Source organism: Pseudorasbora parva, chromosome 4, assembly GCF_024679245.1.
Source record: "Pseudorasbora parva isolate DD20220531a chromosome 4, ASM2467924v1, whole genome shotgun sequence".
NCBI lineage: Eukaryota > Metazoa > Chordata > Actinopteri > Cypriniformes > Gobionidae > Pseudorasbora > Pseudorasbora parva.
This window is the reverse complement of record NC_090175.1, coordinates 26,477,038-26,549,126: the sequence shown is the minus strand read 5'-3', so window position 1 is coordinate 26,549,126 and position 72,089 is coordinate 26,477,038. Positions and strand designations below refer to the sequence as shown.

Below are 72,089 nucleotides of genomic sequence, written 5' to 3'. Positions count from 1 at the left end.
TATGGATTATCATTTGTATATATTTTTACCCAAAATAGGGTGGTTTGAGCATTATTGAGCAGTTCATAATGAAATGTTTCCTTCATAATGAAAGCCATGGGACCTCGCACATAGTCCAAATATGCCTCACAGAAGTCATGTAACTTATGACGTTCCAGGAAAACCCTTTCTGGTGGTATATAATGATTGTATAACATAACTGTTTACTAAACGTATTGGCTTGAAATGAATGGAGCTACCAAATGTGCAAATCAATTATTTGGACATAGGTAGGAGGGGCAATATTATTTTAACTATAAAACTGGAAATTGGCAGGGTTTTTAACTGGGCAGAGGGCAAGATCCAAACCACTTTATGAACCAGTCAGCACCAGTTTGGTGCGCAGCACCAAAAAATTTGAACACATTGTTTTCAATGTGTGTACGCACACTGGTGGCGGCATTCGGTGCCTGTCCGCGGCGACTCAGGAAGTTGTTCTAAATCCTGTTGTGCCACAGAGCGCCATTTAAAGGTTTTATATTACATGTATTATATTTCCCTCAAATCGTAAATGTACATACTGATTTCACCCTTTGCTACAAGATACACCCATTATGCAGCTCTTCTGTCAGAAGTTGATTCAAAATTGAGCTTGCGCCTATATAGCGCACTGAGCTTCACGTCCGGTGTGCGACCCGTCCCTTAAGTGTATGCACACTATGCTGTCCATGTCCTGAAGAGGAATAAATACATAATCAAAGTAGTCCATATGTGACATCAGTTAGTCAATTAAAATCTCTTGAAGCATCGAAAATACATTTTGGTCCAAAAATAACAAAAACTACGACTTTATTCAGCATTGTCTTCTCTTCCGCGTTTGTTTTCAAACCTTAAATAAAGATTCAAACGGTAATGAATCAGCGTATTGATTCATGATTCGGATCGTTTGAAGTTATTATAATGTTAAAAATGGTGCCTTTTACCCCAAATACCATACTTTTACATAATGTTACAATCCACGCCTGTCCCGGACTCCATTTCCCAGAGTCCTCCATTCCCTGGACCTGGTCCTCGCCACACTATTCGTTTCATTGAACCTGCTGGTTCCTTTTCCTATTTGAGTCGATGAAACTGGTTTATTAAATTTGTCTCTAAGAAATCTGTCTTTAAATCGTTCTGAGTTTGAAATCGAAGATGTTCATAGAATTACGTGTCTTCCTTCTCCAGTACCCTCAGAAAAACCTGTGGCATGGACAGTTAACCCTCAGCCAGTTTTCTCCACATATCCCTCCAGTGGACCTTCCTGCTTACCCTTAAAGGGTTACTTCAGCGAATAGCATATGGCTTTCTATCAGTAGAAACCCTGGAGTATATTCGAATGATCGTGCTCCCCCCTCTCATATCCCCCTTAGACGAGAGATTTATGCATTTTATTTCTGGAAAAATTACTCCGGTGACGCAAATATCGTCAATTTGCGTCATCGGTAAAATGCTTGGCCAGACACTAAAGACTACAGCCAGCAGAGGGAGCTATTTCCACATGTTTTCAACTCGCACATGGGGGATGGGGTCGCACTCACAGCTCAGCTCTGCTCAGGCATTTATGGAAACGGTGCGGCCCGCGGAGCAAAGTGAGTATTTTATCTTCTCAAGTTAATTCCTATGAAAGTTAATCTTCCAAAGGCATGAACTGAAAACGCAGCAGACTGAACACGCGCTGAGAACTACTGCTGTGAGCGTGGACGCGTTTACCTCAGCTCTCATCACGAGAGCTCATTCAGCTCATCACGATGCTGCTGCGTTTGTGCAGACACTTCCTCAGCAGCTAAATCATATATTGAACAGACATGTTCAGTTTTTAATTGTAGTGTCTGTTCTCTAACTAAACTGATTTTATGAAGATGAATGCGGTGGTGGGAAAGTGAAAGTGATTCAGTAGCGGTGGCTTTGGGAGTGGCCTCACAGGGCAGTGAAGCATTCTGGGAATTGTCAGTATGATAGTTTATAATTATTATTATAATCATGAATACTGCTATACTTATACTTGTCATTACTACCTCTATCACAACAACTATAACAACTACTACTACAACTATTATTATTATTACTAATACTATTATCGTTATTATAATTCACAGATGATACAGCTACTATTACGATTGTTAACATGAATACTATTGCTATTACTACCACCTCTGCTAGTATTATTTGTGTTGTTATATTTATTATTATGATGACTACTACTACTAAAACTCTATTACTATTTTCTTCCCCCCCCCCCCCTTTTTTCTCCTCTCTCTCTTTCTCCTCTTCTGTAAGTGTATGTATATCATTCATCCCCTACCTTGTAAAAGTTATTATTTTGTAAATTTGCAATTTTGCTCAATAAAAAAAAGAAAAAAAAGAAAGTATGATAGTTTATAGAATTAAATAAGACCTAATTAATTATTTTAATTGAATCTGCTCCGGTTCTCCATGAGCCTGCTCCAATTCTCCACGAATCTGCTCCGGTTCTCAACGAGCCTGCTCCAAGTCTCCACAAGCCCGCTCCAAGTCTCCATCATTGTTGATCATAAACACAATGATGGAGTAGAATGGACTGGATGCAGGGTACAATTTTTAAAACACAACCAACATATAAAACAACAGCATACATTACAAAAATAAAACAGTAAACTGTAAAAAAAAAAAAAAGGGGGGGGGGCTCCAATTGAAAATTTTCTAGTGACTGATTACATCTAAATTTTTCAGTTTGCTGAATTGAAATTCTGTGATTTGATGCAATTTATTTCACAGAATTTCAATTCGGCCAACTGAAAAATATACATGTGATCAGTCACTTGGAAATTTTCAATTGGAGACCTGATTTATTTTATTTTTTACAGTGTAGGCTACCAGTGTTTCCACAATTTAAACTGATAACATACGATAGTGCTAAAGGGGCACTAAGTGAAATCTTGTCTAGTGCAGCAAATTGGTCAGGGCCGGCCTTGATAACATGACACAAAAAATGCATAAAAAAAAAGCATAGTGACATTGTTGCATGATGATGTCAGGTACCTATGAATCTCCTTTTTGAACCGGTTCTTTGAGCCGAACTGTCCAAAAAGACAAAAGAAAAGAAAAAAACACGGTTTGCAGAAATGATTCAGACTTTGCATCACTAGTTTGTTGGTGCTTTTAAGCATAATGATGTAAGTATACGACCCTTACCGACAGGGGTGTAAGTGCCTTGTATGCTTACCAGCCAAGCCTTGCATTTTTCAGACTGAAAATCATATTTTCCGCTTTTGATTTTCTCTGTGCAATTTATCTAATTCTTCATTTATTCTTTCTCTCTTTAGAAACCATCTTACTGCAGTAACCAAAACACAAGCTAGGGGGCAATAGAAACCACTGAACAGATGGTTGGGACAAGAGACATGTCAACACAGGGATATGTAGACACACTTTCACCCTTCTTGTAGAAGCTCCTAAATGAGAAATTAAGCACTCAGTGATTTGAGTGATGAGTTACTCAAACAGATGGCTGATGAAGCTAGGATGTACATGGAGGCTGATGAGTTAGCATGTGAATTTTCCACAGTGAAATTTATGGGACTGGTGCCAGAAATAAACCCTTTAGCAGTTGTTGCATGTTGCTGTACAGTATAGTGCACATTTTCGGATTTAGTTGACTTTGATTCTAACAACTGTAATATCATTTAACATGAATAAATAAATTAATAAATGAATGAATCTATGCAGACACCTTTTAAACATGTATGACTCCTGATGTGCTGCCTGCCACTTCCATCATTGATTTATTAAGGACATTTAAACACAGTCTGAGTGGTTACTCCATAAAAACAGGAAAAGTCTGTGTATCACCTGTTCCTACAGATGGGATCCAGCTGTTGTGGAGTTTGAGAATGAAGTCTGCCTGAGGATCTCTCCATTGGGATGACAGCTGTGGGATTTTCCATTCTGGATGTTGCTATGTGTATACATCCAAAGCAAACATTTCTGTCAGAAAACTGAAATATCGGATAATGGTTGAGAGTATACTGTAAAATGGTGCATTTAGAAATAAGGGTAAACTAATGTAATGACAAAAAAAGTCCTATTTTTAAATTGTGTATAATCTTCGTCTTCCCACTGGAGAAGGAGCAGCTGGACATCTTCAACAAATGTTTCCCTGCTATAAATGGCAACCCAGACAGCTGAATTATGGGCCTAACCCACTTCTTTTTCTGCAATATAGTATTTTTATAAGAATGGCGATCATAGCCTTTCAGAGACTATGCTCACAAATAGGAAGAGCCGACTGGGTATTTTGCTTTGCTTGTCCATTACACTGATAAATGTTTTGTCTCTTTATGAACTAACTGTGTATTTTGCAGTACACTGTAAAACGAAGTGATTTATTCAAATGGCTTTGCATACACTCATTTGTCTTCATATCCTAACCGAATTGTGCATTTAATTTTGTGCGATATGTGATTACATAAAAATGAAGTGAATGTGGTACTGTTCATGTTCTTGTGAGTTATGTTCATTTGAATGTACTGGGTTCAGCCTTCTTTCACATTCAGATTATTGGTGCAGAAGAGAATGTGTCACATGATAAAGATGTAAAATGGACATTTTTCCACACTTCTTCAAGGGTGAGTGGTGTAAGCAGATGTGAAACTTCATACAATAAGCTCTCAACTTTTTTGACTTCAAGATATATAGGTAATATATATATTTCTTTTTTAGTTTATCTTCTTGCTCTTTCGACTAATACTGTTCCCTTCCACTCGACCCATATCTTCTCCCTCTTCTCTTCTTACATCCTCAGCTCGTCTTGATTCTCTTACATCCTCAATTATTCTTGCTCCATCTTCTCTCCCTAAACCATCTATTTCTTCCCCTCATCTCTTTCTACCACTTCCACTGTTCCTCTCCCTCTCCACCCTCCTCAATCCTCTCCAAAACCTCTCACTCGTACACCTTTTCCCATGTTTCCCACTTTTCCATTGTTGTTCTCTTCCCCCTATTAAAGTTTTTGATAGTTAGTTCTGTAAACAATCAGGAAATGTGCATATCTTGTTTGTGTTGTGTGTTGTGTGTATTACTAACTCAGCATATATGTATCTGGGGTTAATTGATAGCATTCCAAGTGCGAATGAGAATTTAACAAATAGCTGTTTTGTTTGGAATTTGTTTTTTTGTTTTTGTTTTTTTGTAAAACCAATAAAAAGAGCTGCAATAGTTGAGACTTGGCAAAGGCAAAAAGTTGGAACAAGGCCATGTTTACCAATGTGTGGCATCCCCTCTTCTTTTTATAAAAGTCTGCAAATGTCTGTTGACTGATGAGACTGAGGAGATCTGGACTGCAGGCTGGACATTTCAGTACCCAGTTCTACGCAGCCTTGATGTTGTAATTGATGCAGTATGTGGTCTGGCATTGTCATGTTGGAAAATGCAAGGTCTTCCCTGAAAGAGACGACGTCTGGATGGGAGCATATGTTGTTCTAGAACTTGGATATACCTTTCAGCATTGATGGTGCCTTTCCAGATGTGTAAGCTGCCCATGCCACATGCAACTGAGCACTGATAACAACTTGTGTTTTCCTTGTCCTCTTTTGTCCGGATGACATGGGGTCCCAGTTTTCCAAAAATAACTTCAAGTTTTGATTTCGTCTGACCACAGAACAGTTTTCCTAGCCTAGAAATCTAGACGCACCCTAGTGGCAGCAAATTTAATCTGTCCGCGAGTGTCGTCTAGCAACTCTCAACACCCTTCTGAGCTCTATTCCCCTCACTCTTGCCGGGCCAATCACATCGTGTATAGAGTCGGCGGGCGGGGCCATAATGACGATGGCCAAGTTGCGTTTGCATGCTTCTAGTAAACACAGAAACTGGCGAACGGCGGCGGTCTTTCGAATCAGCTTTGACCGCGACTCTGGAAGACTTGGAGTTAAGCTTTTCTCTGAGAAAAGAACAAAGAACGGCACTGAAGTCATTCTTAAGAAGGGAAGATGTGTTCCTCTTTTGTAATAACTGTTTCAGATCAAATAACTCAACAGGGTATTAAATTACAGTGAAAAGAACCGTATTACATATGAAATTATTCAAAATTAATATTTAACACTTTATCAACTATTCATCCTCCGATATGTTGAAATTAGAGTGTTTTATTAATCTTCAATCGGATATTAAAGGGGGGGGGGGGACAATCATTTTCAGTCAATCTCATGTCAATCTTGAGTACCTGTAGAGTAGTATTGCATCCTTCATATCTCCGAAAAGTCTTTAGTTTTATTATATTTATAAAAGAAATATAGGCTGTACCGAGTCTTTCCGGAAAAAAACGAGCGCCTGGAGGCGTATCGAGTGGGCAGAGCTAAAGAATGACGAGCGCGCACAAAGCGGTGACGTCCTCAAGCGTGGAGGAACCCCATAGCTGTCGAGCTCAGCTAATAGATATATGATCCAGGCTGAAATAAATTGAACTGGAGAAACAGCAGCAGCAGGACGTCCGTCTCTGTGGTATGTACTGTATTTAGTGGACTGTCAACATTTGTGTGTGTTTACTCGCAGTTTATGATGACATGATTCGGTTTATGGACTATTGTATGCGACTAAACCTTAGCAGTAGCAAGCAAAACGGTTTTGCACGTCAGACTAGTGTATACAAACAATGAAGTCCGTTAGCGCATTTGAATGACGAAGCACGCGATCGTGTCGTTTACTGATGTTTACTCACGCAACAACAGCATAGACATTTGAAGCAGTTTTACTCACCGGCTGCTTTCAAAGCAGGACCGAACCTTTATCGCTGGGACCGCTCCGTAAAAAACACACTTCTTTGGTATGATTTGGTGAAGTCCTGACAGCAGTGACTTGCTGTGCTGAAGCGTTGAAGTCGCTTGATGTCACAGATAGGAATAAAGTGGAGCGCGGTTGGAGTGTATGGGCGTGCATTTCCTCTCTCGCTCTAGTCACGCGCGCGCGCACCCTACCGGGAGAAGAGCCCGTACGGCCCAAACAAGGACCTTCCGATCTATTAACGTCAAGCCGAGCCATACTCTAAAAAAAACTCTCCGAAACTTGTGAGAAACCGGAAGGAGTATTTTTGACACAGAAATACTCCATCAAACGTCCAACATTAGTTTTTGAAACTTTGTCTATGTTTAGGATGGGAATCCAAGTCTTTAACAGTGTAAAAAGCTCAGTATGCATGAAACAGCATTTCACCCCCCCTTTAACCGTTACAACGGCAATAATATCATTAACTTTATGTTCACTGTTTGTGAGCTTAGGTAACACAATCTATCAGTTTGAGGCAGTAATTTATAAACACAAATCCCAATACACTTGTACAGATGAAAAAGGTAAACAAAGGTTTATTGATTCAAAAGTTTCTTTGATTCTCTGTGCGCGGCTGCACAGACCCCAGGAGGACTTCTTCATGGAGATTCAAATGGAGTTTTTCGGAGTTTCGTGGAGAGCTTTTGGTGGCTTGGAGGGCAGTGAAACGTGCAGGCAGGGAGGTGGAAATGCCAGGCATAAAACAAAGCAGAAGTCACAGCAAAACCATGGCATTCAGCATAAGCATGAAGCAAAGGCAAAAAGCCAAGACATATTGTTTGTCCTGTGTTTTTAAGTGGAACTCAAAGTCCCTCCTTGGGGGTGTCTCCGGCAAATCAGATGTTGTTGTGGGCGTTTTTTCCTGCCAACGTCTCCTGTTCATGCATATGAGTTTCATTTACATTTATGTATTTGGCAGATGACTTTATTCAAATCGACTTACATTGCATTCAAGGTTCACATTTTACGTTGTTATCAGTTCTTGCTTTCTCTGGGAATCGATCCCATGACTTTGAGCTACAGGAAACCTTATCATTAGTGTAATTAGTGTATTGTGATCACAGTATATTTTACACAAATTTACCTCGCATTAAAATTATGGAAATCATTTATCCATCACATAGACACCAAACAGATTCCTATTCACATAATGGGAGTAAAAGATAGTAAAGATTCATAAGTGATAAGTGTCGAGAAACTTCACAGGTTACATGAAAATACACATAACACTTTAGTATTAGGTTAAAGGCGCTGTTGGGTGGATTCATTCATTCACATTATTGGTATGAATTCAGAAGGTTATTTTTTAGAGTCCTGTTAGGTTTGGTGGTGTGATATTCAAAGAGTCTCTGGACGGTGTTGACCAACAGTGAAGGGGCAAAGAGACCCTGCTTAGATGTTCAGGCGCACCTTTGTTTCCAGATAACATTTGGTTAAATGTGTGAGAGTTCCTTACAGGTGTTCTTGGTTTGAGATGAGGCAGACGCGACGTCTTTTTTAGCCATTTGTTTCCATTGATTAGTTTTTATGATTTGTTTAGGGTTCGGAGAGGAGGTCATTAGCAGACACACCCCTTGCTGCTGATTGGCTACAAATTTGTTTTTGGTACTCGCCCCGAGACAGTTTTATAAAGCAGTTTTAAAATAACACTTACATGTGAGGATGCTGCAGGTGGTGGATCATTTATAGTCTTTTCTCACAGAAGCTATCATTCTGATGACAGATTGTAATCCAGAAAATTCCAAACGACAATCATCACTGACAACTGGAAATTTACCGGTAGTCAAAAGCAAAAGACTATACGGAAATTAATATCTACAGGTTATGCTAATACACACTAAATACATAGTCACATAATGCTGATATTGTTAACAGTTTCTGTCAGTACGAACATGTCAGATTACCAGCCACGTATGTTGCAGTAGTGTTACAGAATTCTACATCTTCTAAATATTAGAGCTGACATTGTGTGTGCATGCACTGTAGCTGACTAACACTCAGAAATGCAGTGTTCCAAGGGCAATGGTGGCGGCAGCGGCTGTTACCCTGTCAGTAAATATGATATGTACTCAGACTGACAGCCTCTGAAAGGCTTAATGGAGTTCTGCAAGCTAACCATGCAAACCAACAGTCTATTTCCTCCCCCAAAGACGGTTGAATGATATGACATTGCATTACTTGCTACACAGAAAAGACTCAATCATCGTTAGGTTACAAAATACATACATCAGAAAGACTGAAAAAATAAGGTTAGCAGCTTATGAGCCTCAGCTGAAGACGTGCTCTACTTTGATCTGGAGAGGAATGGTATAGTAACAGGTCTCATAAAACCCATCTATAACAAAAATACACTGAGCTGGTTTGAGCTTCTGTGCATGAGAGAATAAAAGGCACTTTCCATTGGGTAGAGAATGGGCCGTAAAGCTATTTAGATGGAGTTTATTTTACAATAAATGGTCACAGAAATGAGGAGCTTCAGAAAATATTAACATAATGAGGTCAAAAAAACTTTCATATTAGCTGTTTTATTTTTTTGTAATTCATATTTTCAAATATGAATATTAAATATTTTGAAGCACTTTTCTCATAGGTGAACATATCACAACATTTTTTTATAAAAATGGAGAAATATGAAATATTTGTTTTTACTTCCACAATGTTGTAGAAAAGATAATTAAATTACATTTAAATACAAATATGGAGCTAATGTCATATTGTGTCATATAATACAACATCACATCATTCAAAATAAGACAGATAATAAGATTTCGGTAATTAATTGAAACTAGATAATAGTTTAGCTAACACATTTAATTACATTAGATTTGTGCCTCCAATGCAAAAGGCGAGAGGGAAAAAAATAGTGAGAGATGCTTGCTTCGTGTAACAGGATAAAACAGGTTAAAATGCTTTGGATTTTAGGACATTTTTGAAAGTCTAAAGAGAAAGTTTATAGTGCATGTAAGCTTATATCATCTCCCTTAGGCGGGTCAGAGAGCACAGTGCATAAATAGACACTTAAGGTTTACATATGGGTCAGTGAGTCCATAACAGGAAGTGTGTGAGTGAGTGGGTCGTAGTTTTGTCTGGGGTTATGAGCAGCTGTGCTAAATTAGTTTTTCATTAAGAGCACACTTTAAATTTTTTTTTTTTTTTTTAATTCCCTCCTTAAAACCACCATTTTAAATATAAAGACGTGCACAAGCTCATCTCTCTCTCTCTCTCTCTCTCTCTCTCTCTCTCTCTCTCTCTCTCTCTCTCTCTCTCTCTCTCTCTCTCTCTCTCTCTCTCTCTCTCTCTCTCTCTCTCTCTCTCTCTCTCTCTCTCTCTCTCTATATATATATATATATATAAAGATGTGCACAAGCTCATATATATATATATATATATATATATATATATATATATATATATATATATATATATATATATATATATATATATATATACATGCATTCCAAATACATACCCCATGCAGTATCTGCATTGCCCTGAATAAGCTCCACATAATAAATCGTTACATATAAGCCCACAATTTAAAGGTAGGGTAGGTAGGGCTGATCTAAAACACTTTTGTCCAAATTTGTTTAAACTTTCTTTATATTGCAATACATAATTAAAATGTAAGTACTCTGAAAAAGAGAGTATAAAAATCAAGTGACTCTAGACTTTTTAATCTGCAATAAACACCACTCATTATTTTTGTTCGGGACGAAACTAATGATTGGCTTGGGCAACTGTCGCTCTCTCTCGCTACCATGGCTACCACCGCTTTCCCTACAGGTTTTTTCCACACATATGCGCACCCCTAGGAAGAGCAAAAGCATTCAAAATGCACGGTGCCAGGTTTTGCACTCAGCGAAGGCAAACAATGTAAAAAAAAAAAAAAAAGGAAGACAGTAGGCCTACATGTAAAGGCAATGCACAAAAAGTCTTTGGATAAACAAAGAAATCAAACGTGAGTAAATATCAGCATGGCTTTCCAACGATGTCGAGAACTGAGGGACCTCAAGGGGCTGAAAAATGACTCATTGCTGCCTGTATTTAACTTTGAGAGAACTTTCAGAGAACATTAGCCAACGTTCTGAGAACGTTCCCTGTTAGCTAATTTTAGTGATTTAAAAGCCCAGATACCGTTATTACCGATGTGGTCACATCACACTTTGATTAACCGGTGGGAAAATGTCCACACCATCACATCCCTACTGTACATTCAGGAGATGGATGCGCATTGCTTAGAGTTTATCACAGATAAGGACAAGAACGCTAATAGTCAAATGTAAATGCAGTCAAATGCAACCTATGAAATACAATTCTATCGATGTCGCAACAATAAGAAAAGAACAAATGCGCATATTGTCATAACTTAGAGTTTACACACAGTTCTGTTGTGTCTATGAACAGAAGCTATTCCCAGATATTGCCAGATAATCACTTTGTCTCTACAATACTTATAACAGAATTGGATCGTTTGTGATTCTGTCTGTCATGATTTCTTGCATTGTCTTGAGCCAATTCTCTATTGTCAGCCTGGATGGCCCACAGTCATTATGCTTCATCATATCGCCTTCTACTGGATGTAAAATGCTCTCTGGTAGCCTACATTTTAGAATGTTAAGAGCTACTTGATGTGGGTCTGGCTTGTCAGGCTAGGGTTTACTATGATTGACAAAAAAAAAAATTTGTGAAACATTTTTACACACACAAAAAAAAGAAGTAAATTTTAAAGCAGTGAAATCTATTAGGCTACATATACAGTATGAAGTATGAGTAAATGTAACTTAAAAAAATAAAATAAACTGCATGAGTAACTGCATTTGGTACATTTACAAATAAAATTGAGTAGAAAAAATTGGGCGAAAACATTTAAAAACAATATTTATGAGTAATATTAACTTTTATTGTATAACAACCTTTGTAAAATACTCCACAACTACACTAACACTGGCCTTTTTTTATGAGTAACATTACAGCAATACAGCATATATTACTGTTTGAGACATACAATACTGCCAACATTTAAACACATGTAACAAAAAATTAAAGTAAAAATTAAACATTTAAAAGTAGTTCAAGTGTAATCAACCAGTCTGTTATCCATTTCCTTATCCCTTTCGACCGTATCAGCGTGGTATCTTTAACCTGATGGACTGCGGGAACTTCAGAACACTGTCCTGCATTTCACTATAGGAGCTGAAAGATGCTGCTCCATAACTCCCAACCAGTGCACAATTTTAAGAAAATTTTATCATCGAAATTAATTATGTTTATTAACAAAGTTGTGTGTTTTGAGCAAGGCACCGGGCATTTCAAAGATTCAAACAGAGATGGCGACAAAGAGAAAAAACTACGGACTAGAGCTTTAACAATATAACTCAATCAAGTGTCTGTTTTTTGTGAAATGTTCATGAGTCCCTATGTTTTGAGGAAATTCCTCCAGGTCCTACATTTTTTGGATTTCATCACTGAAGAGCAAAGAAGAAACTGTTTTGAACAATGTGAACAATTTAAACTGACAAAAAAAAGCAACCCCCCCCCCCCCCCAAAAAAAAAAAAAAACCCAAAACAAAACAAAAAAACATTATTGTATTGTGTTTGTAGAATACAGTAAATTATAGATAGATAGATAGATAGATAGATAGATAGATAGATAGATAGATAGATAGATAGATAGATAGATAGATAGATAGATAGATAGATAGATAGATAGATAGATAGATAGATAGATAGATAGATAGATAGATAGATAGATAGATATGAGCCATAGGCTACAGTGGACGGCTATGTAGCCTACACTCTAAGGTTATTGCAAGTAGCTTTTAATAATTTATGAATTCGCCATTATTGCTTTACAAACAACCTATGTCAGCTCAGCTCTCTTATCTATCACTGTCAGTATAATTTTGTTCAGTATTATGTTTTTATTATGTTTATAAACATAGTCCACTTAGATGATGGCTGTGCTATATAGAACACATACAATTTATTTTGATGAAATGGTGCATAAAAAAGTTATATCAAAATTAAATGTATAAATAGCCTAGCAAATATGTTATCTAAAAGGTGATTTCCCCCACCCCAAATAGCATCCAGTACCCAAGGCGTGGTGATGTCTAGGTTGTGTCTACATGTGCTACGAACCACAGGGAAAATACGTGCACTCAAGCTGTCAGTCACATAGTGCTCCGCCTTTTCTTACGTTCGATTGGACATTGCTGAAAACGCGCTGCATATGATTGGTCACCGCTGCTGCCTGTCAGTTTTCAAGCTTTTCTCTGCTTCCTTGCCGCTGTGCGATGTTTTGAAGGGGAAATGGGTTCCGATTTCTTGATGGGTACGGAAGGGGGAAGTAAATAATTTAAATGTCTGTGATATGTGGCAATATACATTAGGGGACCATCAACCAACGTTTATACCGTATACTTGCTCCTCAACATTTTCGACTGGATATCCTCCTGGATTCGTAAGATTTGAAGTTTGAATCCTGTCCACTCCTGTCTTTGTTAACATGCAGTAGTCGCACAGGGGACGTCCGTAATAAAGTAGAAAATAAATGGCAGTCCCATTGACATGAATCGCTTAATATCTTAATGACTTGGTGGTCTTCATTGTTTTGATAAATTTCCGGTTGACAAGGATGGAAAGAAGAGGGTCACAGTCCGGTTTGTGCGAACAAAGGATATGTTAACTTGACCAAAACAGATCAATGTGTATGTTATCGATAGCGCGTTTTCCAAAAGCGGAAATTCTAGACTTGATATCTAGAAGTGGCCATTAATGTGGCTATAGTTAGAAAATCATACGGAAGAAGATGGCATCAACTAAAGGCAAAGCTGGAATAAATAATGAAAGCAGTTCTGGTCGGGATAGTGGCAGGACAGACGCAGGCAGTCCCACGATACCCGCAGGGGCCGCATCCCTGACCACCAACAGGACCTACACACTAGATGACCTGGACACCATTGCCACTGTTGGTAAGTTGGTCCTTCTGGATCACAAAACAGTTTTTAGTCAACGTTGTTTCTTCCCAAAATGTTGTTATATTCTGTAGAATGTGTGCACTCGTGTTTGTCCCACCAAAATAATTCTTTGTAAGGCATTTAAAGGTTTAGTTTTTGATCCCAAGATTACCATTTAGACCAACTAACTATACAAAGAGACAAGCCAGAGCTTTATAGCATCATATTAAGTTACCCTGGGAATTCCCTTGGGAATGACTGCAGTAATGGGCACCTGCATCCTTTCTAGCAAGACCTAGTTTTATATACTTTTGATATTTTGCAGTTGGTTATCAGTAGATGTTTAAGCTAATTTTATATTTAATTGAGGCCATTCTCTAAAACTAACATTTGGCTGGTTTTAACTGACATTTTGAAAGTGTGGCTCAAGTGGGAAATCCCGGAAGTAAAGATAAACATTATGAGGGTGAAAAAACTGCAAAAGTAAAACTATGCAATTTATCAGGAGTGCAGCGCTCCACTGATCTTTCTCAAGGGTGGATCATATATAGTTTTTTTTTCACATATTAACAACACCAGGAAGTTTTTGGGGAAAAAGTTGCGTCAGCTGAAAGCTCAACACCCAGTTGCACAACAGTACAAACGCTTTGAATGTACAAATGCTTTGAATGTCTATCTCATAGCCTTGTTTGATAGTATTCATTTCATAGTATTGACTATGATTCATGATAGGGGGTTGTTACAAATGTCTGGGTTATACAATTATTGCATGACACAAGCTGAAATTCCACCCACTGAATAGCCAAAATCCTCTGCAAAATGTTCTTTTAGACTGCCTTTGTGGACCAGTCTGCGGAATTTCACTTACATTGGTGCAATGCTAATTATCAAATTGGTTTGTAATTTACTACTAATAATTTGAAGTTTATATATAGTAGTGCTTTTCTTACTTTTAAAACTTAACCCAATAAGAATAGGCCTACTCAATACCGTATTTTCCTGTTCTTCCTCTTCTTTTTGCCCCTGAAGACCTCACTATCTTAGTTTACTCACACCTCTAACACATTTTAATTAGTTTCATTACACACCTTCTCTTCTACTCCCACATTTGGCAGTGAAAAGTAATTTAAGTACGTGCTGTGCACACGAGGGGAACAAGGCCTGTCTGACAAGGAGTAAATCTCATGTGACCAATTTGTGTCTGTTAATAGAATGTTTCTAAACAAGCCCCTCTATTTATATTGAAATGCATGGCAAGAACATGCTACCTCCTTTCCGAGCACCGTGTACTTCCTCGTTCTCATTAGCACCATGTGATTTCAGGCAGAAACTGACAGGATTATTACTCAAGCCACAGAACAAACATAATAAGAGAACAACCCACATCAGTCTAGTCTGACTCCACCAGTAATGTTTAGCCATAGGTGAGAGCAACAGTGCTTGAATACGTAATTGAATAAGAATTAATTCATTATCGAATCATGGTGATCTGCCATCTTTTCTAAGGTCTCATCTTTTAGTTATTAGTAGTTGCGGTCATGCCATACCTCTTTTAGTTGGACTATATGAAACTGAAAGGGCAACTCATTGTTTAAGGGCCTCAGGGTGAGGAGGAGAACTGTTCATATTAAGAAAATATCCAGGTCAGGTCAAAATGCGTACACAAGTTTTTTGGACATGTGTCAGCTTGTTTTGTTTTTCTGGTGTTGGCTAATGTCATACATACATTTTGATAAATTATTAAATATTATATTGTAGATTAAAGACTAGAGTATAGTTTGTGGAACGTCCTCATTTTTTTTTCCACTAATGATGCACTGAAAATATTTTTTGGTTGAGATGTACCGGTCACTGATATTTATTCATTGATTAGTTGTGCATTTTTAAACTGTTGGCTAGCCTGACGTCATCATACTCAAATTCTATTCAGAATATGAGTCTGATACTGCTCCATTGGGCTGTGATTATGGGGCATGTTTCAACCGAACCAGGATAGAAAATGTCTCTGCACTCAATTGGATAGACCTACAACCAATCAGAGCAACGGAGTAAGTGACGTACGGTGACCACAATGCATAGTTTTCAACAGAACTCAACTGCACGCACACTAGAAGAAGTAGAAGGAGAAGATGTGTGTAAGCGATCTTTGCCGGTGTTGTAAGAATAATTTAAGGATACAAGGAGTACTTACCAACAAGATCATCTTTTTTGAGAGAAATAGTAAAGGTGAATGCATATATGAACAAGTTCTCCATTTAGGAATTAGAATTCGACAATACAGCAAACAAATTCAACCCAAGCGCTCTTTGGTGATGTGGATGAATGTGTTACTGGTGATCATCTGTCCACTAAGGGTATGAACCTTCACTGGTCTCACAGTTTGGTTCGATTATGATTATCATGTCATCGAGTCGGTTCAATTCGATATCACGATGCATTGAAGATGCACTGCATCCTCATGTTCAGAGTTTTGTCAAAGAATTGAATCTTTAATTTGACCAGCTTAAAGAAAACAAGCTTCTTAAATGTATCAAACATCAATAAAATATAAATAAAAATGAAATATAAATTTCATTTTGTGTTTGCTAGGTTTTATTTATTTATTTATTTTTTATTATTATTTTATTATATTTTATCTTTTCTGTTGTTGTTATTATTATCTTGTTTGCAATATGCTGCTTGGTTGTATTGTTAATGTCTATCATTGAATAATGTTAATGCCAATTTGTTATTTAAAATGATTCAATAAAAAAAAAAAAAAAAAATCTTCATAGACTGAAGGCCTAAACGTACATCGAAACTCCATTTCAGTCCCTCAACCTTTAGATAGCTAGATAGATCTGACTACATTCCTAAAACATACTGTACTCTAAAATATATTAGCTAAAACATACTATTCCTAATTATAATGCAGTGCTAATTAACATAAACCTTAAAGGCCCACTGAAGTGCTTTTGAACACACCACATTATTCAATGTGTTGATGTGATTTCCCCTGAAACGGCTCCAGCTGTTAGCAGCTCCTCCCCTTTTTTGAAACAGCCAATAGCATTTCATTAATATACAGTTTGACTGGAGCCTTTCTGTTTGGTAAAGCCAGTTTCCTCTAACTGTTTATTATTATAATCTCCTTCCATCGCTTTGAAATGCAGCATTCTGTGCAGAATTAAAATGGGTCTGATATTTTTTGTTGTTTGGGCCGGCTCGCGTATATGATCCATGCTGCACTCTTGTGTCTGTAGTCTAAAGCCCCGTTCACACCGCCAGCAATTTTGTCTGCGAGGTTCATGTCGCTAGTGGACGTCCCACTACGGGTTGCATATAAACGTCATTAAATAGTACCGCTTTTATTACTAGTGTTTTGCAGAACACAGCAAGTTATTAGAATACATAGACACACTGTACTGTAATAGGTAGACTATAGGTATACCATATTGCATGCAGTTTGGTCAAAACTTACTTTATATCCCCACAATCCCAGACTGGTTTTTCCATGCATATTTTTAAATGTGTCTCTGTATGCACACAGAGACATATCGTAAAGAACAGGGGAATTGCTAACAGCTAAAATCAACTTCTCCTCCATGACACGACACCGCAGTAGCAGTACAGCAGATGGATCACGTGCACTCCACTGACTTTACTCCTATTGGTTGTCACGAAAATTGCTTCTCATTTGAACTTTTGTCGCGTCTCGCATCGCTCGACACGCCCACATTCTGTCGCCAATAATCACTGTTGCCGTAAGTCGCCAGCGCTCCATTGAAATGATGTCGCTTTGTCGCTGCGTGTCGCTGGGGGTGTGAACGGGGCTTAAATTTAGACCAGAGTTGTTGGTGTGTGCGTGCTGCTGCAGTGCTTGAAACTAACGTGAAACCAGACTTCATTCGCCTCAACTGAAAGCATAATTTACTCTAATCGTTTCCTATCGCATGGTGCCCTATGTGCCTTTCACCATGTAGAAATGATGTGTGAACAACTGACTGACCGATTTCAGCCGCAGCTTCAGTAGTGTAGGGGGCGGGCTTTAGATTCTAGAGAGCATTTTGATTGGACAGAAGATTTGATGAGAAGGTGAAGTCTGCGATGATGTCATCAAAATCTGTAATTTGTTTTAATGGAAGTGAGAGACTGTAAGTTTTGAATGCTTATATCTCCTAAATGCAAATGTTGTCAATGATTTGGAACAAACCTGGCCTGGTCTTACCAGACTCTCGTACATTTCATTTGTACAGAGAGTCTGGCTACTCTCCGTTGACAAGTGTTTACTTCCACAAAGGCAGGTTGAAGTTTAAAACTATTGGATCTGCCATAACCAATCGCTAATGTTCGGTCGTGATGTATGTCATCATGTGCCCTTTGCTTGTTTCTCACAAATCCGTCTAAATAAATGTGCAGGCCACCTCAATGATAAAACCATAGGATAAAACCTAAAACTTGTGCATTCTGATTTTGATTGTGTTATTCATGGTGGACGGGAGAGTTTTCTGTTCGGGAATGCGCTGCTCACGTAGCCTAGAAATCTAGACGCACCCTAGCGGCAGCAAATTTAATCTGCCCGTGAGTGTCGTCTAGCAACACTCAATACCCTTCTGAGCTGTATTCCCCTAACTCTGGACAGGCCAATCACATCGTGTATAGAGTCGGTGGGCGGGGCCATAATGACGTTTATAATGAGAGTTGCGTTTGCGTACTTGTAGTAAACACAGAAAATGGCGAACGGCGGTCTTTCGAATCAGCTTTGACCGCGACTCTGGAAGACTTGGAGTTAAGCTTTTCTCTGAGAAAAGAACAAAGAACAGAACTGAAGTCATTCTTAAAAAGGGAAGATGTGTTCTGAGTTTTGCTGACCGGATACGGCGAATGTTTAATCTATCAACAAGCTCTGTTTCACCTTCGTTGCTCTGGTTGGTTGTAGCTCTATCCTATCGCGTGCAGAGGGAGTTTGAAAGACAACCGTTTATCCCGCCCCTCGGATTGAGCCCTGTCTATGGTGAGTTTCCAGACCAAACATCTTGATGTGGGTCTGGCTTGTCAGGCTACTGCTCACGTGGTCCGTAACATGATTGTATGCTGTAAATAAAATAGCATATGCTTAGTATGATGAGAATAAATTCTGCTGTAAATAACGGCTCAATTCAAATGGTTACGTACTTTTATTTTAATTTGTTTAAACGGTGATGAAATCTATTGCTCTTGTAAATATTTGCCAGCATTTTAAAGAAATACAAGTCTAGAAATACAACGTACTGTGCTCTGCAGTGGTCAAAAAGAATATAAAGAGTGAATTTTGAAGTGATATATTCTTGAAAACTTAGAGATGTGGATTCAGACAGCTATTACATCATCACACAACCTTGGTGTTTGTCAAAAGCAGTAGGTAACTTGGCTGGGGATTTTTACGCGAGTGGTGAGAAACAGATAAAAAAAAAAACAGGCAATAAAATCACTGACTAGCCCCTGTAAATCATGCCAATACCTTCCATCCCCACTAGAAACAATTACTGTCCGAACAAGGGCTTCAGCCAACTCACTACTAACGGAGCGAGCTGGAATATCAAACTTTTCCTGAATTCACCCTGTTGGGGAGGAGGGCCACAACATCATGGCAACCAACAAACCCCCTGCAAAGATTGTTCTTGCAGTGCCACAATGGACTGAATGGTTTCGTTCGCATCTTTCTCAGCCGCCATTACTGAACTACAACTCAAACTAGCGCACAACATCAACGTCATCGTTCTCAGCCACTCCCTCTGTTCGCTGATTGGACCGGTAAAAATTTGTTCAGAGAAAACCTAAGAATACACCACAGTCCCAGACGTAGTACTGAAGGAAAATGAAAATTGAGCGGAATTACGTCGGAGGGCAGAGCCAGGCTAGAACACACCAACTTATTCATAACTTTAAAGTTAACTTATTCATACTAAATGCTAAAAAACTTCAATTTGGATTTCAGTGGGCCTTTAACATTGAATAGAATACAATAAAATAATACATTTTCTGCCTCATTCTGTGATAAGAAGCCATTTCAACTCACAAAAAGGACATTTTAAACCATTGACTGACGATATGAAGTGAGTTGAAGTAAAACGTTATCTTTTGTTTTATGGTTTAACAACAGGTTTATGAATGCTTCGCATTACTGGTTTGTGAAGATGTTTGACATGATGCTTTTTAAAATGCATGTTATAAGCAACTCAAACTCGCAGTGCTTTCAGACAGAGCAGTGGTTACTACTGATCACAGAACCGCTCTTCTCTAACATGCTTGGCATATTTATCTAAATAAAATCACAGCCTTTGCACTTTCATAATCACACAAACCAAATCGCGATTGCGGTTTGATTAATCGTGCAGCTATAATATAATATAATATAATATAATATAATATAATATAATATAATATAATATATCTTTTTGTTGAAAAAAGTCTCAAATTTTGGTGGAATCACCATGCAACTGAATGTGCTCTGGCAAAATGCCTCTAAGGCATGTAGTTGGTGCAAGAGAGGTTGAGAGGTTTCAGTTTCACAGGAATAAGCTTGTCGTGCTGGATTCCTGTTAGAAGCCTATATCAAGAGAATGCAGGCTAGCAACAGTGAGGGTTAGCGAGGCTATATGTCTAGCAGCATTGAAGCCTTTCCTGCTGTTAGACCGTGTATCTGTATGTTAAGTTTTTTGTCCCAAGGCTATCATATCCAATAGTTTTCAATATGAGCAGCACTGCATATGTATAAACAGCAGCAGCATGACAGTTAAGGTGCTAAGCACTCACAATTCTTAACCAGTTGCCGAGAGTTGAATAATGTTTAACTTTGGGTAAAACAAATCACTCACCAGTCACTTTTTATCCAGCTGTCCAATCACAGTAAAGAAGGGGAGGGACAAATACAACACCGCCATATTCTGCTTGTGCAACGATGACAACAACAAGCATGATAACAGAACAAAATCATTTAAAGCAAGAACCAGAGCAAAATATTGTATAAACATTTTTATATAAAAAACAATACAGAAACGAACAATCTGTGAAATGCTTCCACGGATATTCCGTATCATAGTAAGCAAAGCATCTCAACTGAAGAAACGGAGCCATGCTGAAGCGCTATCAAATGCCCAGCCCACCGCCTCAGTTAACCTCACGTGCATGAAGCGCCATCTATAGGTATTTCCCTAAACAGCCACAGGTCAGATTTTCAGCCACAGGATGAAAGCAATTATTTATTTTTGCTTATTATTTTATTTCAGTTAGTTTTTCAGTAACTGTTGTTAGTTTAGTTTTTCATTTTTACACAGGATGTTTGCTGCGGTCCGATCATCTTAGTTAATCACAAATGTGCATGAATGCGGGTCAAAAAATAACTTGCCAAGAGTTTTTTTGTTTGATGTTAAAATGACTGTCAGATCTGTGACATTACATTTAATGTAGTGCTAAAACACTGCTATCCACTCTGTTATAGTGATGCTTTCTTTTCCCAGAAAAAAAAAGTGAAACATATTGGTTTTAAACAACAGTTCTTTCTAGTTCTCGAATCTGATTGACTGGGACCCTTTTCCTGCCGTGCATGCAATATTCACCCAGTATACTCAAACCGTTTTACCGTTTGTATCGCTCCACTTCGGCGACTGTCATGGCGTTCGACAGTCCACCATAAGCTTTAAAAATACTACTGTTGTTGTGTCACTAAATGTAGTTTTAACAGTTTTTTTAGGCAAAGTTATTTGGACCTCAAATTTGTTTAGACGCTTTTGTAGATGCCAGCTCATGGACATTAGCGGTTGTTTCGACAGAGAACAGCTTCATCTTGCCCAGTCGTTCAGGAATTTGCCGCCGACTCTGTAGATAATGGTTAAACAGATATAATTAATTTGGGGTGTATCAAAGGGGCAATCTTTGGTCTTATTAACCGAACAGTGTAAATTCAGATGCAGGTAATCCACTCGAAAGAGTTGTTCTCTTTCTCATAATACTCAACTCAACATAATACAGTAAGCCTAAATTAAGTGACTCAATGTTCCTTCATTAGTTCTAAAGTGACATTTTTGAATTAGTTTTCCTCAGCATATAATTAACACTTTATGGTTAAATGCTTGTAAATGTTTGAATGTACCGCAAGTATTTCCATTTAGCATATTCTGACTACAAAATATCTTGTAAAACTTCAGTAAATAGAAGCACCTAATTTGTATGCGCAAACTGGGGGCTTGGTGTGATGAGACGTCATGCTCGGCTAGATTCGCCGAGAACTTGTTCATCTTCGGATGCGGAGCTGTGCGCGGAATTACAAAAAATGCGTATTATTGTTGTATGGTGATATTTTTGCAAATGTTTCTTTAAAAAAATCTATGATATTTGTCCACTGGAACGATCACTTTAAATTGAAAACGGTTTACATAAAGCAATTATATTTCAAACAGATGGAATTAGAAATGCAGGCCTGCCCCTAATAAAAGCCTGCTTCAAATAAAAGCCGGTTCCCATCGGCAGTTCAGGTAAATAAAGGCCCCGATCTTTATTTGAGGAATTACGGTAACTTACAGTGGAACATTTTCCTCGACATCTCATGATTTCGGGGCATTTGAGTTCCAGGACATTAATGCATGATGGGATACGCTTAGCTGCTTTGGAGCGTTATGCGAGGCTAAGCCTATCACATCATTCATTATATGCAGATAATATGGGTTTAGTGTGCATTAAGGGCACTGCACTTTGGCATTTTAAAGAAATGGGACAGTCTTGCACACTTACTTCCTGCCGTGTACACAAGCTCTCAGGTGGCCAAGACTCTTAGTGTGGGTATTTGGAATTTATTTAACAGAAATCACTTTCCAAGAACTAAAATGAATGACTCGTTTGGACAACAACTTTTTTCCTGGCTTTGTGAAGTCATAATGTTTCTCATTTAAATAATCCCTGCTCACGGAATACACACAAAAGGCGGTGAGGCCAGGATGAGCTGCATTAGAGATGACAGGTGTTGTCGCTGCAGGAAGCCGCGTTTCCACCGCAGGAACTTTTCCCAGGAACTAGGAACTTTGGGTAGGTACTCGGGACTAGGGTCTAAATGAAGTTTCAGGTGAATATGTCCCCCTCCAAACGGCCCTGCTCGCGAGTACTTTTTAGTTGGGTGTGACTGGGACGCTGAACATGCTGATTGCTCACGCAGCATTTTATTTCAACCGGAACCTGTTGTTACAGTTCGGCTTGTACACTGTAAAAAATTATTTAGAAAAAAAGTTACCTGGTTGCCTTAAAATTTTGAGTTCATTGAAATTAAAATTTTGAGTAAATACAATGAACATTTTTTTGAGATTAGACAACCTTTATTAAAATATTATTAAAATATTTTTTAAGCATTTTGGGTAATTATGTGTGTGTTATTTCTGATGACGCAGTGAAACATGCCAAATTGTGCTATTTTCATGATTTATCAAATTTTTTATGTGGTTCAGATACAAAAATATTTTGAGTTTCTATTTATTAAACTAATTTCCTTCAACTTGTATCAACTCAATTTTTTAATTTCAATAAACTCAAAATTTTAAGGCAACCAGGTTACTTACTTTTTTAAGTTAAACCAACAAAAACCACCACAATTTTTTTAGTGTAACTGCAACAAAAAAGGGTGATCACAAAATAGATGCAGTTGCAAAACACGTATTTAGGTTCTAGAGAAGGGTTCCTCAAATTAGGTCCTGGAGGGCCACTGTTCCTGAAGAGTTTAGCTCTAACCCTAATCAAACACCCCTGAGCAAGCTAATCAAGGTATTCAGGATCACTAGAAAATCACAGGAAGTTGTTTGATCAGGGTTAAAGCTCAACTCTGCGGGACAGTGACCCTCCAGGACCGAGTCTGAGGATCCCTGTTCTAGAGGAAAACATTATGCATTGAAAAATAAAGAAAACATTCAAACGCTGATCAATCCAACCATGGCCAGGAGGTAGAGCGGACAAACGAGGTCCTTGTGATTTTGCACTTAATAAATAGCATAGCCGATATGTTTGCGTTCACTATATTTGTTTTCATAACCTTCAATATGAACATTGCAGGACAACATTGGGCATGGTGTGGAATTTCCCCCCCAAAATAAATACAGAAAACAAAACAAAAAGAAAAGCCGTTCGGCAAAAAAAAAAAAACCTAAAATATAGCCTGATTATTTGTCCATATTGCTCAGTCCTAACACAGAATAAAAGTCCTTAATTTGCATATAATGATCAAATCAGCCTCACTGATTTTATTAGAGAGGATACATACATGCTATTTCCAAGAAACAGTCATATCAGTTATTTACTGTACAAGGAAATTGCTTTGTGGTTTAGGGGAATATTTTCCTCATGGAATTTTGAGAAGCGATCTCCTGTATAAAAATGGCTAGCAGGGATCCAAAGTGTATTCTGTAGCATTAGGCCCAGCATAAATAATCCAATTTGCAGAGCTTTTTGCAGGATGGTGGAGATTTACAGCCTGTGAAGAATGGTTTAAGCTCCTATCTGAATGTTCTTGTTGTTAAGTTGTCATTAAAATAATGGGGAAATCTCCGTTAGACCTCGTTTTTTCGTCTGATTTGAGACATGGCAGAAAAGAGACTGAATCTGGATAATACAGCTTGGAACATTTTCTAGTGATTTTAAGGCATTTGATATCACAGGCTAAATGCAGCTCAGTGAAGGGTATCTCTGCCCACCAGTATAAAGTCAGATGTGATGCTGGACTACTAAAACACGAGTTGTGTTTTACTGAGTCTTACTTTTTAATTTTAAAAATAACCTTTACAAAGACCAGTTTCATTGTGTAAACCCCAAAGAAGAAAATGGTTTATCGAGAAGATCTAATACCAACTAATCCATTAATAACCCCTTTAATTAGATTTGGGTCATTTAATGAGAAGGTCTGTGTCTCATAATCATGGTAATAGCCAGATAATTATTAAGGTTGGTAATGGAAAATTAATATATGTTCCCAAATCCAAATAAAGGGGCATTCGCCACCCAGAACAAGAGTGATCTACCCATTTAGAAAACTGCAAATATATTTACAAATTTATTTTAAACTGGTGGTTTGAACCTGTTTTTTTAATAATAATAATTAGGAACCAAAATCAGCCTACAATAAAATGCTGCAAATTAAAAAATGTTAGCATTTTTGCACTTGCAGTTCCCTCTTAATTTGTGTTTTGAATAGTTTTTTGGTTAAATGCCTTAATTAAGGTTGGTGGTTAACACAAGCAGGACATGTTTTCACTTTTAATTACATAAATCAGTAACACCCCACTTGTGATGTATTATTATTAAAAAAAAAAAACTGTCAGCATGAAATGGAAGCTGAAATAGTCTTTTCCTTTTAAGAGAACTCGCACGGCATCGTGAATTGACACTGTGGAAATGTCTTTGTCTTAAATCACATCATGCAAAATATGTCCAATGGCGTTATGGACCGTCAGCAGGGGATGTCATGACCAGGAAGCAAAACAATAGCTCCATGGACACTTAATTAATTAATTAATTCCGATTGATGAATTTGTAATAATTGTTTAGCGTTTACTAGGGTTAATCCTGAATAGTCGAAGATTCAAAACATCGATTTGCGGAGCCGGATTTGACCACCGATCTCACGGTCGAATCTTCGCCGGTGTTATAAAAAACGAGGATCATAACATTTTGGCAATATGGCGGTGCTCCTTATTTATAAGATGCAACACACCGCTGAGCTTCGCGTCAGGTGTGCGACCCCTTTTTTGCGCCTTTAAAATTCGAACACATTTAATGAATGTGCACACACCGGCGGTGGCATTCAGCGCCTGTCCGCGGCGACTCAGGAAGTTGTTTAAAATCCTGCTGCGCCACAGAGCACCATTTCAAGATTTTATATAAAATGTATATTATATTTCTCTCAAATTGTCATCGTGCAGCTGTTCTGTCAGAAGTCGATTCACAATTGAGCTCATGTATATCATGTGAGTGTCTAGTGTGAGATACCTAAGACGCTGAGCTTCGCGTCCGGTGTGCAGGCGCCTTTAGGCACAATCGGCTTAAGAACGTGCATGTAAGCGCACTCAAAGTGTTCTTTTCCTCTAGGCAGGTATATTTTTTTTAGCTATATTTATCAAAATGTTCTTTGATATATTTGTGTGATGTTCTGTATTTCGTCTCGGCTTTAAAATGTTATAAGAAAACGTTTTACGAATGTTTATCCACCACATTACATTTTATTTAAAACTAAATAAAAAAGCCATTATCTGTTCGTCTGTCAGTTGGCAGGCAGTTTTGATCACTTTATTAAAACTTGTTTTTGTGTGCAGTGGCAATAAAAGGAAAACAGCTTTACCCTCCTGCTGACTCGTGTCGTGCCCCTCCCAACCCATTCACACACACATAGATAATTCCACTATCAGTCGACCATAGAAAGATTAGACAATTCTGATTCGAATAGTAAATCCTTAGTCGGGGACACCCCTAGCGTTTACATGAGCACTACATAAAGTGACTGTGTTCATGTGCGTCTTTATGTCACATGTAAGTTTCTGATTGGATTTATTCTTTTGACATATGCACACAGCATGAATATACAAGTTACCTGCTGTTGTTGAATACTAATTGTGCGTTCCAGGAAGTTTTTGAACCTGTAAGTTACAACTTCAAACCACGACTCGCGACTTTGCAGCATTCCAGGCAAAGTCATGCCAAACTGCCTGAGCGCTGGAATTGCGGTAGCTAGATGTAAATAAAGCATGGGGGACCATATGGAGCTTATGCTCATTTACAATCATTTCTATAACCAAAGGTGCTTACTCCTTGCTTATTTGAGGGAAACGGAGGAGAAAAAATGGAGCATAAGGCAAGAGAAGCTTTTATATCTTTTATTTTACATTATTTGTATATTTGGAAATGTATTTGGTATTCATTTATTCTTGCACTCAATGGACTGAAAACTAGCTAACACTAGAAAAGCTGCTCATAATGCTTAACATTTGTGGATAAAAAACGGTAGAGCAATACCTTATTTTAATAATAAACTATTTGTTTTTTTAATGTACGACTTTCATAAACACCGCATCTGTAGGGCTGCCATTGTTGTTTCGCGGGCTATGTGACATCAGAGCACGTAACTGGTATCTAGTTCGATCTAGTATGAGTTCACGAGGGGGAAGTCACAGGTCTGACTGCCGTTCCAGTGCACTTTCACAGGTGGAAGGTTGGAAAAACGGTGGGTTGTCTGGAACATGGCATAACCATCATCCTTTTCTTTTTTTTTAAAAGTAGACTTAGGGCCCTATCTTGCACCCAGCACAATTGACTTTGTACATCTTGTGACTTGTGTCATTCCTATTTTGCACCCGTGCAAAGCGCGCTTTTCCCTCCACAGAAGCACGGAGCGGTTCAGCACAAAAAAGGAGGCTTGTTCTGGCGCAAACAATCCCTGGTGCTATTTTGCTGTTCCATTAAACAATTGCGCCACTGACCAGAAAAAACCTAGTCTAAAGTCAGTGGCGCGTTGCGCGTTGTTCATTATGCTATTTTAAGGGTGCATGCTTGACCATAATGTATAGCGTGCACAACGCGCATACACTTTGCTCATGTAATCTACACAGATGCAACAGTTATTTTTGCACATCATAAATTGTTACAATAAAAAAAATTTAACACATGAGATGACGGAAATCATTGTGGTGTGCCACGAAGATGTGAAAAAATAGGCATAAATCTAGTTTAAAAATTATTCAGGCTAATTGTAGTAATTAAGGATCAGACCTGTTTGCCCAATAGTGGCAAGACATATGTATATAAGGACATCTGACAAATTGGTTTGTCCGTCAAGGAAAAAAAATCGACTGAAAAACTGAAAAAAATGTTCAACCGATGCTATTTTGGGTGGGTTTCTCCCATCCCCATGCAACACAACTTCTCTGTCTTTCACTGCTCTTACAAGAACATCAGTCTCCTCGGCTGTGAGCCGCTCCTGGCGTGCGCCTGGTAAATACGCCATAATAGCAATCCATAATGGAACTTGCGCACCTGCTTTTAAAGGGAATGTTGGATGACGCTCTGATTGGTTTATTCACGTTACGCCCAAACCACACCTATGAATAATGAAGCTACTTCAGACCAACCCATTCTAGATTTGCGCTGGGCGCAAGAGCCATTTATCCCGCCGGGAAAACAGCAACAGTGCCGAGACCCGCCCACAAAGTTACTTGCGCTTCGTGCTTTGACACTTGCGTTTCAGATCGTTAAAATAGGGCCCTTAATATTTATCCATTTCGGTTACTAATTAGGGGACAACCAGCACATGAAGCATTTATTTATTTATTATAATTTATCAAGCAGTAAAAACGCTCCTTCCCGTGCCCAAAACCAGTCATTTGTGCAAGGATTGGTGGGACGTTGTGCTGCTCCACTTCACAGATAATGAGTGGAAAGAGAATTTCAGGATGACGGGACTCTTATTTATGATACTTCAACAGGAAGAACAGCTCATTCCAAGCGGCATACGCCATTACCATTCATTTGATACGATGATCATTCTGATTGATGTGGTTACATGTGACTTTTTTTTAAATTGCGATTGTGCTACTAGTCCAATTACAGTCAGATTATTAGGGCCCATGTAATCAAAGCTAATGTTAGCCTCTGTGCCTTCAGAAAGTGCTCTGTGTGAAATTGTCTCTGTCTATTTATTGTTTGTCTCAGGCATACAGATGGTGATCAACCAGAATGCATTTTTTGCCACCACAGGTACTGCCGTGGTTGTGGCGGGAAATGCATTTCTGCTCTTGACTGCTAAGTTGCGCTACAACCATAGATTTTTATAATGTTATTGAGTAGACATATCACAGCTCGTATTCACGAGAAACTTTCAACCATGCTATGTGGAGATTACAAAATACTAATACTAATAAATACTACAAATATGATTTTTAAAAATCACATTCACATAACCAAATGTAGTAATGAAAAGACAATGTACGCATTTGCTGTTTAGAATGAATTTAAACAGAACAATAAAAGTTGTTTACTTTTTCATGTGCTTTATAATGCAGTACTAATACCCCATATTTAAAAATGAAATTGTGTATTATGTTATTTTCTACTTGTAATTAAATAAATAAAAAAAACTATAGAAATTAGGGTTGGGGCGATAGACGATGCCATTGTCCATCGCGATCGGAATCACGATGTTGAGGCCTTATTGTGATTTCCCCGAAACGAGTATGTTGTTCCCAATCACAATACAAATTACATTCAAAACAGTTCAGCCAAACGCTCTTCATTCAAGCCCTTTCAGCTTAGTGCGCGTTCTCTCTTCCGTCCATCACGATCTTTCACTGTAGACATCATCTGATGCCAATTTGATAGACATTGCCCAACCCTAATAGAAATATGAATTATATGTTAAACATTGACATGGAAGTTAAGAGTGCTAGTGTAACTGTCCAATAGGCTACATGAATAAGGCTTTGCATGGGAGTGTTAAAAGAGATAAGATGAGACCATAGCTTTGAAGGCAGTGCTATGAGATGTGCCGCCGCTATGCTTCAAACGATCCAAGTTCAAGTCCTGGCTCAAGGTTCAGGCTATCGAACCAACATGATAGTTTGGTCACAACTTTAGCCTCTAGTTTAATATTCGTCACAAATAAAAACATTTGAAATGTATATTTATTGATTCAGAACCTTTTCGAAGCTTTATTCATTGTCTGTCATTTTTAGTGGTAACAGACTAAATAAACAAAGAGAAAAAATAGCTTATACTGTGTTCATGCCATGGTGTAATCGTTATTACGAGATGGCAACCTGTGATGTTCTACACAGAGCTGTTCACATCTTCAGACATGTCAACACTGTCAATGCTGAAATGAATCTGCAGCAGTCCGGTGGTAGAAGTAAAAGTTGTTTTCGTTCATTATTATTTAATACGTTTTGAGACATTTTTAGGGCAATTTAAGGTTGTGCCTCGTCTCATGACACTTTGCAAACTCTGCTGTGTGTGTTCATGCGTTTTAAAGGTGTGTCTTGTGTCTTGTTTGGATCTCATGCTTTCAAAGCTAGCTTGCTATTGCTAGCCACTCCGAAATCATGCTGAACAAGGAAACATATACTTACTAGTCTTTTACAGCATTGTTGTATTTATATTTTGCACTCTTAAACTAATTTAACTCAAACTTTACAACTTGTGAAAGAGTCATCGAAAGCTTAGTGGTGGTGATGTTTTAGCAACCATAGTGTAGTTCATAGTGTTTAGCTTTTTGCTTTTGGCGAATGTATTTAGTCTTCAAAATTCATAAAGGTTATGTTAATTTGTGAAGATTATCTTGATGAACAAAACAAAATGATGAACAAAATGGGAATTGATTAGATCTAGAAACATGTGCGTTCCATTAGCTCATTGTCAAAGCTGTGACTGACAATTCAATCCAATGCCATCAAAATGACATCATTAGAGAAGGAAAGCCATTCCTATGAATAATAATAATATGAAGCTAACTTTTTTTTTTGCATTTTGTAACAAAACTGACTTTGTAACGTTGTCTTTAGTGCCTTTTATGGGTCTTGTGAGTGGGTCAGTGGGAATGTACTGAATGCTAATGGAGGCCTTTTTGAAGCCTTTCTCTTCATTTAAAAAATATCTTCATTTGTGTTCCGAAGATGAACAAAGGTGTTACGTGTGTCCAATGACATGGGTGAGTAATTAATGAAATAATTTTCATTTTTGGGTGAACTAACCCTTTAAGGGCAGGGTTAGGTTTAAGGGAAGTGCCAACTGTGTAATTATAAATGTAACTACAGAAATTAATTACAGACATAATTACATGCAGGCATTTTTTTAAAATGTAAGTATTCTTAGCTTTTGTCAAGGGAACCAGGTTGATGCTAGTCTTAGCATCAGACATGACACCCACGGGCCGCTGGATAAACGTCCGATGCGTATGGCACACTTAACTGGAAAACTTTAGGGTTTCCGATGTCGTCATCTGTTTGGTTTGAATTCTATACAGGATGGAGATGTGTGCATCATGTTCTTTAATGCTCTGCTTGGAAACAAAGAATGCTGTGATGGCAAAGAAGAAAACTGAAAATGAGTGCCTGTCAGGATTAGCTAAACACTGGATTTAAAAAAAATATGTGAAATATGTTCACGGCATAGACTTTTTAAAAATAGGTCCAAGAGTTTTGCACCCCAGTCTGTTTTTTTAGGGACAGCAATGATACATTTTCACAGCCATAAACGACACGGAACAAAACAAACTGTGATTGGTTGCTTTTCATGTCAGTTAGATGGTCTCTGGGAAGTCCTTAGCCATTGAAAGCTGTAGTGTCCAGAAAGTGTTCAGTCTGAAGGTCTGGTTACGCAAGACTAGGGTGATGCTATCTTTGGGTTTGCCTACAAAAGGGGTTTGCCTCATTCCTGGAGCACTTATACAAAGTATAATCTGATAAATACTTCCACAAAGTCCTCAAAAGCCATGTGTGGTTTATTTTAAAAGAATGGGAGTAGAGCTCATATTTCATATTTCAAATATCAAATTTCTTGCTTTATTATTGTTTCAGTGCTTCATTGTCAATGTATCAATCCTTCAAAGAAACAGAGTTGAGGCTGTAAAAAAACACAAAGAAACTTAAACAATGAATCATCTTTTAACTGTGTCCTGACACATTCTGATATCTGAGCTGTTGAAATATAATTACTTTGTTTCTTAAAACATGATTCATATTTCACATTTTTCCCTTGGTTGACACACGCATGGTTGCTGTTGGTTTACGTAAACTGTGACTCACTCACAGTCTCAAGTTATTTGATCATGACACAAGTATATTTCTGAGTACATCCATAACAACATTTTGTAGAACCTGATTTTGCATTACAAGGCAGACGTACAAACAAAAGACATCATGAAGTTCACGTCTTGAAGCTCACACCTAAAGTATAGTAAAGTATTTATGAGTGAGTCACTGAATCATGTATTCAAATCGATTTGTTTATGCCGAGTTTACGGCTCACAATTTTAGCCCCGATTTTTACTCGCCGCCAGGTTTCGCGAAATCGCAGATGAATGCCTGAAATCATAGGCAAAACGGTATATAAATATAAAAAAAAGTGTAATATAAATTTTATATATACATTTGTTTTTGTTTTTAATATAATGTATACATGAATGTGTGTATGTAAATTCATATATACATAATAATCATACACAGTACACAGATATATTATGTAAACACACATTTATTTTGGATTCAATTAACCCACGATGAATCTTTTGACAGGACAACAAATCGGTGCTCGTTCACGAGAGTGCCAATCACGCTGTGTGGATTATCAAAGACGCGATCTGAGAGAATCACAGATAAGTTGCAGACGCCTGTTAGATATTTGGTTTGGTATTCTAAATATCTGGACTTGTCGGTAATTAAAAATCCTGCTGTGTGAGATGAGTTCTGACTGAAAATTACATCGGGATGACCTTCAGCCAATGAGAGCAAGATACAGAGCAGCAGGAAGTTCGGGGAGGAGTTATAGACCAGAATATCAGTATTTTAATAGATGTATTTACAATTATATAAAACAGAAAGAAAACATCTGCTTGACCAGCCGCAACAGCAGCACCCCCAACTGTCTTGGCAGAACACCCAATGCAGTTCTCCCAGACATTTTCCTACTCCAAAATCTTATCTTTTTTCTTTTGTATCTTCATATAGTATTGTAAAGTAATGCAGTGTGCAACCACTGCCGATCCATCGTGCAACCTGCACACAGCAGCTGTAATGCTACCCCGTATAGTCGAGCTGTGTGAGCCATGATGCAATGCATTATTTGCCTGTTCAAAATTGTGGGAGAATTATCACAATCTCTATTTGAAACCAAAAAAAATGTGGTTCTCAATTTATCCAGAATCATGCAGCTCTAGTTTACTCATTTTCATCAGTCTTCAGTCACCCAAAAATTTAAATTCTGTCAACATGTACTCACCCTCAAGTTGTTTCAGAGTTTCTTTCTTCTACATTTTTGGTTGAACTATCCCTTTAAATAATACAATATGATTTCAGATTCTGAACGTTTTTATGAACCCCAAACTTTGCAATCACATTGACATTACTTGTGCATTTTGTCACGTATACTCTTCATCTGCCCATCTTCTACAGTCGAGTCATCTAGTCAGTAGGTGTTTCTCAATGTCAAGGATGCTTCCTTGGAAGGACGGATCCTTCAAAGTCACTTCCTTCAGAGACTAGGCGAGGCTCCTCTTAAGCATTCGGAGAACACGTAAATGGAACAGGCTAGCAAGTGCACGTCATTACGTCAGTGAAAAGGTCCGTTGGCCATCAATAACGTTATGTGTAACGTTATTTTTATTTTTTTAATATCAATACAGTAGTAATTTGTACCGGTATTTAAACGTTAAACTTTACTTATATTTACTATGGTTATAACAAATGTTTGGTAACGTAAATAAAAGCATTGTGGCAAGCAGCGAGGTGAGGGTCCGTGGAGTGATAATGAGCGGCAGCTGATCGCCGCCACACCGGTCTCGGCTCGCGGCAGTGACGGGAGTATAATTGGAGGAGCATGGAAGACGAGAGAGGACTAGGCCTGGACTTTATGTTTTGGTTTGTTTATGTTTTATTATGTGTGTGCTGGCAGTCGCCCGTGAGGGGGCTATTATAAAGTTGTTGAACGTTTGCCGGTTCCCGCCTCCTTCCTTCCCATCTACAAACCCCGATACAAGCATATTTGCCCCGTTCACGCTCTGAGTCCGTCTCCGGGAACGTCTGATAGCAAAGCTGCGCGCATAGGATTGTGGGTGATTTGAGAACGCGAAATGCGCGAAGGCTACTCATATGCATCCTTTCCTGTATATGACATATTTTTCGAACGAAGGACTCAGTCCTTGGTTGAATTCCGAGGATCCTCGACATTGGAACAGTCCTTCGTCGGATGTCGATGACGTGGCATCCTTAGAATTCTGGCTTCCGAGGATCCTTCCTTGACATTGAGAAACGCCTAAAGACTACATTTCCCAGAATCCCTCCCTCCAGTCCAGTCTGCACCAGGAACATAGCACAAATGTCAGTTACTCACTATCTGGCCTCATTATCTGGTCTGAGTATCGTTTTTACCTTAATGACTTATCTAAAAGGAAGGCTGACAAATGTCAGAAGAGCTTTTTAACAAATACCAATTCACAAGATGTAAGTGAACATGTGCACGTTTGTAAGAAATAAAACGTATGTATTTATAGCATATTTATAACAGCACTGCGCATTTGCTCATGGTATTTTTGAGTCAGATTGAGAATATAGTCCTTTTTTTCTATATTTTTCATATTATTTCAGGTCCCACCTCTGTCAATCTGATTAAAATGTAACAAGCTCAATGGAATAAATTGTAATTTTTACATGAAAGCTTTTCAGTCCAAATGAGCCATAATCTGGTTTTTGGGTGCATGTAAAAGTGACATGCTGTATTCTATAGTGAATTCACTTCACAATATCAGAATGATATAAAACCAACGTATTTGTAGTTTTGAATATGTAGCTCTGAATAAGATTGTCCTGTAACTGGCAGGAAACAGGAAACATGATCTAATGTATCATCATCACAAGTGCCTTACTTCACATGTTACCAATCCCGTCTCCTCCCCACTGAAAGCTAAGGCATTTGTTTTCTTCCATGCTTGTGTAACCATGTCGACAAAGTGTTCTCTGAACAAAGATTTCTGTGTGAGGTAAACGTGTTAAATGCCAACATTCCATGTCTGTGTTGTAGCTCGTAGCTCATCACACGATAAACAAGGAAATGTAGGTCGCCTGAAACTAACCGTTATGAATACTTAGAGCATGGCTTAGGTCTGTGCTCAGTATAACATAAAACATGTTGCTTCTTATTCTATTTTAAAATATAACTTTCTTTTGACATTTGCACATTCATTGTTACTGTAGTGTACATGGAAGAAGTCATGAGTCACAGTACTGTGTTGTTATTCTTTTAATATTACTAGGCAACAGATTTATGAAACAGTTTTCAGAAATGTCGTATCAATAAATGTTTTAGAAATTTGTGAAAATGTGAAATATCAAACTGAAAGATCTTACACAGTATTGTTTTGTTGAAATTAGCTTGACTATAAGCCATTTAAACTTAAACAATATTATTTTAAACTGACTGAACACAGGAGTAATGCCTGTTGTAAAGTCAGTGTCACATGACATGATCCTTCAGAAATTATTCTAATATACTGATTTTGTGGTTAAAAAAAAAAAACGTATTATCATCATCAGTGTTAAAACTTGAGCTTTATTTATTTATATTATGATGAATAGAAATTTCAAGAGAACACCACTTATTTGAAGTAGAAATCTTTGTAACATTGTAAATGTAATTGTTAAAAAATGTTTTGCCTAACCATTTGAATAGTAGGTTCAATTAAAAAGCCATACACACACACACACACACACACACACACACACACATACACTCACACACACACACGCACATGTCGGGTTTCCATGTTTTATGGGGACTTTCCATAGGCGTAATGGATTTCATACTGTACAAACTGCACATTCTATCCCCTTACACTGCCCCTGCCCCTAAACCTACCCATCACAGGAAACATTCTGCATTTTTACTTTCTCAAAAAAACTCCTTCTGTGTGATTTATAAGACGTTTTCCTCATGGGGACCTAAAAATGTCCCCACAAGGACAAGGCTTTCGGATATTGCCATTTTTGTCCCCATAACGTAGGGATTACTAGGCCACACACACACACACACACACACACACACACACACACACACACACACACACACACACACACACACACACATAATGTATGTATACATGTTTGTATATATATATATATATATATATATATATATATATATATATATATATATATATATATATATATATATATTATATTATATTAATAATAGTAATTAACAATTCAATTAATAATTTTCCTCAACCACCACCAATGTGCAGCATCAACCTGGATGATGTGACGGCAGCCATATTGCGCCAAAACGCCCACAACACACCAGCTGATTGGTGGAGAGGAGAATGAGTGATTAAGCCAATTAGGAGAGGAGTGATTAGAAGGCCATGATGGGCAGCGGCCAATGGGCAAATTTGGCCAGGATGCATATATATAGTAAGATATCGCTCAAAATCTCAGGGATGTTTGATCTGTCCCAGGTGTATAGGCATTCTACTTAAGAAGTCTTTCTCAAGCCGGAGCTTGGTTAAACAAATAATACCCAAGCCTCTCTGTGGTATCTCACGTCTCCTTGATCCACCTCATGCCCCTTAAACCCAAACTACTGTCACTCCATGACTGTGGTTTTCCGCCTCTTTACCCGATTGCTAAAAGTACTCTCAGAGAATGCCAACTCCTCACGTACACACAACAGTGCTTTTTTTTCTCTCACCGTGCTTTAAGAATATGTTTGGTTTTATCATCAAGGATTAGTTAAGCATTTAGTGTGAGGCTTGGGTCTAAGAACATAAAATAGGATGTATTAGTCCAAATAGCCTGTCAAATAGAGTTGTCTTCTATTGGTATTGACCTGTCAAGTTTGTAACAGCGCTCCAGTGAGACTGAGTAGCCTGTAATTTGGTGGGAGGTTCAAGGTGCCCTGCTCTCTCAGCTTGAGAGCTCTCTCTGTTGCCATTGATCATATGTGTGTAGCGTAAGATCTTTTACCCACTGAAACCCGTGTCCCCATACAGTAGGAATCAAAGACTTCTTTGAGATTGGTCGTCTTTGAGAGTTTTACGCTCCCTGCTCTGAGTCCCATTCATCTGTGGAGAACAGAGCTCTGTGAAGAACAAACAAAAACACGCTTCTGTAGTCTCTCAGTATTTAAAAAGTGGAATAGAATGGTCGTAAGTAGCTTAAGTGTCCCTACATTTCCGGTCCACTGTAAATAAAATTAAGTTTCTCTTTTTATTAAATTTTGTGATGCTATAATGATGTGTGCATTATAGCCATTCTCACTATGTCAGTTCTCCACATTGTTTTAGGTACAGGAACATTCGGAAGGGTTTTTCTGGTGAAGGATAAAAAGACAAGAGGTTTCTTTGCTCTGAAGGCGATGAAGATCCCAGATGTTATTCGCCTAAAGCAGGAGCAACACGTACATAATGAGAAAGAGGTTTTGACGGAGGTGAACCATCCTTTCCTTGTCAGACTGTGAGTGAACACTGCACAACATTAGCATGTAGGCTAACAGAATTGAGAACAGTTTATGCGCTGTTATCTCATAAACACACTGGGTCATGATCTGTATAAACATTTCAGAGTACGCTATAAAAGTTTCAACGTGCTGAAGTACCAAACACATCGATGTCAAATGTTGTTTGACCTGCTACAATCACTTCAGAACCTCAATTCAGAACATCGAATTTGTAATCTTTAAATGTATTATTAAATATTTTTAAATATAAATGCTGCTCTATAGTAGTGGTGCTCAACCAGGGTGCCTCAGGAAAAAATCTAGATAGTTCTTAGTTTAATTCAACCACTTAACAACGTAAGTATTTCGAGACCTGGAAAAGTTAATAAATCAATTAAAAGAATTGCATTAATATAATTGTTTAATGCTTTCGTAAAGTCCAGGCCTTGTGTAATGTGTATGCCTCAAGCTCCTGGCAAGTATATGACTACTGTATGACCAAATCACATGTAAATATGACATGGACCTTTTTCAGGTTCTGGACGCATCATGATGATCGCTTGCTGTACATGTTGATGGAATACGTGAATGGCGGTGAACTCTTCAGCTATTTACGCAGCCGAGGACGTTTCAGCAATAGCACCGGAATGTTTTATTCAGCTGAAATCGTGTGCGCCATTGAATATCTTCACTCCAAAGAAATCGTCTACAGAGATCTAAAACCGGAGAATATACTGCTGGACAGCGAGGGGCACATCCGACTGACAGATTTCGGGTTTGCTAAAAAGCTCTCAGAAAGGTATGTTGTCGTTGTTTATCTGTAAAAACAATATCTGTGTAATTTTCGTAAAGTTTTGGTTAGATTTGTTTTATGTTTTTGAAAGAAGTTTCTTACGGTCACTGTTTACAAGGCTGTAAAAATATTACAATTTTGTAAAATGATATTATTATGATATATTAATACTATATATTAATTTAAAATAATGTGTTTTCAACTGTAATATTATGCTGTGTGTGTGTGTATATATATGTATTCCTTTGATGACGACAGCTACATTTTCAGCATCCCATTATTCCCGCTTTAGTGTCACATGATCCTTCAGAAAATTATCTTTCATTTTAATATGCTTTGGTGCTTAAGAAACAAGAAATTTCTTATTTTTATCATTGTAGAAAATAGTTTATAACCACTTAATAGTTTTGTGGATACTGTGATGGAATCAATATAAGGTTGAATTCTGTGCTTATGTGCTCATTAAAGGGTTCTGAGTCTAAAAGCAAATAACGCTGCAGACAGTTGTGTAGATTCTCATATTTAGTATCTAAAAATGGCATTGGTGCATTCCTACCTCAAACAGTCAACATGTGATGGAACTTGTTTGCAGATATCAGTTTTTTTTTCTATTTGTTGAATAAAGTACATTGAAATATTAGACTGGGTAAACCCAGCCTGATCTGCCGGCGGTTTGATTTTGCCCTGAAACTCAGTCTGGTAACATGTACATTCATTTCTACTGCTTCTGTTACAGTTTTGCAGGAACCAATCACAGACTGGCTTATCCACCTGGCGCTCTATTTGCGGGTTTAACACGATGACGGATAGAGAAGCGATGGGTTGTTTCCTGTTGATCACGCCTCTTGTGGTCTGATTGGTTGAAAGACTAGCCAATATCCAATTGCATACAGAGTTATTGGAATTATGATTGTTTATCTACCTTACTGACTTTTAAAAAGTAATAGGAGTTTATTGAGGGAAAATACTTTTAAATAGTGAGTATTGGACCCTAATTTAAAGTGTGATCAGTTATTTTTTGTTTTGTTTTGTTAAGTAACTTAAAAATTATTTTTAAGTACATAAAACAGTGAAAGAGTTGAGCAGCAGTCATCTGAAGTGTGTGTCCTTCTTGATTAAAATAGATTTTTAAGATTGTATCAGGCATGCTCAAGAATTTTTACATTCACATCATGGCATTTTGACATTCCTAGTGTTGTCATTGTCATGTTAAATGTAAACCATCAGTCCTTTGTCCTTGACATTGCTGAAATTCGGTAGGCTATCAAATTCATTTCAGTATTTCTTTCAGGATCTAGGCTATAATGTAAGGGAATGAAAATGCAGAATGGGCTCAGAAAAGAAGTGCCACGTCACTGTTCGTCCTTGAAAATATCCGACTGAATCCCTTCATTTATTCTTCACTTATACAGTGTGATTTCCCCTACAAAAGTAATATAGAAGTGCTTCTCCGTGGTTATTAAAGCTATCCTAATATGAGCCTCTTTAACAAAAAAGCCGGTTTTGTTTGGCCCCAGAGCATCCATCAACCTACTGTTATTAATTCTGAATGAGAGCGGCACAGACCAATTTAAGAGTAACCTTGCTGAAATTGAAAATCCCTCTGGTTGTGCCCTCTTATAGTATCATTCAAATAACAAATAAAAAAGAATAAGAGGTGTGTGTGTGTGTGTGTGTGTGTGTGTGTGTGTGTGTGTGTGTGTGTGTGTGTGTGTGTGTGTGTGTGTGTGTGTGTGTGTGTGTGTGTGTGTGTGTGTGTGTGCGTGCGCGCGCGCATCTGCAGTGCAGAGTACTGCAGTGCTTTTACAGAGCAACCAATGACCCTTCTGAAGTGTATGCATAATGGGTCGCGTTTCTGTTTCTCCGCACATGAGGAAGGGGCCCAGAACAACGAGGGCCTGACTGTGATGCGCAAGTGACCCACATATAGTAACTGAAACCAGTGCCTTTAGTCCAGTGGAGAAGACAGCAGTCCCTGCAAGCAACAGCTTTAGTTTTTACAGTTTGAGGAGATAACCTCTACACAGATTGTCATGTGGCAACAATGCCATCTGGTGGCTATAATTGCATTTGCCATTACGGACCAGGATATTTGCTGCTTGCCTTGATCACTAGCCGTTTAAAGTGCCTGTATTTTTAAGAAAGGACAGGATGAGGACTTGTGGTTTACATCAATGTTTTTGGTTTGTTTTTTTTACTTTTCTCTTAGACAGCATTAGGGCATTTTTCATCTGTTTTCCTTTTATTATCTTGTCAGAGTGTCTGCTCTAGATAATGGCTTATTATCGTGTTTGAGGGCGAAGGAGGGAACTTGTCAAACGGTAGCTGCACAGCTTCAAGTGGCCAATCAAAAAAAAAAAAAAAAAGGAATTACAATAAAAGTCACCATGACAACAGCATTGACATCCTAAATGTCCTTTTTGTAAATTTGGCTGTGACTTTTTATTTATTTAGATGTTACAGCAATGACAGACTTGTCAGCCTTCATGGCAAAGAGTAACGGTTTAAGGTAGGGAAGGGATTTTTTTCTTAAACACTTTTTTTATTCTGGTTGAAACTCTTTACATCCTGATCATCAATAATAGAAGTGGTCTAAATATTTAAATAAATACTATGTCAAAATATATCTTCTGTCAAAGTCTTAAGAACAAAAAAATGTTCATCCAATCATTGCATTCAGTCAGAACATAGGATAGGGCTGGGTGATTTAAAAAAGGTTGATACCGATGCCTTGACTTTGATACCGGTTCCTGAACAATACTTTTTCGATACCAGTTTTATTAAAGCCGTTTAAAAAATTACATTACTTTAAAAAAACATTGGTTTCATTTTTTTTTTTGCAGACCAATGCAAATTTCTTATAGCCTAATCATTTAACAGCATGTAAACTTCTGTACTTCAATGAGTGTACAGAACTCATTGCCTTTTTTCATTGTAAATTGTAATGTAGACACATGCATTTTCTGTAAATCTGCTTTGAAACGATAAGGATTGTAAAAGCTCTATACAAATAAATTTGAACTGAATATAGGCTAATGAGGGGTCGGATATATGCCTTGCGCTCAGCATGGATAAAGCTTGAATTAAAACACAGGCAAAAGTAACCTAACGATTATGAATGTTTGTTAAATCATCGTTTTCTGAGTCAGCTGCAAAGGGGAAGTTGACTACACTGATTCGTAATCGCTGCAGTATTGTAAACGCACGCCTATAGAGAGAAATGGACCTTTCATTTGGATTACATAATCAGAGAGTATTTGTTTTAGATTCTATTCGGTTTGTTTAAAGTAGACATTTCAAGCTTCTATAGCATATTTCTCATGTCTAAAGCTAGTATCCTATACGCTGAGTTTCGGTTCATTTGTGATGCGCTCCAGTTCTTCTTAATCGATGTATCGTGATATAAAAATATGAAGAAAAAAAAACGTTAAAAAAAATGGTATTAAAACATAACATATTACATATATGTAAAAATAACTATTTGAGTCATATTTTAGGCCAAATATATTTTGGTCTAAAATATATCGCGATACATATCGTTTCGTGAGTTCAGTATTGCCGTTTGTATCGAATTGTGGCACAAGTGTAACATTACACCTCTAGTTGCAGGTAAAACAAGTACACTGTTAAAAAAAAAATTCAGGCCCCAATTGAAAATTTTCTTATGACTGATCACATCTAAATTTTTCAGTTGGCCAAATTGAATTTCTGTGAATTAAATTGCATCACATTGATGCACACAAATTTTCAATTGGTGCCTGATTTTTTATTTATTTTTTACAATGTAAAAGCTTGATAAGTTATTTACGTTCAATATTATTGTAATGTTATATACTTTGAGACGTCTCTCATGACACTTTGCAGACGATACTACGTGCACTTTGGAGGAGGCGAGGCTTAGGAGAGAGCTCTGAAGGGAGGGTGTGATCTAATGCTTTCAAAGTTTGCTATTGCTAGCCTCTCCGGAATTTACTACCCTAGCTTTAAATAAAACAGACTCACCTTTCTAACCTTTTCTAGTCATCGCCCTGTGCAGACAAACGATCACTTCAGCGAATTACTTCAGCGATTAGCATATGGCTTTCTATCAGTAAAAACCCTGGAGTATACTCGAATGATTGTGCTGCAGGCATTCATGTAAACGGATCGGTGCAGAGCAAAGTGAGTGTTTCAACTTCTCAAATTATTTCCTATTAAAAGTTAAGCTTCCAAAGGCATGAACTGAAAATGCCCCATACTGAACATGCGCTGAGAACGACTGCCGCGAGCGTGGGCGCGCTTACCTCAGCTCTCATCACGAGAGCTCATTCAGCTCATTCATGACGGTGAATGTAATCTGACTCATGCAGCGTTTGTGTCATGACCCTCCCTCAGCGGCTGAATCACATTATATTGAAGGGACACTTTCAGTTTTTAATTGTAGTGTCTGTTCTCTAACTGAACTGATTTTGTGAAAATAAACGCTGCGGGAAAATGATTCAGTAGCGGTGGCTTTGGGCAGCGAAGCATTCTGGAAGTTGTTGTCTTTCATCCCTATGAGACAAAAATACATTTTCTGTCTTTTCTCAGTCTAAAAAGCACCAAATTCAAAAATAATTTCACATTTCTACTACATTAATAACCCAGTTTAAATACAGATTCATCTTCCCAGCGCTGAAGTACCCCTTTAAGTGAGTCATCAGGCATTATCATCTTAATAACAGGAACCGATCTTGATAACAGGATCAGTTTCTACACTGCTTCTATTGGTACGCAGTCTGAAATAATTAGTGTAAACATAAATCATCAAAGCCAATCAAAAACCACGTCACGCCAAACTTCTCTTGCGGTTCATTGAAATACTGTTGTGAACTGACACCGAGAGGCTTCAGTTAACACTAGGGAGACTAATCCGCTCTATTACAGAGAGAAGGATTAAAACCATACAGCTGAGCACAGAAAGACTAAAATAGAGAGCAAAAAATTAAGGAATATAAATACTGTGAGATAATACACACAAGCATCACGTTTCCTGTCATCATGGCAGTTTTATGATAGCATCACCAGGGGCCAGGGGGGTATTCAAGAAAGCAGGTTATGTGGCATACCCGATATGTTTAAGAGTAAGTTAGGAGATAACCTTATGTTTATTTTACTTTCGGTTCCAAAAACGTATGTAACTTTCAGGATATGTAAGTAACCATGGCAACTCACTCTGGACATAACTTGCTCCGGAGCAGGTTATGTTCCAGGGTTAGTTTGCTTAAGAGGTATTCAGATGTGTGTTATATAATTAATATAGCTGTATAGAGCTATTAATATAACAGAATTTGTTTCAGTAATATACAATATTATAAATAAATTATAAAGAATTAGAATAATATATAAGTTTAAATGTTAATGCAATTCAAATATCTTTATTATTTATTTAACTGTCATTGACATATGATCTGCATTCAATTAACTAGCGTCAATCAAACAGCATAATCCTTATTCTCTGTGAATAAGATTACTTATTAAAAGAAAACATTGAAAAATGAGTGCACAACCACCCAATAGGTGGAGATGTGCATTAATACCGTATGCAGGTTATGTAATTTCTGTTTCGCCATTAAACAAAAGAAGAAGAGGAAGTAGAGTCTGTTTCCATGGTGGATCATCGATTCGTCACTCTGTTGAGAATGTCTTGTGCGTTCATGGTTAACATACTCTTGAGTTGTCTGAACTTACTCCCGGACTAGTTTTTGGAACCAGCCTACCTTGAGTAAGCAAGATTTGGGTTAATCAACCGAGAGTTCAAGGTATATGTGACGGTAAGTTAACCTTGCTTTCTGGAAAATGAGGTTAATGAGGTTATATATATTTACACAGAGAATAGAAGGGCCAAGCACTGAACCCTAAGGTTCCCTTAGTTTTGTGACGTGATTTAAACACCTCTTAAAAAATCGATTCCTGTAATAAGGATTCCTGGAATAAGAGTGGACATTTTCATATAATGTAATTAGGGATGCACGATATTATCGGCACGACATTGGAATCGGCCGATAAACGCTTAAAATATAAAAATCGGCATCGGCCGATATGAAAACATTATGCCGATATGCCTTGCCGATATGATAACGTGTTGATATGCGCCTGCAATAACTCACATGTGCAAGGAGTGCTACAGCGATGAGACCATGTCAGCACTGCAGTCATTCTTCAAGTGAAAACAAGAAAATACATTGCATGTACAGTGATTGATATTGACTGTTTTTAAATGCTGCCTTGAATTTCTGAATGCACGTACAGAAGGACGTGACCGTCAGCAGCAGATTTGCCACGTTTTCACAACAAAACTAGCCCAAAACAATCCCAATCGCGTCTCCCCACTCTCTAGCGCGTGCGGCCGCCTCCACAGCAGCAGAAGCTCCTCCAGGTCCTAGTGCCCTCCAGCTAGACCGCTATATATTTATACATGTAGTGGGGGCGCTGTTGTTACAGTAATACAATGAAAAGTAGAATACACAAATAAATTGAAGTTACTTCTTGTTCTGAATAAACAAATCAGTAATGATGTCATAAATCACAAGCATGACACTTGTAAATTAAATACTTTTATATACAGTGTATTAATCTGTAATAAAATTTTACGAAATGGATGATGAAAAATAATCCAAGGAGCTCTACAATAATTGTAGAATTAAAAGACATCATCAATGGATGTCATGCCACCCCCACTTCATGTGCACAAACGTTAAATCCAAAAATACAATACTTAGGTTACAGCTGCATCTGGGGTGAAAAATTACTGACTTTATTATTGTTATTTTCAGAGCTTTTAATATACTCTTATCATAAAAAGAACTTTATTAACATTTATTTATCTTCATCAAGAATCCTTTTAGTAAGGATACCTCAGAAATCTGAAACCAGAATGAAAAAAAATAGTTTTTGCTCAAAATGGTGTTGTTTCCAAACAAAGGGAAAAAATAAACATATATCGGCATCGGTATCGGCATCGGCCAAAATGAGCTGAAAAATATCGACATATCGGATATCGGCAAAAATCCAATATCGTGCATCCCTAAATGTAATGCATAGTACTGTATTCATGTAATGTTTGTTAATAAATAATATAAAATGTTGTTCCTCCCATATCAAAATGTTTTAACTAAAATGTAAATATAAAGTGATAAGTGTATGCAGACATTATTAAAGCTACACTGTGTAACTTTCTTAGTTTATTCTTAGCTAAAAACACTTAGTTCTTTCAAAAATATATGTGCTCATTAATGTATATTTACTTCTTTCAAGTAATAAAGTATTCTCGTAAGTTTATAATATGCCATTGAAAATACATACGGGTGAGGGGTTCGAATGCTGGTCGCCATGTTGCCCCTCCATCTTGAAAGTACATTAGCCAAAGAGGGACATACCCGTAAATTCAAGCTTCGCTTTTTGCGTTTTAACACTCGATGGCAGTCATGAATGAGTTTGAACTGGAAGCCATGTTAATCTTGGACTAAATAGGTCACCGTAGGAGTTTAAACGAAATCGGAATTGAGAGGAACAGAAACTCATTGTTTGTCAAAAACAAGTTGAGGATGAGTACATTTTTAGTTTATGGAGAACTATTCCTTTAAGTATGTTATTAGGCCTGACTATAATTCAACACTCTTACAAAATGCTTTGTCCCTCAAATGATTCTTGACCTGAAAAAGGTTGAAGATCTGAAAGCTATAACAATCAAAAAGTGCAGTTGAATATTTTTTTCTTTTACACAACTCGCATATATCTTCTACATATCCTTTCCTTATTGACATTCTGGTATCAACAGATACAATCTTATAATTCTGTTACAAAACCACGTCCAGACAATGAAGCAAAGGGCAGCCATTTACTGAAGGACAGGTCAACAGACTCATTTATCGACCGGCCCCGTGGCCCCAAACAAAGACAGATTTGTCATTTCACCCCATGGAGCTGCAACTGCTCTGTGTAATCAGAAACCCTCCACCACAAATAATACACAGTGTAGTGGGCTTTCACCCTGACTTCTAGCTCAATATATAGTTACGCTTATAGTATCCTTGGCTTGAAGTGGATAGGCTGTGTCTACCTTACACCAGCCAATACAGTCCAGATAGCCAGCTGTCACAAGGTGTACTGTAATTACACCCCTCTGTGTGCTATCTAAGCAGTCACTGCAGTAGCGGCGCTATGTCATATGACTATATGTCTATTTTTTACTGTGTTAAATATATTGCCAACACAAATCAATATTTTGTATCCATTTGTTTGTGGTAAATTTCTATGTACAGTGTTTCTTCGGGTCTCAAAAAGGTCTTAAAAAGTCTTAATTTGACCTTCCACAATTTAGGGTCTTAAAAATATATTAAATCGGAGCAGAAAGTCTTAAATTCATTATCATGGCATTAAATCAGGGCACTATGAAAATGGACTAAATCACAAAATCTATTCATAAAAAAATTATTTGCTCTATAATGTGAAATGTTACGTGACATTTTGGATAAATAAATAAAAAAAAGTAGGTCAGTACACTTAATTGGAAAGTTCGTCCAAAAATGAAAAATCTGTTCATCATATAAGTGATAAGTGTCTCTATCTAGTGATAAGTGATCGAGTCTCTTCAGAAAATTTGGACTAAACCCCTTGATTCATGTGGATTCGTTTTACAATGTTTATTAACTTTTTTTAAAGCAACAAGATGGTAGTTGTGTGTACTGTCATTGGAGGGACATAAAGATCTCAGATTTTATTTAAAATCAGAAAAAGAATGAAACTTATGGGTTTGGAGCGGCATAGGGGTGAGTAAATGATGATATGAATAAATCGTCAGATCATATACGCACAGAAACGTGAAGGTTTTCACAGCTCCCATTAAAATAAAAGTTTGGTTTAACTTGAAGAAATTGTGACAGATATATTTGACTATTATACAGTAGAATGTACATCTTAATGTAACAATAAAACTAATAATTAATAATGCAATTATAGTTAAAACGTATTTTTTTTAAGGAATAATCGTAACATTTTCTTCCATGTTTTAATTTTTACAGTAAACCTCTGTCAACAAGAGTTTATTTCATTTACATTTGATTAAATTAAAGGGTCACTTCAGCGATTAGCATATGGCTTTGTATCAGTAGAAACCCTGGAGAATATTCAAATGATTGTGCTTTCCCCCCTCATATCCCCCTGAGACAAGAGATTTATGCATTTTATTTCTGGAAAAATTCCTCCTATGATGCAAATTGACGATATTTGCATCATAGGTGGAATGTTTGGCCAAAGGATAAAGACTACAGCCAGCAGGGGGAGCCATTTCCGCATGTTTTGAACCCGCGCATGGGGGATGGGAGATAATACTCAGAGCTCAGCTTGCAGCTACAGGCACTCATTTAAACGGAGCTATGGTGAGCTATGTAAGTCTTTTAACTTCTCAAATTAATTTCTTTGAAAGTTAAGCTTGCAAAGGCATGAACTGAAACGCGCCAGACTGAACTCGCGTTGTGAATGTATGCCGCGAGTGTAGTCTCGATTACCTCAGCTCTCATCACGAGAGCTCATCAGCTCATTTATCTGACTCCTGCAGTCAGTGCTCAGAGCTGTGATATTCGCGCGGTGACTCACTCATTATATTGAACAGACACGTTCAGTTTTTAATTGTAGTGTCTTCTCCAACTCAGTCACAGTAATCAAGTTAGTGGCTTTGGGAATGGCCTCACATGGCAGCGAAGCATTCTGGGAATTGTAGTCTTTCATCCCCATGAGACAAAAATACATTTTCTGTCTTTTCTCAGTCTAGAAGGCACCAAATTCAAAAATAATTTCACATTTCTACTACATTGATGACCCAGTTTAAATACAGAATCATCTTCCCAGAGCTGAAGTACCCCTTTAATGTGTTATGCCTTCATTTGATCACCAGAAAAAAATTAAATGCATAACACATTCTGAAAAAAACAAAACCTTCATAGGACCCTATAATTGTAAACAAAGTAATAAATTGAATTGTTTTTAGAAAGTCAATTCATTAGACATGCTTTTGATTATTAAAATAAAAAAAATATATATTAAATTGGAATCCAGAAAAATAACAGAAAACACAGAATATGGTAAACAAAAAAAATATAAAACATTATAAATTATAATTTGTGAAAACATAATTATATATATATATATATATATATATATATATATATATATATATATATATATATATATATATATATATATGCAAAAATAAAACATTGCAGACTAAGCGAGATCACACTTGTCATGTTTGGTGCGATACCCTGGGGCGATTGCTCGGTTAGTGCGCTTCATTTGAACATATGTGAGCGCTGCCATCCAAACCTCCAGTAGCAGTATTAACATTAAGTGACATGGCATCTGACGCACAGGAGCCAATGGCACATGTCGCGACACACGCAGTGGCACTTCCGGTTCTCATTGGCATATGTCAGTGGATAGTGACATGTGTCACTGACACTGTCACGAAACGCTGACACTGGCAGTGACACTGAGTCGCGGAACATGTCGCTGTATGTGACACTCACTGGCAGATGAGCTGAACAACTATACTCACGTAATTGTGGCACAAAAGCCAAAATAAATATCCTATTTTCGTGACTTTTTTCCCCTCTTAAATAAATGTTAATCTAACTTGTTAAATTTAGTAATATGTGTTAGTTTGTGACAAGCAGTATCTGAGTGCCACTGAATGATTAATGCAATGCCAATATTGGTGCCAATGTTGTTGATCACGCAAACTGCACGTCCTAGAAAACACGTACAGACCATCATAAGTCACTACAAATATCGCATTAACAGTCGCATCCGTTACTGTAGTTAAGGTTTAATTTTGCATCATGCTGCACGCTCTCCTCTAGGTGTCAGTATAGCCAGCGCAAAGATACACCATAACTTAAGACAGTTGAGGAACATCAACGGGTGGTGTATTTGACATTTTGTTTGCAAGTTTGACGGTAGCAAAAACAGTATCTGATAGTATCAGAGTCTGATATGTTAAGGCAAATTTGTAAATACTTTATCAAAATGATTTTTTGCATACTTAGGCCTACTCAGTCATGGCTTTAATATTTCACAACTAATAATATTGGCATTGCATAAATCATTCAGTGGCACATGCCACTCAGATGCTGCTTGTCACAAACTAACACATATTACTAAATTTAACAAGTTAGATTAACATTTATTTAAGAGGGGAAAAAAGTCACGAAATAGGATATTTATTTTGGCTTTTGTGCCACAATTACGTGAGTATAGTTGTTTAGCTCATCTGCCAGTGAGTGTCACATACAGCGACATGTTCCGCGACTCAGTGTCACTGCCAGTGTCAGCGTTTCGTGACAGTGTCAGTGACACATGTCACTATCCACTGACATATGCCAATGAGAACCGGAAGTGCCACTGCGTGTGTCGCGACACATGCCACTATCCACTGACATATGCCAATGAGAACCGGAAGTGCCGCTGCGTGTGTCGCTACATGTGCCATTGGCTCCTGTGCGTCAGATGCCATGTCACTTAATGTTAACACCGTCTCTCCAAACCCTGGTGCACACCAAACACTCAGACCTAGGCCGCTAAAAAGATGGGTCTCGGTCCGCTTCCAAACAAACTCTGGTGTGGTTCGACTGATATATCAACACAACATGGACCAAAGACATGTACACAAACCAAAAACAGGACGCATACAACGGAGGAAATCCTGTTGCTGTTTTGAACCTTTTGAACATTTTATGAGCTCTTCATGAGTTCTCCGCTGGTAAAAAATAATGCCATATGTACACGCATAAAATGATTGCATTTAATCCAGCACACAGCATTGTTTTGAATGTTCGGTAAGCAAGCTCCTACGTCATATAAGCCGACCAATCAGGTTGTGACCGTCTCCCTATGCTTTTGCTTCGGTAACTTTAGTTTCGCTGTTAAAAATGAGAGTGTGAACGATAAGCGGACCAGGACTATGTGTTTTGTTTTTGTTTTTTGGTCCGGACCAAACAAACCAAACTAACTGAACTACAAGTGTGAATGCACCCTGACATTTGCGAGCAGTAGAAGTTCAACAGATTGAGGTGCCAGCACCTGATTTGATATCGCTAAGGGGATGTTTAATCATAAAATTTGCTGTTCTTTTGCATTAATAAGTACAATTACTAATAATATTTTATGTTTGTTTACAACCTTAACTTTATAGTGGTAGTTAGTAGTTATAGTGGTAATTTCATGTCTTTAAACTTTTTCTTACAGATCATCACTTTAAAAATAACATTACAATTTGATCATATTTAGACATTTGAAGTGCTGGGAAAAGTGTGCTTTTAAAAAGTGCTTGAATCTTACTCTTAAAAGGTTTTACGACCCATTAGATAAATAATGTAAAAAAAAAAAAAATTTGACTATTTCTGCCACAATACCATGGTTAAAGTTAGCGTTACGTCATTAAACCATGCATGGTGAATGTTAGTGATTTGTGGAATAAAAAAAAAAAGTTCTATATCTTGTTTGTTCATGGCACAATCGATCTCTTGGTTTCCACGTTAGCGCTGTTTGATCTGATATCTGGTTTATAACAGAGAAGCTTATTGGTGGAGAGGAGACAGAGTGATGAAACCAATCAGTAAATGGGGATGATTAGGAGGCCATGATGACAGTCAGAGCCGCAATGGGCAAGTTTGGCCAGGATTTTTTAAAGGACATCCCGGAATTTTGAATGACCATAAAAAAAGTCAGGACCTCAACTTAATGTCTCACCCAAAGGTTGAAATGTATCACATTACAGCAAAACAAAGACTGAATGTATATCAGAGGGCATGTTGAAAAGTACAGTACAACTTACAATCATGTACAGTGGTTAGAAATAGTCTACACACCCCTGTTAAAACAGTTTGGTTTTGTGATGTAAAAAAGAAAGATACATAAAATCTGACCTTTTGCTCCTTTAATGTGGAATTACAACCTATGCAATGTAATAATTGATGGCAATGGATACTTGTTTCACATACATTATGTACAGGTATTAACTTATCAACTGTGATTACATTAAAAGTTGCTAGAGTGTGTTTATAACGGAATATATTTCTCATATAATAACCTATTACATTGTGTAAATAATTATGTTGGGAAATCGTTATTACATTATGAGCTCGATTTTATTACATTTTGACAAAATGTACATTGTAAACATTTTTATTAAATAAATGATAACTATTATATTATATGCAGTTATTAAATTATGAGTTGCTTTAATCCATTTAAATCTTAACATCAAAAAAAAAAACATTTCCATTTGATTAGTTTTCTTTTCATAGTCTTAAACTATCTCTTTTGGCCCTGTAGGATTTTTTTCTCTCTTTCTTTCCATCACTATTTTATTCTTTCTTTCTTTCTTTCTTTACAGAACATGGACTCTATGTGGTACTCCTGAATATTTGGCTCCTGAAGTGATCCAGAGTAAAGGTCATGGGCGAGCCGTGGACTGGTGGGCTCTCGGTGTGCTCATCTTTGAAATGCTAGCTGGGTAAGACCAACTGCTAAATATTTTACAGAGTATATTCCTGAATGTTTTTAAATTAAGGCAGGCAGGGAGTCCACAGAGATATACAGTATAAAGACTTCAATTTCTAGATTTTTTTTTAGCTAAACATTAGCTAATGATCTGATAAGCAATATATATATTGTAAAAATGATAGTTGTTTTGTTCCTGAAAGTTATTATCATATACACATACACCGTTCAGGCATAACATTATGATAGTTGAAGTGAATAACACTGATTATCTCTATCACGGCACCTGTTAGTGGGTGAGATATATTAGGCAGCAAGTGAACATTTTGTGTTAGAAGCAGGAAAAATTTGCAAGTGTAGAGATTTGAGCAAGTTTGACAAGGGCAAAATTGTGATGGCTATACGAGTGGGTCAAAGCATCTTCAAAACTGCAGTTCTTGATGACAGGAGTGTACCCGGTCTGCAGAGGTCAGTATCTATCAAAAGTGGTCCAAGTAAGGAACAGTGGTGAACCAAGGCTCATTGAAGCTCATGGTGTGAAGGCTGGCCTGTGTGGTCCTGTCAAACAGATATGCTACTGTAGATCAAATTGCTCAAGAAGTTAATGATGGTTCTGATAGAAAGCTGTCAGAATACACAGTGCATCGCAGTTTGTTGCGTATGGGGCTGCATAGCAGCAGACCAGTCAGGGTGCCCATGCTGACCCCAGTCCACCGCCAAAAGCAGCCAACAGTGAGCAATGTGTGAGCATCAGAACTAGACCGCGGAGCAATGAAAGTAGATGGCCTGGTCTAATGAATCACGTTTCCTTTTACATCACATGGATGGCCGGGAGGGTGTGTCCATTACTTGGGGAACACATGGCACCAGGATGCACTATGGGAAGAAGGCAAGCTGTCAGAGGCAGTGTGATGCTTTGGGCAATGTTCTGCTGAGAAACATTGGGTCCTGCCTTCCATGTGGATGTTGACATGTACAGCCTACCTAAGCAATGTGGCAGACCACGTACACCCTTTCATGGAAACGGTATTCCCCAGTGAAAAAGTTGTTCAGGAATGGTTTGAGGAGCACAACAAGTTTGAGGTGTTGACTGGGCCTCCAAATTCCCCGGATCTCAATCCAATCGAGCATCTGTGGGACATGCTGAACAAACAAGTCCAATCCATGGAGGCCCCACCTCGCAACTTACAGGACTTAAACAATCTCCTGCTAACATCTTGGTGCGAGATACCATAGCACACCTTCAGGGGTCTAGTGGAGTTCATGCCTCAAAAGGTCAGGGCTGTTTTGGCAGTAAAAGTGGGAACACAATATTAGGAAGGTGGTCATAATATTTTTCCTGATTGGTGTATATACATTTCTCAATAATGTGATCTTAATAACTATATATATATATATATATATATATATATATATATATATATATATATATATATATATATATATATATATATATATATATATATTTTTTTTTTTTTTTTATCCGTTTTTTTTCTTCCTATGGGTGATTTACAGAGCTCTGTTGTTTGTCCATTAAAACAAACAGAGAACCTAAAATCCTTACAACTATTTACCAAGTATAACTTAATTGGACTATCAGACTGTATTTGATATTAGTGTGTGATCTGGAGAGATTGGCTTCTTTTTAAGATTGTCAAAAATACACCACTAGAGGGCAGCAGTGGAATGTTGAGCTCTGGCAAGGGCCTAAATCTCAATGTGTTTCTTAATGGGCTCTTTCAGTGCTGTCTTGATATTTATCCTTATTATGATATTTATCCTTATTTGCCTAGACGTTTATTCCTGCAGCATGAACAAACTGAGATATTTAATATGCACACAGATAATCTGCTCGCATTTACAGTATCTCTGGGGGCGGATGTGTTTCTTGGAATAGATCTTGTTTACAAAAAGATTACATCCAGATTAAACCATTATTGCCAGCATGTGAGCATAAATGTGTGGTAGAACAGCATGCAAAATTTATAGATTCATTTTTGGGAAATTATATGTGATATTTTTATTCCTCAATCAGTAATTTTCACATAGCTAAAGACAAAAACTGCACTTTGTGCATAATCTTTGTCTTACACAAGAAAATGTGTTCATATTGTGACATGGACTCCAAAGCGGGTGTGAAAATAAAGTTTTTCCCTCCTGGTATAATTTTGGATGCTGTAGTGTATATCCAGTCCAAACTGCTCCATTCTCCCACCTGCGTTCTGCTGAATCTAAATCTGCCCTGGAGCTTTCACAGACTCTTGTGTGGAGGAAAAAGTGACCCACCCTCTTCATTCATCCCAGACTTCTTTTGAAGTGTTGGCTCCTGCAAGTCAGTGAGAGAAAAAGCCCTGGTCCCTTATTTTTCCAAGAGACAGACACACAGACATAAGCTCAGCTTGCCCAGACATACAAAAGCTCTTTTCAGTCATCTCTTGGACTGTGTTTTCACGTCATGTCAAAGGTTATTTGACTCCCCTTTTGCGGGAAATGTAGTTGAAATGGCTCCTCCTGGACTGGGCCATCAAAGGGGTCGCAACCTCAATAGTGACCGTGTACGTAGGTGTGAGCAGATGTCTTGTGGGTGTGTTTGTATTTCTTACTACAACCCTAAAAGTAACTACAAAAGATGTATTTTGAATTAAGGATTTGGTTGGGGTTAGTCTGTACTGTAGTAATTATAATTCAATTACAAGAGTGTTTGAAAGAAAGAGAGAGGTTGCGTTTTATTTACAGGTCCTTCTCAAAAAAATTGCATATTGTGATAGTGCATTATTTTCTATAATGTAATGATAAAAAATTAAACTTTCATGTATTTTAGATTCATTGCACACCAACTGAAATATTTCAGGTCTTTTATTGTTTTAATACTGATGATTTTGGCATTCAGCTCATGAAAACCCCAAATTCTCAAAAAATTAGCATATTTCATCTGACCAATAAAAGAAAAGTGTTTTTAATACAAAAAAAGTCAACCTTCAAATAATTATGTTCAGTTATGCACTCAATACTTGGTCGGGAATCCTTTTGCAGAAATGACTGCTTCAATGCGGCGTGGCATGGAGGCGATCAGCCTGTGGCACTGCTGAGGTGTTATGGAGGCCCAGGATGCTTCGATAGCGGCCTTAAGCTCATCCAGAGTGTTGGGTCTTGCGTCTCTCAACTTTCTCTTCACAATATCCCACAGATTCTCTATGGGGTTCAGGTCAGGAGAGTTGGCTGGCCAATTGAGCAAAGTAATACCATGGTCAGTAAACCATTTACCAGTGGTTTTGGCACTGTGAGCAGGTGCCAGGTCGTGCTGCAAAACGAAATCTTCATCTCCATAAAGCTTTTCAGCAGATGGAAGCATGAAGTGCTCCTAAATCTCCTGATAGCTAGCTGCATTGACCCTGCCCTTGATAAAACACAGTGGACCAACACCAGCAGCTGACATGGCACCCCAGACCATCACTGACTGTGGGTTCTTGACACTGGACTTCAGGCATTTTGGCATTTCCTTCTCCCCAGTCTTCCTCCAGACTCTGGCACCTTGATTTCCGAATGATATGCAAAATTTGCTTTCATCCGAAAAAAGTACTTTGGACCACTGAGCAACAGTCCAGTGCTGCTTCTCTGTAGCCCAAAAGTGTCTTGACCTGGGGAATGCGGCGCCTGTAGCCCATTTCCTGCACACGCTTGTGCACGGTGGCTCTGGATGTTTCTACTCCAGACTCAGTCCACTGCTTCCGCAGGTCCCCCAAGGTCTGGAATCGGTCCTTCTCCACAATCTTCCTCAGGGTCCGGTCACCTCTTCTCATTGTGCAGTGTTTTTTTGCCACACTTTTTCCTTCCCACCGACTTCCCACTGAGGTGCCTTGATACAGCACTCTGGGAACAGCCTATTCGTTCAGAAATTTCTTTCTGTGTCTTACCCTCTCGCTTGAGGGTGTCAATGATGGCCTTCTGGACAGCAGTCAGGTCAGCAGTCTTACCCATGGTTGCGGTTTTGAGTAATGAACCAGGCTGGGAGTTTTTAAAAGCCTCAGGAATCTTTTGCAGGTCTTTAGAGTTAATTAGTTGATTCAGATGATTAGGTAAATAGCTCGTTTAGAGAACCTTTTCATGATATGCTAATTTTTTGAGATAGGAATTTTGGGTTTTCATGAGCTGTATGCCAAAATCATCAGTATTAAAACAATAAAAGACTGGAAATATTTCAGTTGGTGTGCAATGAATTTAAAATATATGAAAGTTTAATTTTTATCATTACATTATGGAAAATAATGAACTTTATCACAATATGCTAATTTTTTTAGAAGGACCTGTATATGTGAGAGAACTTGCCGTCAGATTGTTGGGGCGTCCATAGAAAAAATGAGACACGGCTTCCTCTGAGAGTTTAGGAGGTAAATTGTCACTCAGGGCTCTCTAGAGAGATCACCTCCTCGATTAGCTCCAGAGTTCAGGTAAATTTCATGTACATTTTTAGTCCCTGCGGTAGGGACAAAAAAAAATGTGTGAGGTGCTTAAAAAGAGCAAGACTCAATTAATGTCAAATTGTTAACATTAACAATTAGAAAATAGCCCAGACGGAATTCAATAATGCACCCTGTGTGAATGGACAGATTGACAATCTTGGTTTGTTTTGGACTGTATGCCAATGAGAGGCTTATTTAATGAAAACAAATTACATTCTGACTTTTTAAGCCGCTTGTAATGTCTATTGAAAAATTACCTTGTTTTCTACAATACTTCCTTTGAATTGCTCATTTAGGATTTTTTTTTTTTGTTAATATTAAAATGTACAAAGTAATACATGCAAATATCAATAAATTGATTGATAATCAATTGACCAGTAGCAATTAATTAATTAATCAGAAAAACATGCTATCAATTTGATTTTAAATATTATTTTAATCAGTTTACAGTCTTAGTTATACTACAGTAGTTGATAAAAGATCCAGCACTTCAAGCTTACTTTTAAAGGCTTCTTGTTTTCTATTCTCTTTCTCATCGGAATCTTGGCGACACCTGTGCTGTTACGTAAAAGTTTCAGTTTTATAATTCTCCTTTTTCCCCTCTGTCACCAGCCACTGCTTGCTGTAACACTAATTTCTCTCCTGTTCGTTTTTCCTCTCTTTCGTTCTCCTTCACTCTTTCTCTCTTTTCCATCACCCACGAGAAGGAATAGCTAGTTCTGCTCTCCTGGATTCTCTTTGTTCATGGTTTCCACGCTCAATCAATACTGTCAGTCCTGCTTCAATCCATTATGTTGATATTATCCACCTTATTTAACTTCTTTTAGAAGCCTAGAGGTCTGTAAAGAAATAGAAAATTCTGTCATTTCAATTCAAATGAAATCTCTTCTACCAGTTCCATCACTGCCATTTGTGTTTATCTATAAAATTGTCAAGTCTGTGCACAAATAACATTTTTGAGAACTGAGAAAGCAGAGAAATAGGTCTGTAATTGAAAAAAATCTCCAGCTTTAATATAATAAGCTGTAATAATAATAAGCTGTTTTCATATTATTTGTAAATGTGCCTGTTAAAAAGGACTGATCACAGCAGATATATGACAGAAATGACAGAAAATTTTTTTCTTCTTACATTATTCTTCTTACATTATTCTTTAATTATTTGCAATGTCAAGTATGTCCTTTTTATCTGGTCTCCTAGGAAATATTGAATGATTACTAGAAATATTCACTTAATCTACCTAATCCCTAGTTCTCTGCTCCTTTTTCTAACTTGTATCCAATATTTACCAAATACACATTAAATGTGTTATATACTGCATATACTTTATTTGTAATTCTTGTATCGTCATTTCTACTTTCTACAAGTCTACTTTTCCTCTATTTTTTATAAGTACTTTCCATATTGCTTGAGTATTACTCTTATACCTGTTCAATAGTTAAACTTAAAATACTTATTCATTAATTTTTATATATCTTATCTTTGTTTACATCTTGTTTTGTGCTAGTTATTATACATCTCCTATAATATATATATATATATATATATATATATATATATATATATATATATATATATATATATATATATATATATATATATATATATATATATATAATTTTACATGCCTTCTGTATTCCCTTAGTAATCCATTGCTTGCCATTATTTTTTGTGCTTTTACTCACCGTCATGTCATTTCAACCTTATATAACCTTTTTTTCTTCATTTAAACACAAAAGGAAATGTTTATGTTTTTCTTTTCCATTCAGTGAAAGTAAATGGTGACAAAAAAATTACAATTTGCATTTGGGTGATATAAGCATTCAAAACTTCAAGTACAGATTTTGTTGACATCATCACAGACTTTACCTTCTCATCAAATCTTCTGTCCAATCAAAATGCTCTCTAGAATATAAAGCCCGCCCCCTACACTGGTGAAATTGTGGCTGAAATGATTCAGTTGGTCACACATTTACTAATTTCTACGTGGTGAAAGGCACATAGCACACTATATATGCGATTGGAAACGATTCAGTCAGTGTAAATATGCTTTCAGTTGAGGCGAATTAAGTCTGGTTTCACATTAGTCTCACGCCTGCAGCAGCGTGCACACACGCACACACACACCAACGGCTCTGGTCTAAATTCAGACTACAGACACGAGAGCGCAGCACAGATCATATGCGCGGGTCCGCGCAGACCACAAAACATATCGGACCCATGTGAATTCTGCACAGAATGCTGCATTTCAAAGCAATATGGAGGAGATTAGGATGATAAACAGTTAGAAGAAACTGGCTTTACCAAACAGAAAGGCTCCAGTCAAACTGACACCTAAACAAAATGCTATTGGTTGTTTCAAAAAGGGGGAGGCGCTGCAAACAGCTTGAGCCGTTTCAGGGGAAATCACATCAACACATTGAATAATGCGACGCGTTCCAAAGCACTTCAGTGGGCCTTTAAAAAAAAAAAAAAAAAAAAATTATATATATATATATATATATATATATATATATATATATATATATATATATATATATATATATATATATATATATATATATATATATATATACATACATACTTTTTAACCTCAAATGTGCGACTTCAGTGTTGTTGTTCTTCACGGTGTATAATGCCAATCACGCCAGAAAGGTCACAGCCGTGACGTAGGTGGAAGTACCGACCCATTGCTGAAAAACTCCATGTCATGTTCTCCTCCAACTTTAAAATTGTCTGACATTGTTTTTTGACCTTTATTTCTGTAAAGGGCATTTGATTGAGTCTTTGCACGTTCGTTTTAACACTGGGTCGGTACTTCCACGTATGTCACGTGTGTGACCTTTTTCACGTGATCATGTCATACTTCTTGAAGAAGAACAACACCGAAGTCGCACATTTGAGGTAAAAAAAAGTATATACATTTTTGTTTGTTTTTTATAAAATGACAATGTTTTCACTCGATAAGACTCTACTCCTCGGCTGGGATCGTGCCCTTTGAAACCCTTTGAAACTGCATTGATTTAGAAATTCGGGAACCTGTTGGTTGCTTTTGAAGTACATTATATGGAGAAAAATCCTGTAATGTTTTCTTGAGATAAAAATAATAAAGTAAATTATTTTACATTTTCATTTTAAAGTGAAGTAGGGGGGGGGGGTTCTCCTATAAAGAATACAACATGCATAAGCAATGCTTTTATTGTTTTTTTTCTGCTGCTTTTTTGTCTGTGTTTTGATCCAGAGATTCTGTACTCTTTTAGAATGTGTAATAGTGTCCCCTACAATATAACAGTGAAAACAATTCAAAAGTCAATTGAAGTGGTGTCTCATACATGATAGAAAATGATGTCACTAGCAGGGCAAGAGTTAAGCAAAAGTCACAGAATTGACGAGGACTTTTATATAAAATAATTCCAAGTGACATACTAACAATAAAGTATTAAAATTACTGCTACTAATACTAATTATTATATCATTTTAAAGCTTTATTTTCAGTATACCATTTTTAATTATTTAATAAAAAACTTAAATTTAATTTATGTGGTCACCTAGGTTTATTTCTGTGTTTACCAATTATAAAAATGACAACCAAAACTGATGCTACAAACAGAAGAAAAAAAGTGATATTATTGATTTTATTCTAAGCCGATATTAAATCTGCACTTAAATCAATTTTTTTGCCATCTAGTTCAAGTTTGGTCTTTGATGGCTTTAGTCAGAGTTGTTTTTGCATTCATCTATGTTCTTGTCTGGTCTGTAGTGTCCGGGTCAGGTCAGGTCTGATCATTAATCATTGCAGAGGTTTTTATTGAACTAAGCTGACAAAGATAAAGTCTGCATTAGTTTTGGGCATTTCAACACTTAATTCAGCTAAGCTGTCAATAAGATTGAGGGCACTACCCTTACGAAAGGAAAATATATTTACCAATATATTACTTGAAATATATTTTAATATATTGTAAATATATGGAATAATATATTGATGGTATTATAAAATATATTATATATTCATGTAATATATTGCAAAATATACAAATGATTGCCGCTTTCAATGTATTGCAATATATTGAAAAATATAAATATTAATTCCCATATATGTTTTATATATGTATTGCATGAAATTTTCCAATATACTGCAATATTTTTTTGTTTCGTAAGGGTAGTATATCTTCAGAGACTTGTTGTGCTCTCTGTCACACTGACACATTAATTGATCATTATTTCAAAATGTCTTTGTCAGCATTAAAATATTACATGTGCTCTCTGGTTGGTACATCTTTTTAAGGTTTTGGGATCTTAGATTAATCGCTGGCATTTAAAAGCTCTATTCTTTTATTGTCTTTCTCTGTCTAAGGTATCCACCATTTTTTGATGATAATCCTTTTGGCATCTACCAGAAGATTCTGGCCGGAAAGCTGGAGTTTCCACGGCATCTGGATTTCTATGTAAAGTGAGTTTGATAAAGAAAACACAACCAAAAAAAGACACATGCATATTTATAGCACACATAAAACATGTCTAGTGAAAAAAAAAACATGTCAGCATGAATAAAATTACTAAAGTACAATTTAAGACTTTAATTAAAAAATTAAACAGAAACTAAAACATTTTTGTAGCTAAAACATGATTAAATGATTAAAATTCATGTTAATTTAGTGATTTTTTTTTAAATTAATCGTTAGAGAAAAAAGAAAACTTGAATGAAAATAGAAAATGACTAATTTTTTTACATGAAACTTAAAACCTAAGATTCAACTTGAAGATTCAAATATTCAACATATTGATAATACTGTATACTAGTATATTAATAATGCTAGACTAATGCTAATAAATCATACAAAAAAATGTAATTGCTCCTAAATTAAATGTATAAAAAGTATATATCTTTGAACATCAGTAATGCCTTTTTTAATTTATTTGCAACAAGAGCATCTTAAAATATTTAAATTATTTAAATATTTAAATATTTAAAAATGTAATTTTTTGTAAGAACTACCGGTATTATAATTATAATAATATAATATATGAAATATATTTAGGACTAAAAACAGTAGTATCCACATGAATTAAATATACACTGATACATAATTAAGTTACAAAGGTTATTCAGCCAAGAGCACTGAGTGATTTTCTCTTGTTCTCTTGTTGTTTGACAGACAGCGGCAGGTTTACTGTTTTAGCAGGCTGTCACTTTAAGACAGCATAACCGATTGGGTTTACATGAATACTCATCAAGACAGCCATTTTGACATAACTGTGTGTGTATTTGACAGTTCGAGTGCGTAACAGGACACGAAACAGAACTGAAGGGAGCACACGCTTTCAGAGCGGCGGCTTGTGCGCACATTTCAATGTGTGTGTGTCAGAAAGCAGACACCGCGAGACTGCAAGTTGTTGTTTATCGCAAGTTAATGCGTTTAATAACTTTTTTTAACATCAAGCAAGTCACATAAGTAACAGTCATGTGCCCAGTCTATTCTCCGCTATATGCGCCGACCTAATACGTACACTTTTCACAATGATAAAAAAGCCTATTAAAATCATCCAGCCATTGCTTGCCACTGTGAATATGCATACTGCGATATGTACATATGCGATATTTCGATACATCGCACAGCCCTAATTTAAATCCACTAATATGGTACTAGACAACACTTAAAATGTAACAATCGTTTTCTACTCCGTGATAACAGGGTGTCCCTCTTTCTCCAGCAACGGGTCCTTGACATGAAAAAGGTTGAAGACCCATGTTTTAGACAGTTCAAAGAAAGATGCTCTCACAGATACACATGCATAACACATGCCCTCTAATGAACCCATCTAAACATGTCAACTAAGCACACCGACGGCTATAGGAGTGGAGGCATCCTCTAGATTACAGACAGGCATGTGTCTGTTTACTCGACACTATTACTCAGCGGGCTTTTGAACTAGAGGAGCTCAGGATTCAGAAAAAAAGTGCTGTTTCATCTTAATGTTCAAAAAAGTAATCCTTAATGATACAGAACATTATCCTCCCTTAGTGGTATCATCTAAGAAGTCATTGCAGCTGTACAAACATGTACACAAAATGACACTAGAGCTGTATGTCCACTAACGGTTGGGCTAACTGCTGTTCGCTGCTTCAAACAGTCTGCACTCCAGAGACAAAGACAGCTTAAGGAAGCTTGAGGAAATAGAGATAGACAGTCACCTCAGGCAAAAGCAAATCCGTGTTTCCTTTCAGCTGACATGTTTACTCTAGTTACAATTGTGAAAGTACCCGGACGACGTATTATGTCAGTAGGGGTTTAACAAGCTTGATAGGATAATAGTATCGTTAAGTCAAACACACAGGATCATCGGAGAATGAATAACATCTGCGAGGGAGGCAAGAGTAAATGGTAAGGTCATCTGTAGCAAGATCGCTCCAGGCGTCTCGTGTTAGGTTGAGTGAGAACATCAACGTCACAGCAGTCAACATGCTAATGCGCTCGTCTTCACAGCTTGAAGCGCGTTGGATCATAACCACAATGCAGGTCGATTTTTATGTTTGAAGAAAATGTTGTGTTCATATGATAGTGAAGATTGTGGTTCTTAAGCTTTTTTTAGGCATTTGTCAAAGCACATTTATGGAAGCCCGTTTCCGCCACTAAATAAAAAAATTAAAAGAGCAATTGCGACTTTTTATCTCAGAATTCTGAGATATAAACTCGCGATTGTGTGGTATAAAGTAGGGATGGGCGACATGGCCCAAAATCCATATTGCGATATACATTGCAGCCTCTTGGGATAACGATATATATTGCGATATATAAATTATAATACAACCTTTTAAAAAAATCTGCTTGAATGTCCTTGGTTCTTAAATGCCTCCCGAGATGCAGAGAACATTAAAAACTGGTGTCTTTTTAATTAAACGGTTAGTTCACTCAAAAATGAAATTGATGTCATTAATGACTCACCATAATGTTGTTCCACACCCGTAAGACCTCCGTTCATCATCGGAACAAAGTTTAAGATATTTTATATTTAGTCCGAGAGCGTATGAAAGTGTATGCACACTATACTGTCCATGTCCAGAAAGGGATTAAAAACATCATCAAAGTAGTCCATATGTGACATCAGTTAGTTCATTAGAATCTCTTGAAGCTTCGAAAATACATTTTAGTCCAGAAATCGCAAAACCTGCGACTTTATTCAGCATTGTCTTCTCTTCTCTGTTTGTTTTCAATCCTCAAATAAAGATTCAAACGGTTATGAATCAGTTAAACGATTCATGATTCGGATTGCCAATATCATGTGATTTCAGCAGTTTGGCACGCGAATGGCGGAAACGGGCTTCCATACATGTTTGCATATCATGCAACAATCTCTATGTATTGTACATTTTTTTTCGAAAGCAGACCACTCTTGCATAGGGACACACACTATATCAGCATGAATTAGATATTTTGTTTGATTTTGTTGTTTTTCCACATGTATTTGGTTGATCCGTGGTTGATGATGGATATTTTATTTCGGAAATATAATATCCACAAGTTTTAATATTAGATAGAATATAGATGTATTTATTTTTGCCATTATCTAGCATAAAATGTAATTGTATTATAGTGAAGATTAAACTCTTTAAAAAAGTACAGTAAACGTTACATTTACAATTTCTATTTTCTCATTTAGCTCATTTTTCTCATTTAGACACTTATCCAAAGTGAATTACAAATGGGGAATACAACAAATGACTCATATTAAGGAGGCGAAGCCGGGACTGCAGTAATGCAAAGTTTCAGACATCGTTCAGAATAGTACAAGCAGAATAGTTCAAACTTTATTAATGTTACTTATTAAAACGTGCCATTCATTTCCGACCACACACAAATTCCTATATCATTTTTTAGGACTTAAAATATTTGTACACTTGTAGTATACAGATAATTGATTTTATTATCATCATTATTATTATTTTAGCAAAGTAGTACAATCTTAATATTTATTATTAGCCATTTATCTGTTATTGTAGCATAACAATAATCATTGGAATCAGCCAGAATTTTAATAATGGCGTCTTCTTAATTCTAATTAAATGTCTAAATCATGTGCCTTTTTCAGCATAGTGATTCTCATCTTCTTTCTTTGTTTGTCTAGGGACCTAATCAAGAAGTTTCTGGTAATTGACCGGGCAAGAAGGCTTGGAAACATGAAGGTAAGCAAGGTTGTTGGTAACAGATATTCCAATGCTATCTCTCGACCAATTCGGCTAATTCATATGAATTTGTACAACCTCACTCGTACAAATTTGTATGATTTGTCTAAACCCTGGCGATAGGTAGGTCATTCAAATGAATTTATACAAATTGGGCAACTTGTAAAATACGCACTAATTGCCATGAGATCAGGTTAAATATTTTCTATAGTGCTTATATGGTTGAGCAAGGTATTTCAGCAGGAATCAGCATCCGGGATATTTCCTATGAGAACATTATATTAATGCTACACTCTTCATTCTGTCCATATGGGCTCGTTATATCACATTCAAGGCCAGGTTGAGAATCTATGAATCAGATTAAACTTTTTCTTGGCCAGTTTTTCCATCTTAATAAGCAATAAAACCTTGATTGAGTCCTGTGAGATCTTTCTCCCAAAGGCCACAGTTGGCCACATGTTTCCATTTATGATAAGGAGGCTACCTATCTGCCTAGAGGGGATGAGATGAGGCTCTGGAGAAACTCCCTGGACACTCACAGAGTGTTTCTGACACCGGGCAACCCTCCCACTAATGCCTTCATTCCAACCCCCATCAGATGAGGTGGAGAGGAAAAAACTGCAGACTGCAGAGTCCTTGTGCAAAATGTTTCTGCATTTCCAGCTTGAGTAATTCAAACAGTTGCGGTTTAATGGCAGTTACTTTTCTAAATTGTCCTTTCAGAGGAAATAATTCAATAACTGGCGCCAGATGAGGTGGCAGCAGTGCGCCAGGCTTGTCATGCATAATGTGATGCATATTGTGACGGTGATGTCATGGGAAGTTTGTGAATGGTTGCGTCTGAGCGTCATTTCCCCATTAGCAACAGTTAATGCTGTTATTACAATTCTCTGAATGCGACGAGTGAGCTGAGCCTAAATGTATATCTCAATGTTTGTATGGATTCTTCTTTAGAATGAAGACATGATGATTTATTCAGATTTCCTGTTTGTTGCCAATGCGGATTCAGAGTAGGAGACAAAGATGGCAAACGTTTTTAGGATAAATGCCACTTTGGGTGGACTTCCCAGGCTGGATGTTTCTGTTGTTAATTTAGCAGTATGCTTTTTTTTCTCTCTCCATTCTCCTCTGACTCCATACAATGAGAGTTTAAGAGTCGGCAGCCCAATCACAGCTGTGTTTGCACTGTTTCCACAGCAAGGCCAGGTCCTGCTAGCAGCGCTCATTCACAAGTGCAGATATCTGTTATTCCACTTGAGTGGATGTCTATCTCTTATAGTCCCACAGTGCAATGCGTGGCCCAAATTCTGAGACTTCAGTAGGTTTGCATTTTTGCCCCACTTTTCTTTTCCTCGCTAAGAAACTAAAAAGACAACACAGTGTCGGAAAAGACTGTTTGGAATAAAATTGATTCAAATGAGGTGTAATGTTCAAAAAGTTTTGATAAGCAGCAGTTGATCCATTGTAGCACATTTTAACTGTGAAGGTTTGTCTCAAGACTTTAGTCTACTTTAATGTTCATTTAGTTACAGTAATCAATCACATTATTGTGTATTATTTTTGTCTTCTTCCAGAATGGAGCTGATGATGTAAAAAAGCACAGATGGTTTAAGTCAGTAGACTGGGAGTCTGTGCCCTGTAGAAAACTTAAGGTAAGAACCGCAGTTCTGTTGTATAGAGTTTTAGGATATAACCTGTTATTAAAGATTCATTTCATACCACTAATCATTTGTGTAAGATTTCCAAGTTATTATTGGCCGCATAATTGTCAACGCCATTTTTTTAAAGTAAATCTATATTACTATTTAAATTGTACTTACTTTACTTTTATAATTACATAAACAGAATATTCCCCCAAGGTTTACAGGACATATTACATATTTCCCAGAAGTCCTTGGTAGCTGGATAATGGGAAGTGCAGTATACACTATCATCAGTCAATTGTGCTCACCAAGGCTACATTCATTTGATCAGTAATAAAGTAAAAAATATAATAAAATAAAAAACATATTATTTAAAAGAACTGTTTTGTATTTAAACATGTATTCCTGTTATGACAAAGCTGAATTTTCAGCATTCATTGATCAAATCTTCAGTGTCACATTTTTTTATAATTATTTATATTTATCATATGGCACACTTTTCTGGAAACACTTCAGGAGTTTTGACGTCATCATCTAATTGGTTGAATTCTACAGGATGTCCGCGAGATGTGTATTCTGCACTCTTTAACGGTCCGCCTGGAAACAAATGGCGTGACGCCAAACTCCCTCTTTGAAGAACAACGCCGTTGTGTTTGCAACCGTCAAAATAAGCACTTACCAGGATGAATAAACACTGGCTTGTCAAAAGTGTGTGAAGTTGGCGGCTCCATTGCTGCAGGAAACTTGAACAACATTCTTGAATTAATCATTTATAGATGGCCGGTCTGTTATTGCAGGGACATCGACTTTAAATTTGTACGACTCTAAACATGACTTGGAACAAAATGAACTGTGATTGGTTGCGATTAGACATGTGCCGGTATACAGTTATACGATATATCACGATAATGAACATGCACAATACTGTTATCGTGGGCACTTCAAAATACCGTGAATAATTATTTATGACGAATTATTCAGATTTTTAGAATGCATTTTAAGAATACTTTACCCATCAACTGTTTAAAATGAACAACACGTCAAAGAGGAATGCACACTGATGTAAACAGACCCAAAGTGCATGAGCAGCACATGGCGGGACGAGTGATGTAGACACGCACTCACTCTCTGAGAGCAAAGGGCAATGAACGAACAGCAGAAATTCAGATGTTTCCCTGGTAATCCTCATAAACAAAAAAACACTTCCGCTACTAAACACAGCCATTCAGATTTCTGTATTTGCTACGGTGCTCATCACATCAATACTTAATACCTAAAGACTTTAAAAGGCTATACATTTTCAAACTTCTATTTTAATCTGGAATAATTTACATGCCCTAGATATTGTTTGAATATGTTCTGATTCTTTGTTGTTCAGTCACACTCTTTACATTAAAGGTGCCCTAGAATGACAAATTTAATTAACCATGCCATAGTGAAATAATAAGAGTTCAGTACATGGACATCACATACAGTGAGTCTCAAACACCATTGCCTCCTACTTCTCATGTAAATCTCGTGCATTAAAAACACCACGGAAAAATAAGTGATTCTCAACATAACGCCAACCGTAACGCAAACGCTGGGGATCATTTATATGCATGCCCCCAACATTTGCAACATTAATGTCGGAACATGTTCATTGTCAGGCGGAACTGTCGGAGCCGAATCAGCAGGACTACAGGTAAACAAGCGACACACGAGAATAGTGAAAACGGCAGCTCTCATGGACACAAATATCATGGTCCTGGCTGTGCAGGGGACGTGAGGACTTTTCATACCCTTCCCACAAAAAATGTCAACAGTCTTGGTTGATGTATATTATAATTGGATACACAAAAATGTAATTTAAAATCATTCGTTTGCTCGGCCCATTTCAAGCAAGCTTCGCTCAGCGTCTTAAACTGGAGAAAGGGGCAATTGCAACTGTATTCCTGCAAGCAGTATTTAGTGATTTATCCACTTATTGACTGTTTAAACAATTTCTGATTAAATTGAAAGTTTCTTAGAGGGACAGCATTAACGCAAGATGCAAGTACAGTAACAATAGAAAACTCTAAGTACCATATATAACCAAATCACCGGATTAGGTAAGTGCTACAGTATCACAGTAGTTTTGGTTTTGTCGGGGGGGAACGAAGAACGTTCGTGCTTGCGGTTGCCAGATTACAGTCATTTAAATCCCCCAATCACAGCTTTTCTGTGAAAAGAACATGTATACTATCTGGTGTTTTACCTAAAAATGTACAATCTGGCAAACATATGCAAGAGAGCTCTCTCTTGCGCGCGGATGATCTGAAAACACCAATAAACAAGTAGGCTGCATTTTAGCAATCTCCATTTGAGATGCTCAAAGTGTCATTCAGTCGGTCTGTATTCTGTCAGGACTCACAAGCCGCTTTACTCTGTTTTAAATATTTGTTTACTTTATACATTTTTGTGTATTGCTTTATTGTGCTAAAGGTTTTCTTTTTTTTTGTTATAAGTTATTAAACCTGTTCTATGAAACACTTTTTTGCAACTTATTTCAATAACGTGATATACTGTGATAAAAGATTCAGCAATTAATCGCAACATGGAAATTTGATGCCGGCACATGCCTAATTGCGATACATGTCAGTCAAACGTCCTCTTGGGCCCTTGGCCAATAAAAGCTCCGAAAGTCCAGACCTTCTTGTGTCAGTCTGAAGGTCTGGCTACGCGAAACTAGGTGGACACCAACCACGATCACACTCTTTTAAATTGCGCAATGGAGGACAAAGGTTCAACCTAACGTTTTGATCACTTGGTGCGGGTAAAAGCAAAAGCTTGTATCATTATTTTATCTGTGTCCATTGCAAATCACGCTGTTTTTACTTCCTTTTCGGCCTACATCTACCTTGGGTTGTTTTGCCAGATATTGGTCGATTTTTAAAAGAAGATGTAAGCTGGTCATCAAAAAAAGATATAGATATCAGATATAGTCAACAAAAGTTGCACAAAAAAACATTGTGGATTTTTGTGGAAACTAATACATTTTTTTCAGGATTATTTGATGAATAGAAAGTTCAAAAGAACATCATTTGTTTGTAATATGAATCTTTTGTCACATTTGATCAATTTAATGCATTCTTGCTAAATTTAATTATTAATTTGTTTAAAAAAGAAAAGTAGTGACCCCAAATGTTTGAATGGTAGTGCATATTTAGCCGTATCTGAAGCTTTGTTAATGAGTTTCTCTCCTTCCTGTTACAGCCACCCATAGTTCCAAAGGTATCTCACGAGGGTGACACATCTAACTTTGACACCTATGCAGAGGATGAGTGGAAGAAGGGCACACCAGTACCAGCTAAGGATCTGGAAATTTTCAAGAATTTCTGAAAAGGAAATTCTTTTTGATGGCACAAACGGCAGGACTTGATAGAAGATAATGAATTGGAGCTATAGGTTTATCCCTAGCCATTCAGCGGACATCAAAAGGTCATAGTTGTATTATCATAGGTATGTCTTCCCTGCTTGTCCCCGAGTCCTGCACACTTGAGAAACGGAAATAGACTTGTGGACATTATTGTTATCATAATTATCGTCAAATGAATGAGGAGGAAGCGGCTTATCACTTCAGAAATCTATTAAGTGGTGAATAACATCATTCAACACAGTCTTGAGTCTCTTTGAATTATGCAAAAAATATCATTTAAATTAGCAATAATAAGGTTCTGTTCAAGGTTCCTTTGGTTGCAGGTTATGTTGATGGTCCCACACATTCTGTGGACTGTAAATAACGTTGCACCTACATGTCTGCTAACTCTCACTAGAGTATTACTAGACTGGTATGGTTAGAATAAGTTGACATGTAGTTGCAAAGTTACTTATCGTCAGTAGAATGTCTGTTGGAGGACCATCACAATGAAGAGTTCTGAGAGCAGACATTCTACTAATACTCTGAGAGTTAGTTGACATGTAGCTGCAAAATTACTTCTAGTCAACAGAATGTTCAAAAAGGAACCATCAAAATAAAGTGTTACCATTCCTTTAGCTGGATCTACACAATGTCTTCGTTTATACCTAAACATGTATGGTCATGCTTTTGTTATGATATCTTGCTGAATCAGAGTTTTAAGCCTGACAGATGTCCTTTTCTGGTTACCCGAACTTGCCGTGTTGATCCTTTCCTCCTACATGGTTTATCTATATAAACATAAGGCCTGTTTGACACCGCACACTTGAGCAGGCACATACTCAAAGCAACACTCAAAGCGTTTCAACTGCGTAAAACTGCCAGTCTATACAAAAAATCAATCAATGGATAGTCAAATTTCTGGGTTACTATTAAAAATGCTTCCTTTAATGACTGCCAATTTTCAAATGGTCATTTTTTTAGTTCATTAAAATTGATTACAAAAATGTATATTCCGAAATGTAATTTACATTAGTTTGTGGGCCACATCTAAACAGTCATTACTCTACACAGAACAGAACGCAAAAAGTCTCCTGAATTCAGTCATATTTACTGAACAGAAAGTGCTGCTTGTATACCTATGCTTTTTTTATCTCTCTATTTCTTCAGACAATGGGTGAAAAGTTTGCTGTGGTATTGTGTTTGAATACTATAAATTTGTTCATTTGTAAGGAAGCTCATTTCCAGCACATCAGTGGAAAATACAGAGCCGATCTCACGGCAATTCGAGGTGGCTAATTTGTACAAATTTGTATGAACTGACTCGTATCGTATGTATTTGACGAGTTGGTCAGTTCGTATGATTTCATAGAAATGACCTACATCTAACCCTGCCCCTAAAAACTGCAGTATAGACAAATCATACGAATTCATACGAGTTAGGGTCGTTCGAATTAGCCACCTCGTACAAATACGTACAAATCAGTCTTGAGATGGAGTCGAAAATACTTTGGTAAATCCTAATTATGACATAGTAATTCATATCTATGAGTAGTCAAAATATGACACATTCTAAATTCTGAGACTAAAATCATAAGTAACATAAGTAAAAAAAAGTTATTTGTCATAATTATAACTTTGTATCTCAATTTCGGCTGTTATAATTTAGATAAATCATATGACAAGTCAAAATGGAGATAAAGTCACTGACTTTTTATATAGAAATTTTAATCTTTTTTCTCATCATTTTCACTTGTCATTTGATTTTTCAATTTCGACTCTCATAATTATGATTCCTAATTTTGACTTTTTGTAATCATTTCTACTTTTCATTTAAAAAAAAAATTTATCTCATAATTGTATTTATTCTTTAAATTATGCTTATCAAAGTAGGATTTTGTGTTGAGAAATGGGCTTTCGTAGATATGAAAAATAATAATAAAACATGTTCTGTGTGAATGGCCCCAAGAATCCAAAGAGCTTTTGATCACATTCCTGCCAAGATGTCATACTGAGAATAGCAGGTAAAATAGAGGTACTGTAGCACTTACCTAATCAAACTTGACCTCACGAACCTGTAGGTAACTAATAAATCGGCATTAATGCTTGTATTATCAGATGTCTGTTCAAATACTTTGGCTGTTGTGCTTTATGATGGGTTTTTTTATTTTATGTTATGTGTTTACTAATTGTTTAAGTGCATAAACCCTTACTTTACTAGCCAGGTGTTTTCTAAATTTCCCTTGCATTATGTGGGTGAATTTAGCAAACACAGTTTACATTGCTTTGTAATGCTACTTAATACATGGTTGGCATATTGAAAGCGTTGCATAGTGGGAAGAGAAACGAGAATGGTGTGAAATGCTTTAGAAATGTAGCTTTTGTGTGTATGTTCAAAACAGTTCTTTCTTTTTCTGGACTTGGACTTCCCTAGTTTTTCGTAATTGCTTTTATTTGAAGCAGTTACCTATCATTGTAAAGTGTCTACTGAAGATCATTTCTTGAAATGGCTGTTCTTTTTAAATTGCAAATGCAATTTTATACTAAGGAACTTGCAGGTTTCGTATGGACTTTACAGCTGTTACCATCTTTTGGATTTTTCTGTTATATTTTGTATGTTGTTTTACCAAGTGTGGATCATTTTTGCTGTATTCTCAGTTGTCAGTGTGCTCTCTTTTTACACTTGTTTGAGAAAAGATTGTATTTTATATTATTTGCAACAGCAAAAACTAAAATGAAGTTCTATGAACTTAAAAATTGACATACCCAGCATAGGATTTTATACAGTTTTCTTTTTATTATTATTATTATTATTTTGGTTTAAGTTTCAGTGCTTTTCTTTTAATGCCTTCTGAACATTGATGGTGTATTTGAGATGGTACAAGTGCAATGTTACCTTCAACCAAGCTGTTATGAAAATCTGCAAGTACTATAATCATGAAAATAAACAACTTTTCATGTGGACTAAATCACCTATACCGCCTATTATAACTTTTCAGTAAACTTAATACGACAAGCTTTGGGGAAGTTATTAGGCCATTTACTGTAAGAGTCTTAATATATTCTCATTTTCCTATAAACCCATGCACAGTTAAGTGTTTTCCACAGTTTCATATGCTTGCATTTCCTTCTTTTGGTCCCTTTATAGTTTATTATCCTTAAGT

The 72,089-nt window shown here is 37.1% G+C and overlaps 1 protein-coding gene across 1 annotated transcript; it reads left to right on the top strand.

The window, feature by feature from the left end:
* The first annotated feature begins 13,101 nt into the window (after window positions 1-13,101).
* prkx (protein kinase X-linked) lies at window positions 13,102-71,199 on the top strand. Its single transcript, XM_067441414.1, has 8 exons — window positions 13,102-13,790; window positions 36,802-36,970; window positions 37,489-37,752; window positions 51,158-51,277; window positions 60,079-60,174; window positions 63,849-63,906; window positions 65,481-65,558; window positions 68,784-71,199. Exons 1-8 carry the CDS (start codon window positions 13,628-13,630, stop codon window positions 68,907-68,909), a joined length of 1,074 nt encoding a protein of 357 aa, XP_067297515.1. The 5' UTR covers window positions 13,102-13,627; the 3' UTR covers window positions 68,910-71,199.
* Window positions 71,200-72,089: the final 890 nt, after the last annotated feature.

Excerpts from the sequence above, each read along its gene's own strand:
- prkx (XM_067441414.1), top strand. The coding sequence starts at position 13,628 with ATGGCATCAACTAAAGGCAAAGCTGGAATAAATAATGAAAGCAGTTCT. Across the intron at positions 13,791-36,801 it reads GGACACCATTGCCACTGTTG|GTACAGGAACATTCGGAAGG; the intron begins GTAAGTTGGTCC and ends ACATTGTTTTAG. Across the intron at positions 65,559-68,783 it reads TGCCCTGTAGAAAACTTAAG|CCACCCATAGTTCCAAAGGT; the intron begins GTAAGAACCGCA and ends TTCCTGTTACAG.